This window comes from Prionailurus viverrinus, chromosome C1 (assembly GCF_022837055.1).
Source record: "Prionailurus viverrinus isolate Anna chromosome C1, UM_Priviv_1.0, whole genome shotgun sequence".
Classification (NCBI taxonomy): domain Eukaryota; kingdom Metazoa; phylum Chordata; class Mammalia; order Carnivora; family Felidae; genus Prionailurus; species Prionailurus viverrinus.
Genome location: NC_062568.1, coordinates 89170920 through 89243008, shown reverse-complemented (window position 1 = coordinate 89243008; position 72089 = coordinate 89170920). Strand labels below are relative to the sequence as shown.

The 72089-nt window shown below is 40.1% G+C and overlaps 1 long non-coding RNA gene across 1 annotated transcript; it reads left to right on the top strand.

Moving 5' to 3' along the window:
- Positions 1-34915: 34915 nt before the first annotated feature.
- LOC125172357 (uncharacterized) lies at positions 34916-62376 on the top strand. Its single transcript, XR_007154704.1, has 3 exons — positions 34916-34995; positions 59069-59160; positions 62285-62376. It is a non-coding gene; the product is annotated as an uncharacterized LOC125172357 (long non-coding RNA).
- The last annotated feature ends 9713 nt before the right edge of the window (positions 62377-72089 follow it).

The window sequence follows — 72089 nt, the reverse complement described above, 5'->3', positions numbered from 1 at the left end:
TCTCTTAAAGTCCTCATATGAGTTAGGTCATATGATTTTTGTCTTTCTCTGACTAATTTCACTTAGCATAATAAATACCCTCTAGTTCCATCCACGTAGTTGCAAATGGCAAGATTTCATTCTTTTTGATTGCTGAATAATACCCCATTGTGTGTCTGTGTGTGTGTATGTATATATGTATATGTATGTGTGTGTGTGTGTGTGTGTGTGTGTGTATATATATATATATATATACACACACACATACACACCACATCTTCTTTATCCATTCATCCATTGATGGACATTTGGGCTCTTTCCATACTTTGGCTATTGTTCTTTACCACTACTTTTTGCCATTTTAGTCATGTGTCTTTGTGTGGACCTTCTTGGGTTGATTTTGTTGGGGGATCTCTGTGCCTCATGGATCTGGATTTCTGTTTCCTTCCCAGATTTGGGAAGTTTTCAGCTATTATTTATTCAAATAAATTTTCTGCCTCCTTTTTCATGTCTTTTCCTTCTGGGATCCCTTTAACGAGAATGTTATTATGCTAGATGGTGTTGCTGAGTTCTCTTAATCTATTATCATTTCTTCTTCTTATTTTTTTTTTCTTGAGAGAGAGAGAGAGAGAGAGAGAGAGAGAGAGAGAGAGAGAGAGATTGAATGTGAGCTGGGGAGAGGGGCAAAGGGAGAGTGAGAAAGAATCTTAAACAGGCTCTATGAAAAGTGTAGAGTCTGATGTGAGGCTTGATCCCTCAACCCTAGGATCATGACCTGAGCTGAAATCAAGAGTCAGATACTCAGCTGACTGAGCCACCCAGACATTCCTTCTTTTTCTTGTTCAGCTTAATTATTTTCCATTATTCTATCTTCCAGCTTACTGATCTGCTCTGCTTCCTTGAGTCTACTATTTATTCCTCTAGTGTATTTTTAATTTCAGTAATTGAGTTGTTCTCTATCATTGGTTCTTTTTTATATTTTCTGCCTCTTTGTTGCAGGTTTCACTGAGGTCTTCTACTCTTATCTCAAGTCCAGTGAATATCTTCATGAACATTACTTTAAAATCTCTACCAGGCATATTACTTGTCTCCATGTTGTTTAGCTCTCTTGCTGTGATTTTGTCCTATTCTTTCATTTGGGACCTATTCTTCTGTCTCTTCATTTTGTCTCACTCTCTGTGTCTGTTTCTGTGTGCTAGAAAAGTCAGCTACATCTTCTACTCTTAAAGGTAGTAGTTTTATGAAGAAGAGGTCCTGTAGTGCCCTGCAGTGCAGTGTCCCCTGTTCACGAGAACTTGGCACTTCAGAGGTGTCTCCTGCTGTTTTGTATGAGCCACATTTGCCTTTAGCCCAGTTATCTGCAATGGCTTTCTTTGCCTTTTGTGGGCAGGGTTTGGTCCCTGTGTTATTAGTTGCCATACTGGGGTTGCCTTGGGCTTGAGTTGTGTTAGACCAGATGTTTGCCAGAGGTGTGGTAGCACTGATCTATAGGATGCTCTCCCCATGTTGTCTCTTGAGGAGCTTTCTTTTGTAGGCAGGGCCTATAGTCAGACCAGATGTCTGCCCCCAGCCCACTATTGGAGCTTCAGTTGGACTGGTGTGTATGGTTATCTTCCTCTCTACACAGGGAAGTAGTCACTTTGGAGTGGTGGTGGCCACTGTTGGGGATGCATGCACAATGCCATGCTTGTGGCACTGTTGTTTTTACCAAGTGGTGTGGGTTGATCCACAGGAGAGCACAGGGGTGCACAGTTAGCAAGCTAGGTGGAGAGTGTTCCTGCTGGTTCCTGCAGATGTCCATGTGTCTAGGCTTGGTAGTAGGGGAGAGACATGGTGCCCATCAACTGTTTTGTTCTTGGAGAAGTCTTCTAAAGATCCTTGTCCCTTCTATGCATGTTCGGAGATTAGTAAGTAAATCTCCTTCCTGTATATCACATGTGTTTTTCAAACTGCTGCTTTATGCTCTATATCAGTGGGGTTGTTTGTTGTGCTATTTCTTTAAGGATTGGGACTAAGTTTCCTATTTCCCTGAGTCTCCCAGAGCCAAACCTGCTGATTTTTTGGATGTTTTTATTTTATTTTTGAGAGAGAGAGAAAGAGAGAGAGAGAGAGAGAGAGAGAGAGAGAGAGATATGGATGCAGAGTGTGAGTGGGGGAGGGGCAGAGAGAGAGGGAGACACAGAATCTGAAGCAGGCTCCAGGCTCTGAGCTGTTGTCGCAGAGCCTGATGTGGGCTTGAACTCATGGACTGCAAGATCATGACCTGAGCCAAAGTCAGATGCTTAACCAACTGAGCCACTCAGGTGACCCAAACCTACTGATTTTTAAAGTTCCATGTATTAAGTGCCACTGATTATAAAAGCTTGTGAAGGTAATAAGCCCCTCTGATTTTCAAAGCTAAGTATTATGTAGACTTGTCTTCCCAGTGCAGGTCTTCTGTGCCTGGAGTGCCTGGTATGGGGTCTGCTACTCTCCCTTCTCTGTGGTATTCCTCCCGTCCTCAATCAGTTTTATTTCCATCCTTCCTAATGGTTGTGATGTGGTCTCTTCCTTCTTATTAGTTGTGGAGAGTCTGTTCTTCTCTTCATATTGCTTTCCTCTGCTTTTGCTGTTTTCCTTTGTGATTTATTTTGGTAGTGGTGTCCTTAAATTGCTATCTCTTGATCTTTAAAAAAAATGTTTATTTATTTATTTTGAATGAGAGAGAGAAAGAGTGCATGCTTGTGCAAGAGCAAAGGAGGGGCAGAGAGAGAGAGAGAGAGAGAGAGAGAGAGAGAGAGAGAGAGAGAGATTCTCAGGCACACTCCATGCTGTCAGTGCAGAGCCCACCAAAGGGCTCAATCTCATGAACCCTGAGATCATGACCTGAGCTGAAATCAAGAATTGGACGCTTAACTGACTGAGCCACCCAGGTGTCCCTATCTCTTTATCTTATGTGTACTACTAGAAATTTTTTTCTTTTTACATAAGACTTACATACAATATCTTAAAAATATAACAGCCTATTTTAAGCTGAAAACAACTTACCTTCAGTTACAGATGATAGCTCTATTCTTTTACTTCTCCTTTTCCTCTCTTTTATGCTATTGATGTCACAGTTTATCTTTTTATATTGTGCATTCAATAACAAATTATTGTAGCTATGGTTATTTTGAATACCATTGCTTTTTGACTTTTATACTGGAGGTAAAGGTGATTTACACAGTACCATTACAATATTAGAATATTCTGAATTTGACTACATATTTACTTTTTGCCAGTTAGTTTTATACTTTTATATGTTTTTATGTTGTGCTTAGCATCCTTTAATTTCAACTTGAAGAACTCCCTTTAGCATTTCTTATAAGGCTTGTGTAGTGGTGATGAACTCCCCTAACTTTTATCTAAGAATGTCTTTACCTGGCTTTCATTTCTGAAGGATAGTTGTGCTGGGTATAGTATTATTGAATGGCAGTTTTTGTTTTTCTTTCAATACTTTGAATGTGTCATCCCATTCCCTCCTGGCCTGTAACTTTTCTATTGAGAAATCTAGTGATAGCCCTTTAGGAATTCCTCTGTGTATGATTATCTTTCTCTTGCTGATTTCCAAATCCTTTTTCATCTCTGATTTTAACATTTTGAGTATAATGTGTCCTTTAGTAATCTTTTTGGGGTTTATCTTGTTTGAGGTCCTCTGAGCTTCTTGTGCATGGATGTCCATCTCTCTCTTCTCCCTAGATTTGGGAAGTTTTCAGCTATTAATTATTTAAATAAGTTTTCTTCCCCCCTTTCTCTCTCTTCTCCTTGTGGGGCTCTCATGATTCAAATGTTAGTTCTCCCAATGGTGTCTCATAATTTACATAGGCTTTCTTCTTTCTTTTTCATTCTTTTCATTCCTCTAAATTGATAATTAAATGACTTGTTTTTGGATTTGCTGATTCTTTCTTCTGCTTTGCCAAGTCTGCTATTGAAACTCTCAGTTGAAATTTTCAGTTTTGTTGTTGTATTCTAGGATTTATTTGCCTCTTTTTTAATGGTTTCTGATTAAACTTCTCATTTTGTTCATGAATTGTTATTCTGATTTCATTTAATTGTTTACCTTTGCCCTCTTGCATTTTATTGAGCTTCTTTTAAGATAATTATTGTGAATTCTTTGTCAGGCAATTCATATATTTCCATTATTCTGGGGTCAGTTATTGGAGTTTTATTAGTTTCCATTGGGGTTGTTATATTTGACTGGTTTTTCATGATCTATGTAGCTTGCTTTGATGTCTATATTTGAGGAAACACTCCTTCCAATGTTTACAGACTGGCTTTCCCTTGTTCTGTAGTGAGTTTTCATAAATCTTATTCGTTACTTTTCTTTTTTCTCAACCTCAAAAAGAAATCTAAATAAAGTCAGTATTTGTCTGTAGAGAGGTCAGAACTTGGCCCCACATTCTGTCCATTTTGATGCTGATCACATTTCCTTCTTAAGGTGGTTGTGTTTGCACTGCCCCTACTCCCAAATCTGGTGTTATCACTGTTTTCTCTATGTACTTCACCTGGGTTGACTTGGGATTCTCTCTTTCCTTCTCTGCTTGACCCAGTAGCTACTTAGGTGTACTTCCATTTGTTTTGTCCTTTTCTCTGTCATGTCCCTGATGTTTCACTTGAGGTACTTTTATGTCCCAGAATTTAATACGCTAATGCTACCTTCTCCACTCTACATTCATTTGTTTTCATCTTCCTAGTTTCTATTTAGGAGTTATAGCCTTCAATTATGTATATAAAATGACCGCTAACTTGTATACCTTTATAACAACAGCATTATTCACATAATAGCCAAAAGGTGGGGAACCCAAGTGTCTACCAGTGGATGAGTGAATAAACAAAATGTATATACCTATAACATGGAATATTATTCAGCCTTAAAAAGGAAAGGAATTTTAATATATGCTAAAACAAGGTTGAGCCTTGAAGATATTATGCTATGTGAAATAATCCAGTTATGAAAGGACAAATACTGTGTGATTCAAGTTATAGAAGGCACCTAGAGTAGTCATATTCATATATAGAAGGTATAATGGTGTTGGCAGGGGTGGAGCAGGAGGGAATGGACCATTATTGTTTAATGGGTACAGAATTTTAGTTTGGGGTGATGAAGAAAATTCTGGAGATAGATGGTGGTGATCGTTTGACAACAGTGTCATTGTACTTAATGCCACTGAACTGTACATTTAAAAATGGTTAAAATGGTAAATTTTATAGTATGTATATTTTACCACAATTTTTAAAGGACAACTAATTTAGAAGGAAGTGCTTTGGCTGCCTCAGAAGATGATACCCAGGCTTCAAAGATCTGGTTGGGACAGATCTTTCCTATTGGAAACTAGGAGCAGTTAGTGTTGGAGGAGGGAAAATGATCTTCAAACTTTCTCAGCTCCTTCTCTATTTGGTATCAGTGGGCCAATTTTTTAATATGGGCACCTCATTTTTGTGGTGATATCTTGACTATTGGTTTTGGTTTTAATGTTGAGAGTCTGTTTTTTCTTGGAGTGTCTTCAGAGTTATTTCCTTGAAAATATGGGCAAGGCGCCATTCTCACTAGAAGCTCCATTTTTTTGGGTATAATTTTGGTGATTTAGGGTGGCCATTCTATGATATTTGACATTGGAGCAATTTCTCGAAAAATCTAGGATACAGGACATGAAACATATTAGGGCTTTCTCTTGCCTAAGTAAAGCACCTATAAACCTGTATTCAGCTTCTACCTGCCAGGTATGTTGAGGAAATCCAACATAGCTATTATTTACTCAGACTATTGTTTTTGTGATGCACTGTAGAGAGTTATAGGTGAAATAGAAGACATATTTCTTGCATTGGAGAACATTTTATGTCCTTCAGAAAACAGGATACACATGTTAATTTATTTGCTTATGTATTATTTTTTTAAGTTTATTATTTATTGGGGGAGAGAGAGAGAGAGAGAGAGAGAGAGAGAGAGAGAGAGAGAGAAAATTCAAAGAAGGCTCCACACTGTCAGCACAGAGTCTGATGTGGAGCTTGAACTCATGAACCGTGAGATCATGACCTGAGCCGAAATCAAGAGTTGGATGCCTAACCGACTGAGCCACCCAAGTGTCCTTGGCATATGTATGTTTAGAAGAAATCAAAACTATGGGACCATTGGCATATGGCTAACGTCTCCAAATCTGCATTCTTCATCTGTAAAATGTGTATAGTGTGGTGGGTGTAGGAGCTGGGGAATAACGATACCTTTCTTGGAAAATTGCTGTAAATATTAAACAAATGTCATATAGGTAAAGGACCTCTGTTTTTCACATGGTAGGTGCTCATCTGGTGTTATTTTTCTTTCCCTTAAGAAGTAGGGTTTAAAAATGAAAAGCTAGAATTCCAATCAAGCACTTTCAGTGTGACTAGGACATACTATCCTTTCTCCTAAAAGGCAAACGTTCTGAAATGAAGAAGGCATAACTGAAATCGTCTGGGAGTGGATTTTACTGTGGATTCTTGCTTGTGTGGGCAGATTGCTGATTATCTCTAAATCTGTGAGAAATCTAATATATTACACATTTGAGGGTTGTAATTCTCACTCAATTAATTCTTTGTCAACTTACGTTTTGAAAGTACAGTAAAGTACCTATTTTCTAAAGGTGCATTTACCAAGTATGCCTGTGTGTACACACACACACACACACAAACCCCACAGTTTTTATGCTTTGATGATTCAAAGGCTTCTATAAATTTTTGCTATAATATTTATTCTCCAGCCTTTCAAATATCATTTTTATGTTTTGGCTACACATAAACTACTGTGGCCTCTTTGGGTAAAAATTATAAACTGCCCAGAAGCAAATTTGAATAATACTTTTGATTCTTCCTGCTCCTTTAGACCCTTATCTGGGGCTTAATACCCTTCCACATGTTTCCATATCATTCTGTGTATACATCTATTATTTCACCTCCAAATCATATTTAATTACTTATATATCTATTTCTCCACATAGGTTGTACACTCTTTGAGACCAGGGACTGTCTTAGGAATTTCCATATTTCTACCAACCTGCATAATACTTGTTAAAGGCAGGCATTATGAGTTAAATTGAGCCCTCATCATTACATTATATTAGTGATCTCAGCTTTCTCTCCTTTTGCGTGATGTTAAAGAGGATTATCACTACTCTGTAAAAGCTAAAGCCTTATGCAATTGTCTCAAGCAATCTTGGGGGTGTTAGAAATGCTATTTAGAATGTCCCCCAAATAATTCAAATCAGTAACATTTTTTCCCTCTCAGACCCTCCAGAAGAGCTACTGAGTATATGGATTCATTTTGCTTCCAGAAGATCACATTTCAGAGCTTCTGGATCATGATGTTGGCATAGTCTGCATTTTGACTTCTCAATAATGAAACCCCACAGGATAAACTGCAGTTAAGGACTACCTCATCCTCAGTTCTGCCCTCTTGTTACCAGTTTTGTGGTGAGGTTCTTGAGTCTTCCACTTAGGAAGATTCAGGGTGGTTTGATTCTCTTCATAGAAGAGAAGGGGATTTTGACAAGGATAAATATGAGCTCATGTTTGGAGACAGAACTGTGTAAGGAGTGATTTCTAAGTGACTGCATTGGGGTGGTCTGAAATTAGAATCTTGTTTTTAGCAAAAAGGGCTAAGATTGTAAAAAGCCATCAGTGATAAGACAATTTTTCCAATGCTCTCTTTAAACATGAAGCAAATAATAAAACCTATAAAGTTGACCAAAAATAATCGAACAAAAAAACAAAACTAAAAAACCGCCAGCCATCCGTGTTTTGAATGCACAAAAGTAAGACATAATGGAGTTCAGTGTCAGCTAAGAAAGAAGTTGTTTTGTCAACATCTGAAGTAAGAAGGGTTGGCAAAATGGAATTCAACTTTGCAGTGTCTAATAAATGTGTTAGAGGAATTTACTACTGAATTGTAGGTAGGAACATCCATAAATCCCAGCCTTCCAGCCTCTTCAACCCCATATTGACTAAATAGACTCAACTCAGAGAAATGAGGCAGTTCCATGTGGGAATGCAATTTAGGGAGAGAGTCAGTACAATCCTAGAGACAAGGATTATTTGCTGCATGCCATTGGACACACAATGAAATCACAATTGATCAAGGGGGAAAAATTCTTTTTTTTTTTAAGTTTATTTATTTATTTATTTATTTATTTATTTAGGGAGAGAATGAGAGAGTGAAGACGAGTGGGGGAGGGGCAGAGAGAGAGGGAGAGAGAGAATCCCAAGCAGGCTCTGCACTGTTAGCGTAGAACCCAATATGGGGCTCAATCTCATGACTGTGAGATTATGACCTAAGCCAAAATCAACAGTCAGGCGCTTACCCAACTGAGCCACCTAGATACCCCCAAGGGTGGAAAATTCTATCAACAACTGAAATTAAGATGCAAGATAGGGTAAAGGTCAGACAACAAGAAGAAATAATCCTTCTTTGCTGGAGAATATTGGGATTTAATAAATGACAAAATGAAAATTTCAGACCACTGTAGTGTGCTTGGTGTGGGGTGAAGAGTGAGGTACCCCCACAGCCATGTGATAAGCTAGAAAAATCAGTCCTACACTGGTGAAATCTGATATCTGCATCAGTCAAAACAAACCCCAAACCAGAGAAACAAGGCATATCCATGGCCGGAGAGATGGATTGACATGGCCAAAGAAAGACTTCCCTTAAGAGAAGGGACTGTTGGGGCACCTGGGTGGCTCAACCAGTTAAGTGTCTGACTTCGGCTCAGGTCACAGTCTTATGGTCCGTAGGTTCAAGCCCCTCTGAGCTGACAGCTCAGAGCCTGGAGCCTGCTTCCAATTATGTGTCTCCCTCTCTCTCTCTGCCCCCCTGCTCATACTCTCTTTCTCGAAAATAAGTAAACATTAAGAAAAGTTAAAAAAAAAAAAAGGGATGGGACTATTGTCATGGGTTTAAAGGAAAGGGGACCCAAAGATTCAGAATTTGGTTGTTTTATCCATCCATGAGTGCAAGAGATAATGACAGAACGCCTGGGCGCCTTTAGCTATTCAGCCTCCTTGGAAAAGTCTGCTCTGTCAATCATGGGAAAGTCTTTGTGGGGCCACACCATAACCTAGTGAGCGTTTCAAGGAAATGGTTTGATCCTGTGGTGGGTGGCCACCCACGATGTCCATGTCTGTGAAGCCTCATCTCACCCTGTCAGTCATCCATGCAAGGATGTACTAAGCATTTCCCATGCACCATTACCTAAGATTATAATATCCCTCCCTTCATTCTGACTACTGTTCTGAGTGTAAGCTTTAAGACATTAGGCACATTAAATTAAAAATTTTTTTCACTGTAGTTTATTCTAAAAGCACTCTAAGAAGTTTACTTTTGCTAAGAAAATAATTAAAAATGATTTGTTTGCTTACTATTTGTTCATACATATGTTGAGCTGCTGTTGTGTAGCCAGGGTGTGTTGGAGAGTAGGCATGTAGAAATAAAAGCCTGAGGAGGTCATGATCCAGTGAGGGAAATAGACAATTACAGTTGAGTTTGATAAATACTCTGATGAAAGAGAATAGATGATACAAAGAAGGGGGGTGGGGAGTCCAGCTGAGATCGCTTGAAAGAAGTGATCTCGCAGCTGGTTTTGAGAGACAGGTAGGAGTTAGGTGGAGATGGGAAGGAAGGAGATAAAGAGGGAGCCACTCATATTAATTTAACCAGCACTCACAGAACATCTGGCATGGACCTGCCACCATGCCAAGTACTGGAGTACCTGCCTTCATGAAGTTTATGTTCTAGTTGAGGGGTGGGATCAAGGAGATAGCCACTAAGTATTTAATTACTGATACAATTTTAGATATAGGTGGTATGGAACAAATAAAATATGGCATGGGACAGAGAACGATGAGATGGGGTGGCACTTTAGCTAGAAAGGATGGGAAGGATTTTGTGAGATGACCTCAGAGGTTAAAAGGAGGCTTGTAGGAAGAGCACTCTAGGCAGGTAAGCAGCAGTGGGTGCTTGGAGGATTTGGGAGAAAGCTGGTTGGTAGGAATGCAGTGGACTGCAGGGGCTGGGGGATATGAAAGAGGGAAGGGACGAGGAGATGAGATGAAAAAGAGGGGCCTGCTTAGGACATGCCTTGTGGACCATGGCCAGACTTAGGATTTTATTCCATGGTCAGTAGACAGCTTTGGGAGGTTTAACCAGGAGTGATAAGATCTGAAATATTCTTTTTAAAAAATGTTTGTTTATTCATTTTGAGAGAGAAAGGGAGGGAGGGCATGAGCAGGGGAAGGGCGGAGAAAATACCAAGCAGGCTTTTTGCTGTTAGTGCAGAGCCTGAAGCAGGGCTCAATCTCATGACCATGAGATCATGACCTGAGATGAAACCAAGAGTTGGATGCTTCCGCAACTGAGCCACCCAGGTGGCCCTGAAATACTCTCTATAAAGATCACTCAGGCTGCCACATGGAGAAATAAGCTGTCTGGGGGTAAGAATGGAAATAGATCAGCTGGAAGGCCATGCTGGGGTTCAGACCAGGCATGATGGTGGCATGGATCAGATTTGAACAGTGGAGGAGGAGAGAAATGGGTCAGGTTCAGGATGCATTTTGGAGGCAGTGCCAGCAGGACTTGATGACTTACTGGATGTGGAGTAATAAAAAGGCAGGAATCAGAGATGACCAGGTTTTTGGCAAAAGTACAAAGACAGGAAAAGCAGGGGGCATTAGGGACCGGTGAGCAGTCAGTTCAGGGTACTGAATAAGATATTAACTTTGGAATCAGAAAGCCTATTTTAATCCTGACTTTTCAACTTCCTAGCTGTGTGACCTTGGACAAGGGACTCACCCTCTCTGGGTGCTGGTGTCCTCAGGGTGACAGAGTTTATGTCCTCTCAGGATTGTTGCAGGAGTTCAGTAAGCTAATAGATGTCAGTTTTAATGGTATCTGGCATGTAGTAAGTACCTAATAAATGGTAGCTCTTATTATTACAGGCCTGAAGCTGCCCTGTGTTTTATCCTCGCAAAAGGCTTGTGCATTAAAATACAAATATAAACATATATCCAGGGTTCCCAAAGTCTTTGCCTGTGTAAGTGCTTTGATTGAGCTCAGTGAAGGAGAAATCAGCTCTCTAGGACTGCTGGTCATTTGTTATAAATATTCTTTCTGTTTGTATAATTGGATATTCCCCCTTCATTCTTTTCTCCTCTTGCTCACATTCATTTTTTGATTGGTAATGATTGACCTTATCTGGAATGAAAATACTTGTGCATTGAACACTCATAGGGTGTGCTCCTTTTATCAGCTGGGGATAGGAGACCAGCACTGAGCACAGCTCAGCACTCCTGATGCTAAGTGTAATTCAAAAAGGACAAATAGCCAGTTTTTCTTTTTTTAAATTCATGGTTAAGAAGCAGCTTATAGGGGCAGTTCAGTGAGGAGGGATGAGAGGATTAAGTGATTAGAGCAGACGGTTGGGGGGGGTGTTACTGGATGTTGGCAGGCTCTGAAAATATTGCTTTCCTGACAGTTGAACTCTCCATAGTTTGAGGGCCCATTGTGCACACACTGCGTTGAGGGGTGGGTGCATAGTTGAAAAGTCAGACTCTAGACCTCCAAGGAGTTTGCCAGAGCAGGAGTGGGGTTTTGGGTGGGGCAGAGACCCATATGTAAAGGATGAAGTACAAGGGAAACTGACATGAGGGTTCAGACAGTAGGTCAAGGAAAGCTCTGGGGATACAGACAATGGGGCTGTTCATTCCAACCTGGTGCTCTTAGAAGCTTCTAGAAGAAGGCGGGTGGCACTGTTAGCTGTGGGTTTCGACTGAGCACAGTTGTGAGGGGTTTCTGTTTCTTCTCCAGCCCCAAGTACAGCATCTGACACACATTGGGCTTTCAAGAAACCAGTAACTGACTAAATTATGAAAGGCTTGGGGCATCTGGTTGGCTTAGTCGGTTGAGCATCTGACTCTTGATTTCAGCTCAGATCATGATCTCATGGTACAGGGGATCAAGCCCCATGTCAGGCTCTGAGCTGACAGTGTGGAGCCTGTTTGGGATTCTCTCTCTCCCTCTCTGTCTGCCCCTCCCCAACTTGTGCTCTTGTGCATGCGCACATGCTCTTTCTCTCTCTCTCTTTCAAAATAAATAAACACTAAAAAATATTAAAAAAATTTTTATGAAAGCCTTGTGTATGAGCCATGTGTATATAATCCAGGGGAGCTGGGCTGTTCTGGGAAGGGAGATACTTCGCTGTCTATAGGTTTGTATTTTGATTTTACTTTCTTTTTAAAAAAATTGTGTTAAAATATATATAACATAAAATTTTCAGTTTTAACCATTTTAAAATGTTAATTACAGTGTGTACAACCATCACCCCTGTTCCTCCAAACTCTTTCATCATCCCAAATTGAAACTCTGTAACCATTAAACACTAATTTCCATTCTCTCTTGCCCTCAGCCCCTGTTAATCTCTAATCTACTTTCCATCACTATGAATTTGCCAATTCTGGATATTTTATATAAATGGAATGATACAGCACTCATCTTTTTATCTTCTCTTATTTGCAACTTGGAAATAGAAGAAGGCTCTCAGACATCTACATTAGCATAGCTTCAGGCTTTATCTAAGTCACACGGGGTTGTACTACCTTGTTACTGTTTGATTTCACAAAATAAAATCTCTTATGAAAAGTTCAGCCCACTTCTAGTATAGTTATGGATGTGCACATCCTATGTCTCTTGTAGACTATAAGCTCTGAGCAGTGGATGCTTCACTTTGTCCATGTGTTTGGACAACAAGTCCTTGAACTCAGTTGTGTTTGCTGAATAGATACTAGGTCAATAGAGGAAACAAAAGAGGGAGACGTAGCTCTAGAGTTTGCTGGAGGAAGGTTTAATGGTGGGGACCCAGAGGGACTGGTGGTCAGACTGAAGGTATTTAATAGTCTTGGGTGATAAAGAAGAGAAAGAATGCAGGGAAATATGTAGAGCTCAGAACAACACTAAACTCATTAAGCAACGGAATAACAAGGTGATCAGAAAAGTCCTAGTGATATCTTACAAGGCAGGAAGTTGGCAGGGCGGGGGCGGGGGGGGGGAGGTGGGGGTGTGTGGGGTCAGCTAGGACAGGTGTTAATGATGTGACTGATTAGAATAACAGCAGCCTTTTCACGAGGTCTGCTATTGGCTGGAACCTTCTCCACAGTATCTCTTTTTGTTGCAGCAATTTTGCGATGTGAGTGCTATTTATCCATCTTTTAAGTAATCAAGTTGCATCTTAGAATGAGTTGTTCACTGTAACTCGTCAACCCAGTTGGGGACCCAGCTAAGCTGGGATTAGAATAAAAACTGTGGCTGGCTCCAAAGTCCGGTTTTTTGCCACTGTGGGAAAAGTTGTCCATCTCATCTGGAGTATGGAGTGGGGGCACAGATAGATAAAATGACAGCCCAACAGTGGCATGAATAAAGCAGCATGGGCCCATTTCCTGAAAAAATTGGTCCAAACTGCCCCAGAGGGGCCAAAGAAATATTGCCTACCATAGTGAAGGGCATTAGGAAAAATAAAGCAAAAAATAAAATATCATTCTGCCCATAGTGAAGCTTGAAGAGGAATGATTATGAGTGCAATGCTAGTATCAACACTCGAGGGGTGAGGACTTGTAATAGCACACACCCCTGCATGTTCCTTGTCATCTTGTAGTGCAGAGGCAACACGTATTATTAAAAATAGTTCTGAAGCCACTGGTAGATCAGCCACTTCTTTTCCTTTTAGGTCACACAGGCTAACACAATAGCAAAAGAAAACTTGTCAATTTTTTTTTTTACAAAATGCACAGCAGGCATTTACGCTGGGATGTTTAAAAAAAAAGAGATATTTGTACTTAGAGGCTATTAGTTGCTACAGAGTCATGTCTGCTAGAGCTGGTTTTTCCATCAGAGGAATCAAATTTCTTATTGTGCTATCAGCCTTTTGCCATATCATTTTTAAAGGCAAGCCATAAAATGTTTCTCTCTACTATGGCAGCAAGGAGGAACACTTTATTAGAGGAAAAGTAATGCAGTTTGAAAGAGTCCTGTAAACCAAAATCTGTTTAGGGCACTTAAATCTGGGCTTTACAAGGCAACCATGTCTTTCTTTGCAAATAAACACACGGCTTTCCAATTCACGTATGGGGTGGAAAGAACATTAATGTGGTGGTTGGGCTGTGTTGGTTTCATGGCACAGTGCAAAATCTGGGGAGGGAAAGGTCCACCTCCCTCCTGCTGTCGCTCACAGTGGTATAGAACTGAGGACTGGGAACATGAGTGAGATCACTCTGATAAAGACATACATTTGCTGTTGTGCAATGGCTGGAGTAGACATGGAAGCTAAGATGTGGAAGCCTGAATATAAATATGTCTTAAATGTCTCTTCCTTGCTTATCCTCTATCATCGTTTCAAATTATGAACAATTAGCCTAGTGATTTCCAACTGAGTAGTGATTTTGACTTGTTGTTTCACTCATTACCAAAACAACCTCAAAAACATTATAAAAATATTATAAAATAATATAAAAGCATTATAAAAATAATATAAATTCATCATAGAAAACTTGGAAAATACAGAAAAGTTGAGAGGAGAAAACAGTCATAGTCTTATCAGAAAAAGTGACAATGTTGGTTTCTTTTTTGATATTTGATATGTATATTAAAACATAATTATGACTATGTTATATATAAAAATTGTACTGATTTAAACATCTATTTTTGTGTCTATGAAAGTGGTATATATGCTTTGCATAAAACTTGAAAAATATAAAAGTATGAAGAAAAAAATAATTACACAGAATTTTACCATCTGGAGATAAATGCTATTGCTCTATTTTATTGTATGCATTTAAAATTGTATTTGTTTCATAGTTTAAAATATAGTAAATGCAGGGACATTTGTAACTGTTAGGTGGAAGATGATAAAGAGAGGGATTGAAGAAGATAATATCTGCTATAGACTAGTTTTTTTTAATTTAGTTTTTAACAACAAAACAAAACTCTGAGGCTGAGGTCATTCAATATGAGTTTTAAAGTTGCAGAAAATCATTATTTGAGTTCTTTGGCCATGCAAGTGGTTATTACATTACACTATACAGCTATACTTTTATGGAAGAAGAAAAAATACTTTAGGTTAGTGATTCTCCCAGCACAGCATCTTAACCATGTAAATAGTATATCTATTATTGGAGCAAGTGCTGGAACAGAATATTATAGGTTATTTTAAGAAGTAATGAAATATGGCAAAAGTGTTTATCCAAACTCTGGGATAAAGACTAGGACTCAAGAAGCATACTTTCTGGTGTTGGTAAAATAGAGAAAGCAGCCAATGGTAGCATTTCATGGCCAACTGATGTCTTGAGATACCGAATCCATCTGGAAACATAAAACCCAAAAGACATTCTTATTTGAGGTCCAAAGTGAGTCAATTATTTTATACCACAATGGATACATTTTTGATCTCGTAAATGTTATTCTTCTCTTGGTTCTTGGAACATATTGCTTAGTGATTCCTTTTTCCACAGAAGAATATGTGGTAGTATATTTTACCTTTGTATTTGAGAGACACCTTGGCTGGGTATAAAATTCTTAGATGAAAATCTCCCCACTTAAAATAGAAACTGTAAAATAGTTTAAAATTTAGAATTCTAATGTTAATACTCATAGTAAGTCCACTGAGTAAGTTTAGTATTTCGTTGCTATTCTTTACCTTTAGAATGTACACCATAAAGAGGTGTAGTCATAGTTTTGTGCTCAAAGAAATTTTGAATACTGATTTTTTTCTGTGTGGTTACCATTTTTATATGCAGGTGAGTTAATTTGTTTCTGATTGTGTACAAGGCTTATTTTTGATTTAATATAATTTTAAATATGTAGAATACTTACATACTTCAGAAGTAAAAAATATATATACAAAAGTATAGTTTGAGAAGTTCCTGTGTTCTCTAACTTATTAACACCACCCTGTATAGACAACTGTTAGCTAATTTTTATGTAATTTGAAAAATAAGAAAATTACCTGTATATCTGCTCATCCTTCTGTATTTCTTATATATAAGGTGTCAAACTATATAATATTTTGCACTTTGATTTTGTAACTTAGTAATATTTTCTAGAAGTCCCTCCATTTTAGTTCATGGAGATGTTGACTTTGTTATATGGCTCCATGATTCTCCATTGCATGTTATGGGCTGTTCAGCTAGCTCCCTACTGGAAGACATTTGGGTTTCCAGTCTTTGACTTTTACAAATGCCACAGCCACAATAGCCTGGTGCATAGGTTGTTTCATATGTAGAGAGTTTTGTCTTCATGGTCTTTGTCATTCTATTTTTGTTCAGGTGGTCTCTATCTTGGGGAGAAGTCCATTGTTAGGTTTCTTAGTTCAGCTTTACTTTATGGTACAAGTAAGTTCTTTTCAGATACTGATGTTTTGTTGAAATCAGTTAAGACTTTAGTATTTTTGTCTCTTTTTGGTTATAAGTACAGGCAGTTCTCTCCTTTTATGCATAATATATTGAAAATTTGTACAAAACTTCAATGTGGAAAAGCCAGATGATAGACTTATTTGATATAAAGGAGGTAAGAGTTCCATTCCCAGAGAGCTAAAAAAAGGCTTAAGATTCCTATTTATACCTCAGCTTTTGAACACAATCGTTTATGAATATTTATTGCCAATATTTGGTACATGTTCTTTAATTGTGTTCTTTTCCTTCACAATTAATTGAACACACAATTGACCTGCCTGAGCCCAGTGAGAATCTGATTAAGGTGAAAGATTGTCTTTAGGCTGCTGAATCATTTTCATCTTTTTCTCAATTATATTATATTTGCATGGCTCATACCTCTTATCACTTGTATCAGCACTTTCACCTTTTGTTTTCTCTCATTTTATGAAATAACATAACAAAATAAACACGTAGATAATTGCACATTTCTGGACTCAAACAGAATAATTCACTCTTGGGTAACACTACTATGTGATAGCTTGAACTGATTGGCCCAAAGCTGTTGAATGCAGTCAGAATTTGGGATATAAAAGGGGGTTTGGAGTGATAATATACAGTGTGTGGGGAGGTATGAACTGTTTTCAAGTCAAACATGAAAGTTGAGGCACCTCTATATTTTGTGAGAAGGTGGGAGAGGATGTATGGGCAGCTGCTGGGTCAATGCCATGTGAAAGTGAATGATAAAAATGCAGAGAAGAATTTACAGGTGGTTTTCAAATTATGACTGAGGGTGCACACTAGTTGCACTTCAAAGTTGGTTATTTGACATGAATTTCTAGTTTTCCTCCTCACATCTCTCCCCCTCCCCCACCCCATCTCTACTTATCCCCAGGTTTTGCTTGAATCCTGAGAGGGCTCTGCCATTGATGACAGAGATAATATAAAACATGTGTGAATCAGAGGCATTTTGGTTGTTGGTACTACTTCTGTGCCCTACTCACAGAATTTTTATAAGGCAAGGGGTTTTACCTCTGTATCTTGGGTATTAATCACAGCGTGTGAATGGCATTAAAATATAGAATGAGCTCAGGATGGCACTTGAAGGAATAATTCTACTGGCTTCAGAAAGCCTAGAAGGGATGGCAGGAATCACCTGCTGACTTTGCGGGGAAGTAATGTATGGTCTGGAGCAGGTAGCTCATTATGCACAGGAGAGCTTTCGAGGGTGCACAAAACAAAAGTGTGCTCCAGGATCACAATCAGGGGTCTGAGTTTTAAAAACATCAAATGAAACCAAAAGGAAGGTTCTGGAACAGGCCAAAGACACACCTTGGGGGTGGATGTCGAATCAAAACTGGAGGCTGAGGAAGAGATAAAGACAACAACTACAAGTTTAAAACAACGGACAGGAAAGACAGATACATGTTTTCACTCATATGTGGATCTTGAGAAACTTAACAGAAGACCATGGGGAAAGGGAAGGGGAAAAAATAGTTACAAACAGAGAGAGAGGGAGGCAAACCATAATAGACTCTTAAATACAGAGAACAAACTGGGGTTGATGGGGGGTCAGGGGGAGAGGGGAAAGTGGGTGATGGGTATTGAGAAGGGCACTCGTTGGGATGAGCACTGGGTATTGAAGCAATGAACCATGGGAATCTACCCCAAAAACCAAGAGCATACTTTGCACACTGTATGTTAGCCAATTTGACAATAAATTATATTAAAAAATAATAAAACAAGGGACAAGAGAGTAAGAATGAACTGTTGTTAACAGGAGAATGCTCTGGAGGCTGTGGCTCAGAAACTGAGCCAGTTGCTCAACTCACATGCCTGTTTTTGTCGCCTTTTCCAAAGAACACTCATGCAAGGAAAGGGTGGTTAAATGAAAAAGCAAGAGAGGAGAGGCAGACCTATGGGATGGGATGCCTATCCAGGGAGTTAAAGCAGTAGGATGCTGACTGGATGACTGTTTTGAGGAATGTTTTTTAAATTCTGTTTGTCTGAGCTGCCTTGGTGCTTCCAGGCCAAGGGGAGTGTGCTGTCAGTGTCCTGGGTCAGTGCGAGAGTGGCAGGGGAAAAATGACCTGTGATGGGAGGCCACCACTCCCCTCTTGGCAGCAAATGTTCTCCTTTGATCTTTTTGACACAGTGGGGGGCCATGTAGGGTTTCATTTGAAAGAATGTGTCTGCTATATTAGTTTCATGTGGCTGCTGTAAAATTGTACCTAACTTGGTGGATTCAAAGAATAGAAATTAATTTTCTTATAGTCTGGAGACCAGAAGCTTGAAATCAGGGTGTCCATGGCACCACACTTTCTCCAGAGGTTTTGGGGGAGAATCCATTTCAAGGGGAGGCAGAATTCTTCCCCTACCCTTTAAGTTCTTCCAGCTGGACTAAGGATTAAATTTGCATGAAACAAGTTAACAGGAGAAAAAAAACCACAGTTTATTATGTGTACATGGAGGTCCAATAATGAAATCAAGACCTAAAGAAATGACCAAAGCAGGTGGCTTTTATATATTTTAGACAAAGAGTCAATACATTTGTGAGAGATTGACCAGATAAGGAAAACATGCTTGGGAGCTTTAATTAGTAAGGAATTAAAAACGATTTTTTTGTCCTTTTTTTTCTTTTCTTTTTTCTTTTCTTTTCTTTCTCTTTCTTTCTTTCTTTCTTTCTTTCTTTCTTTCTTTCTTTCATTTTTAAATTTACATCCAAATTAGCATATAGTGCAACAATGATTTCAGGAGTAGATTCCTTAATGCCCCTTACCCATTTAGCCCACCCCCCCCCACAACTCCTCCCATAACCCTCTGTTTGTGCTCCATATTTAAGAGTCTCTTCTGTCTTGCCCCCCTCCCTGTTTTTGTATTATTTTTGTTTCCCTTCCCTTGTGTTTATCTGTTTTGTCTCTTCAAGTCCTCATATGAGTGAAGTCATATGATATTTGTCTTTGTCTAATTTCGCTTAGCATAATACCCTCTAGTTCCATCCACGTAGTTGCAAATGGCAAGACTTCATTCTTTTTGATTGCTGAGTAATACTCCATTGTATACATATAGCACATCTTTTTTTAAAAAAATTTTTTTAATGTTTATTTTTTGAGACAGAGAGAGACAGCATGGATGTAGGAGGGTCAGAGAGAGAGGGAGACACAGAATCTGAAGCAGGCTCCAGGCTCTGAGCTGTCAGCACAGAGCCCGACGCGGGGCTTGAACTCACGGACCGTGAGATCATGACCTGAGCCGAAGTCAGACGCTTAACCGACTGAGCCACCCAGGTGCCCCTACCACATCTTCTTTATCCATTCATCCATCGATGGACATTTGGGCTCTTTCCATACTTTGGCTATTGTTGATAGTGCTGCTATAAACATTGGAGTGCATGTGTCCCTTCGAAACAGCACCCCTGTATCCCTTGGATAAATACCTAGTAGTGCAATTGCTGGGTTGTAGGGTAGTTCTGATTTTTTGAGGAACCTCCATACTGTTTTCCAGAGTGGCTGCACCAGCTTGCATTCCCACCAGCAGTGCAAAAGAGATCCTTTCTTCACATCCTTGTCAACATCTGTTGTTGCCGGAGTTGTTAATGTGAGCCATTCTGACAGGTGTAAGGTGGTATCTCATTGTGGTTTTGATTTGTATTTCCCTGATGATGAGTGATGTTGAGCATTTTTTCATGTGTTGGTTGCCCATCTGGATGTCTTCTATGGAGAAGTGTCTATTCATGTCTTTTGCTCATTTCTTCACTGGATTATTTGTTTTTTGGGTGTTGAGTTTGATAAATTCTTTGTAGATTTTTGATACTAATCCTTTATCTGATATGTCGTTTGCAGATATCTTCTCCCATTCCATTGGTTGCCTTTTAGTTTTGTTGATTGTTTCCTTCGCTGTGCAGAAGATTTTTATTTTGATGAGGTCCTAATTGTTCATTTTTGCTTTTGTTTTCCTTGCCTCTGGAGATGTGTTGAGTAAGAAGTTGCTGTGGCCAAGGTCAAAGAGGTTTTTGCCTGCTTTCTCCTTGATGGCTTCCTGTCTTACATTTAAGTCTTTCATCCATTTTGAGTTTATTTTTGTGTATGGTGTAAGAAAGTGGTCCAGGTTCATTCTTCTGCATGTTGCTGTCCAGTTTTCCCAGTGCCCAGTTCCCAGTGCTGAAGAAACTGTCTTTATTCCATTGGATATTCTTTCCTGCTTTGTCAAAGATTAGTTGCCCATATGTTTGTGGGTCCATTTCTGGGTTCTCTATTCTGTTCCATTGATCTGAGTGTCTGTTCTTGTGCCAGTACCATACTGCCTTGATGATTACAGCTTTGTAATACAGCTTGAAGTCTGGGATTGTGATGCCTCCTGCTTTGGTTTTCTTTTTCAAGATTGCTTTGGCTATTCGGGGTCTTTTCTGGTTCCATACAAATTTTATGATTATTTGTTCTAGCTCTGTGAAGAATGCTGGTGTTATTTTTATAGGGATTGCATTGAATATGTAGGTTGCTTTGGGTAGTATTGACATTTTAACAATATTTGTTCTTCCTGTCCAGGAGCATGGAATATTTTTCCATTTTTTTTGTATCTTCTTCAATTTCCTTCATAAGCTTTCTATAGTTTTCAGTGTATAGATTTTTCACCTCTTTGGTTATATTTATTCCTAGGTATTTTATGGTGTTTGGTGCAATTGTAAATGGGATTGATTCCTTGATTTCTCTTTCTGTTGCTTCATTGTTGGTGTATAGGAATGCAACCAATTTCTGTGCATTGATTTCATATCCTGCAACTTTGCTGAACTCATGAATCAGTTCTAGCAGTTTTTTGGTGGAATCTTTTGGGTTTTCCATATAGAGTATCATGTCATCTGTGAAGAGTGAAAGTTTAACCTCTTCCTGGCTGATTTGGATGCTTTTAGTTCTTTGTGTTGTCTGATTGCAGAGGCTGACTTCCAATACTATGTTGAATAACAGTGGCTAGAGTGGACATCCCTGTCTTGTTCCTGACCTTAGAGGGAAGGCTCTCAGTTTTTCCCCATTCAGGTTGATATTAGCGTTGGGTCTTTTGTATATGGCTTTTATGATCTTGAGGTGTGATCATTCTATCACTATTTTCTTGAGGGTTTTTATCAAGAAAGGATGCTGTATTTTGTCAAATGCTTTATCTGCATCTATTGAGAGGATCATATGGTTCTTGTCCTTTCTCTTACTGATGTGATGAATCACATTGATTGTTCTGCGGATTTTGAACCAGCCCTGCATCCCAGGTATAAATCCCACTTGGTCGTGGTGAATAATTTTTTTTAATGTATTGTTGAATCTGGTTGGCTAATATCTTGTTGAGGATTTTTGCATCCATGTTCATCAGGGAAATTGGTCTGTAGTTCTCCTTTTTAGTGGGGTCTCTGTCAGGCTTTGGAATCAAGGTAATGCTTGCTTCATAGGAAGAGTTTGGAAGTTTTTCTTCCATTTATATTTTTTGGAACACCTTCAAGAGAATAGGTGTTAACTCTTCCTATAATGTTGGGTAGAATTCCCCTGGAAAGCCATCTGGCCCTGGGATCTTGTTTTTTGGGAGATTTTTGATTACTAATTCAATTTCTTTACTGGTTATGGATCTGTTCAAATTTTCTATTTCTTCCTGTTTCAGCTTTGGTAGTTCATATGTTTCTAGGAATTTGTCCATTTCTTCCAGATTGCCCATTTTATTGGTGTATAACTGTTCATAATATTCCCTTATTATTGTCTTCATTTCTGCTGTGTTGGTTGTGATCTCTCCTTTTTCATTCTTGATTTTATTTATTTGGGTCCTTTCCTTTTTCTTTTTGATCAAACTGGCTAGTGGTTTATTAATTTTGTTAATCCTTTTAAAGAACCAGCTTCTGGTTTCATTGATCTGTTCTACTGTTTTTTTGTTTTTTTTTGTTTTGATAGTATTAATTTCTGCTCTAATCTTTGTTATTTCCTGTCTTCTGCTGGTTTTGAGTTTCATTTGCTGTTCTTTTTCCAGCTCTTTAAGGTGTAAGGTTAGGTTGTGTATCTGAGATCTTTCTTCCTTCATTAGGAAGGCCTGGATTGCTATATATTTTCCTCTTATGACTGGCTTTCCTGCATCCCAGAGGTTTGGGGCTGTGGTGTTATCATTTTCATTGGCTTCCATAAACTATTTAAGCTCCTCTTTAACTTCTTGGTTAACCCATTCATTTTTTAGTAGGTTGTTCTTTAGTCTCCAAGTATTTGTTACCTTTCCAAGTTTTTTCTTGTGGTTGATTTCGAGTTTCATAGCATTGTGGTCTGAAAATACACACAGTTTGATCTCTATCCTTTTATATTTGTTGAGGGCTGATTTGTGTCCCAGTATGTGGTCTATTCTGCAGAACGTTCCATGTGCACTGGAGACGAATGTATATTCCACTGCTTTTGGATGAAATGTTCTGAATATATTTGTTAAGTCCATCTGGTCCAGTGTGTCATTCAAAGCCATTGTTTCCTTGTTGATTTTTTGATTAGATGATCTGTCCACTGTTGTAAGTGGGGTGTTTAAGTTCCCTACTACTATGGTATTACTGTCAATGAGTTTCTTTTTGTTTGTGATTAATTGATTTATGTATTTGGTACATAAATATTTACAATTGTTAGGTCTTCTTGGTGGATAGACCCTTCAATTATGGTATAATTCTTCTTCATCTTCATATAAATCTTCTTCATCTCTTGTTATAGTCTTTATTTTAAAGTCTAGATTGTCTGATATAAGAATGGCTACTCTGGTTTTATTTTGTTGACTGTTAGCATGATAGATGGTTCTCCATCCCCTTACTTTCAATCTGAAGGTGTCTTTAGGTCTAAAGTGGTCTCTTATAAACAGCATATAGATGGATCTGGTTTTCTTATCCATTCTGTTACCCTGTGTCTTTTGATTGGAGCATTTAGTCCATTGATGTTTAGAGTGAGTACTGAAAGATAGGAATTTATTGACATTATGTTGCTTGTGGAGTTGGAGTTTCTGGTGGTGGTCTCTGGTCCTTTCTAGTCTTTATTGCTTTTGGTCTTTATTTATTGTTTTTTTTTTTTATTTTCATCTTTTCTTCCCTCAGAGAGTCCCCCTTAAAATTTCTTGCAGGGCTGGTTTAGTGGTCACAACCTCCTTTAATTTTTGTTTGGGAAAGTTTTTATCTCTCCTTCTATTTAGAATGATAGCCTTGCTGGATAAAGAATTCTTGGCTGTATATTTTTCTGATTCAGCACATTGAATATATCCTGCCACTCTTTTCTGGCCTGCCAAGTTTCTGTGGCTAGGTCTGCTGCAAACCTGATCTGTCTTCCCTTGTAGGTTAAGGATTTTTTTTGCCCTTGCTGCTTTCATGATTCTTTCCTTGCCTGAATATTTTGTGAATTTGACTATGATATGCCTTGTTTATGGTTGGTTTTTGTTGAATCTAATGAGAGTCCTCTGTGCTTCTTGGATTTTGATGTCTGTGTCTTTCCCCAGGTTAGGAAAGTTTTCTGCTATGATTTCCTCACATAACCCTTCTACCCCTATTTCTCTCTCTTCCTCTTCTGGGACCCCTATGATTCTGATGTTGTTCCTTTTTAATGAGTCACTGATTTCTCTAATTCTTAAATCATGCTCTTTTGTCTTAATCTCCCTCTTTTTTTCTGCATCATTATTCTCCATAAGTTTGTCCTCTATATTGCTAATTCTCTGTTCTGCCTCATCCATCCTTGCCGCTGTGGCATCCATATGAGATTGCAGCTCAGTTACAGCATTTTTTATTTCATCCTGATTAGCTTTTACTTCTTTTATCTCCGCAGAAAGGGATTCTAATCTATTTTCGACTCCAGCTAGTATTCTTATTATCATGATTCTAAATTCTGGTTCAGACATTTCTTGTATCTGTGTTGGTTAAGTCCCTGGCTGTCATTTCTTTCTGCTCTTTCTTTTGGGGTGAATTCCTTCATTTTGTCATTTTTAAGGGAGAAAAGGAATTAATGAGGTAAAAAAATTAAAATTAAAAAAAATTAAAAAGTATTAAAATAAAAAAATTAAAAGCAAACACACCCCCCCAAAAATCAAATAAATGATGCTAGATCCTAGGTGTGTTTTGGTTTGGGTGTTGAAAGGGGCTTGATAGGTTAGAGAAAAATGGGGAAAGAAAGAAGAAAAAAAAAGGAAATCATTTGAAAATTTGAAAAAATGAATACACTGAAATAGAATAAAATGAAACGATGGAAGTAAGATAGAATTTGAAAAAAATTACACAAAAGTAAAAAATATAGTAGAAAAAAATTAAAGAAATATTTTTAATAAAAATTGAAAATAAAGTTTTTCTCTTTCTGTATTCAAGAAAAATAAATGTAAAAGAGAAAAAAGAAAATAAAAAGAAAATTGAATAGAGGGACTGGTGAACAGACTTAAATACAACTGAAATTACTTCATTTTCCCCTAGAAGTCAAACTGTGAAGCACTTTATAGTCCATAAACTAAGCAGGTGGACAGACTTGTGTTCCTGAAGACTGAGGTTGGCCCAGTTGGGCGGGGCTTAGTGTAACGGCTCCGTTCTCCACTAGATGGTGCTGCTTAGCTTTCTGGGGTGGATTGATGTGGGGCTTGTAGGTGCATATATGCATGCACAGGAGCGGTGAAAATGGCGTCACCCAGATACCCAGTCTCTACTCTCGGAATTCTGTTCTCCTTGATCAGCAATTGCGCATCTGTCCTTCGTCTTCAGCTTCTGTCCCCACTTTTACACTGTCTGTGACCAAGTCCCAGGATGAACCTCCCTCCTGAGTTTTATCTCAGATGTGGGTGTTTTTCTGAGTCCCTTATTTCTGAGGGACTACGGCTTTGACCCATTCTGCCCCTCTGTGGGAGGGTCTCACCGAGCAATGGCCAGGTGCCTGCTGCACCAGGAATATTCACAGGACCGTGCTGCTGCTGATGCCCAGAGACTGTGGCCAGGTGCCAGCCTGCCCCAGAGAAAGTTCACGTAATCGTGTAGCACCAGCGCTTCAGGGATTATGGCAAATCACAACACACATCTGGCACCACGCTTCACCCCCAGTGACCTTGTTCCAGCACCAGTGAATGTGGTTGTTCTCCCAGGTCCACTGGGGCCTTTGCCTTTGGGGGGAGTCACACAGCTTCTACCAGGTGTCCTCCCAGCAGGGAATCCAACTCTCCACATGTGGCCCCAAAACCTCTGGACTTCACTCTGCTCCTGAGGATTCGCCCTTCTCACCAGAGCACTGCCAGGTATCAAACTGCAGAGTTTCAGATTCTGCCACCCCCCCGCCCCCCCGTTTATAGAGTCTTAATGGAATTTAAATCTTCTCCTTTTTCCTTTCTCCCTTTTTAGTTCAGTCCCTGTGGCTGTTTCCACTTTCCCACTTTCTCTCCAGCTGCTTTTGGCGGGTGCTTTTCCTGTCTCCTCCCCGCCCCCCCGCCACCGTCTCTGTCCTCTCTCTACACGCAAAAGCACCTCCCTGCTCTCTGCGGCTTCTCTCTCCCCAAGTTCACTTCTCCATGCTGCGTATCTGCTACATTCTGTGGTTCAGGTTGTCCAGATTGTTGTGTTAATCCTTAGATCGGTTTTCTAGGTGTACAGGATGGTTTAGTGTTGGTCTGGCTGTATTTCATGGACCCAAGACACACAAAAAACTTCCATGCTGTTCTGCCATCATGGCTCCTCCCTTTTCCTCCAAAAAAAATTTTTTTTAGAGTTTATTCATTTTTGAGAGACAGAGAGAGACAGAGGGCAAGTTGGGGAGGAGCAGAGAGAGAGGGAGACACAGAATCCAAAGCAGGCTCTAGGCTCTGAGCTGTCAGCATGGAGTCCGATGTGGGGCTCAAACTCATGACCCGCAAGATCATGACCTGAGCCGAAGTCAGATAGCCATTCAGGCATCCCAGTAAAGAGTTTTTTTTTTTTTTTAAATGTTTATTTATTTTGAGAGAGACTGAGGGGGAGAGAGAGAGAGAGAGAGAGAGAGAGAGAGAGAGAGGAAGAATATCTCAAGCAGGCCTCATGCTGTCTGTGTGGAGCCTGATGCGGGGCTCGTTCCTATGAACTGTGAGATCATCACCTGAGCAGAAATCAAGAATCGGACCCTTAACTGACTGAGCCACCCAGGTGCCCCTTTAATTAGTAAGGGATTCTATGTGGAATTTGGACTGAGGTAGAAGGTCAGTAAAAAGTGACAAGGTTTGTTTTCATAGCTTTCGTGGCTTTAAAGTTCTCTCTGGTGATAAGATGTCTTTTTACTTTGGTATAGGGAGGATATTTTTCATATGGGAGATTTGCTTCCTGCTTTTAGGGGGACAGAGGAAAGGCTGGGTGTCCTTGCACTGGCTGTTTCTCAAGGAGCTTTTTAAAAACAATAATCAGTATCCCTGAGTGGCACATTTTGGGGCAGCCTTCCCTTAGCCCCTACGTGTTCCTGGTCTTCCCTGATTTCTGGTTGCCTTTGGCATTCCTTGGCTTGTGGCAGCACCTTTCTCTGCTTCATCTTCTCACCACATTATCTGTGAATGTGTTTCCAGTCTCTTTCTGCCTCTCTTTATAAGGACACTTGAGATGACATTTAGGGCTTATAGGGATAATCCAGGATAGTCTCTTGATTTCAAAATCTATACATTAATAAAAGATCAGTTTAACATAATTAATTAACTTAATAATAGCTGAAAGGACTCTTTAGTAAAGTTTCTTTCCAAATCAGGTCACATTCATGCGTTCTGTGGATTAGGATGTGGACTGGACATACCTCTTTGGAGGCCACTATGCAGCCCCTACATGCTGCTAAAGAAGTTTAAAAACTTCTGATCTTAAATGATGAATGTGAAAAATGGTAAAAAAAAAAAAAAAAAAAAGGAAAGCTCCTCAATCTTTGGGGTTCTCTGCTAGAGGTAGAGAAAGACACTTAAGCCACAAATTGATGTTTAAATATTAGGTAGATACAACAGAATTGGAAGGTGATTTGAGCGGCACAGAAGGGTAGCATGCACATGTGCTGGTTGCCTGCCTGAGACCCTTGGCATTGTTAGGGCTCCATCAGTGGAGACTCAACTTGCTCACTTTCACTCACAGCCCCTTTCCTTGTGTCTCAATACTGCATGTTGATGATTTTGAAGGAGGATCAGGTGGGGCTCAACCTGGATGTGGCATGGTTCTCTAACAAAACCCGGCTTTATGGAAAGGGTAAAGGGAGTAGTTAATTATGAACTTACCCCTAGGTACACGTACCTAGTGTGTAAACTCAAGCATAGCAATTATAACAAAGGTGTATGTGATATAGTTAGTGTGATCTGATCTTATTCCTCATTCAGGCTGCCCACCACAGTGGGCCACTTTGGAAAATGATATACAGCACATACCTCAAAACTACCCTGGCTAAGGGGTGAGAAAGCTGGAGTGTGTACAGTACATGACTACTAGACATTGGGGTGGGTTGTGGGGTGGGTGTGGGTGGGGGCTGCAGGAAGGCTTTCATTCCTAGGCTCCTCTAGTCTGGAAAGATGGCTGGAAATCAAGCTGACTTGTACAGACATGATGAGAGGAGTGGAGGGTTGAGCACCAACAACATTGATCAGAAGGTACTGGACTCACCAAGGAAGGGTAGTGAAGCTGACTGAGAAACCGAGAGAAGAGCTTTGGGCTCTCAGAAGGAAAGTACTTTGGGAGACTTGGAGGTTTCCTGACTTGGGTGGAGCATTTTAGATAAGGGGCCCTCCAAATTCCCTCACAAAGACCATCCTGGCTTGGCTGCTACGGCTCCTGTTGTTTTCTTTTCAGAAGTTCGTGAGTCACATGCTTGGGCTTCTCTACTGTCAGCTACATGAGTGTATATCTATTTGTACTGCTACTAGGCAAGTGGCTTTGGAGAGAGGGGTGGTAGGAGTTGGGGTGTAGAGGCAGGAGGAGTTAATAATTTGGACTGGAAAATAGGAGGAGCATGGAATAAGAGCCATCTGTGATTCCTTACTTTCCTTATTGCCTCACATTCAACACCCCAGCAATATTTATATCCCAAATCTGGTGACCTCTTGCCACCTCCTTTCCTCCCCACTAGGCCTGGTGGCCATCATCTCTCACGTGGACCATTGTAATTGCCTTGTAACCACTCTTCTGCCTCTATCCTTGCTCTCCATTCTCCATGCAGCAGGCTGAGTGTGTATCTTGGGCATGTTACTGTCCTGCCTAGAACCTCAGAAAGCCTTTCTTTTCCACAGAGTAGGCAAGCCAGAGACCGGTCCATGACCAGCGAGCCACATGTAGCTGGGCATCTGGCTGGCAGCTACCTGGCTGATTTGTTTTCCTAGCTGTCTTTTTCTCCTTTATTCTGCTTGATGATTTGGGAACATGCCAGTCTTTTTTCTCCACTGTCCTTGTGTTGCTGTTTCTTCTGCTTGGAAAGTTTTTCCACCAGAGTTATATGGCTCCCTCATTCCCTCTTTTTGTCTTCTTAGGACTTGGCTCCGGTGTTCCCTCCTTCCTAACCTCCCCATCTGCTCATTACTCTGTCCCTTTGCTTTTTTTTTTTTTTTTTTTTTTTACTTCAAAGCCCTGTGGAAATAATCTAAGACCACCCAAATGAGACCAAGAAAAGGCTACTTATTTAGAGCTTTCTATAGTAAGAAAGTCAGCCACCATCCTTTGCATTTGGCAGAGACTCAAAGGCAGGCATAGGAGTGGGAAAGCATCATAGTGGAAAAAGGGTCTCACTGGAGGCTTATTGTCCTAGGGCTTATTGTAGATTGGCTAACTAGAAGTAGGGCCTTCTATGTGATTGGTCAGGGGTATATTTTTGGTTTTCCCTGGTTGGTCCTAATTTGGGAGCAAGGGTAAAAGTTTGGGAAGCTGCCAGTTATTAATCAAGTCTTGGCCGATTGTTACAAGGGTTATTGTTTGGATTCCTGGACTATCGCTAGAGATTGTGGTCTGACTTCGTACAAGTCTGACTTACAGAAGGGTGGCTTCCTGGGTTGGTTTCCTGGGCAGGTGGCTGCAGGTTGCTGGTCAGAATTCTATTTTTATATATAACCTGGCCATCAGCCTTTTGTATATTTAGTCCCTCAGCACTTTTGCCGAATGGGATACATATTTATTTTTCTAGTTATTGCCTGTCCCACAAGAGAAGGGAAGCTTGGTAAGGACAGGGATGTATTCCTGTTACTATTGCATCTCTAGCTCCTCAAACTGTACCAAGCACATGGTGGGTGCTCAGTAAATATATATTGAATGAAGGAGTGATGATACCTGATCGTTCCTCTATTTCAGTTTCTAGAAATAAAACCATTTGGGTGAAGCTTTTGCTTTGTATCTTTTTCTCTCTTAATGGGCTGATTGCCTCTCTGGCATTTTGGTCCAGGCCAACCACCATCTGGAGGTACTTGGGGAAAAGGCCCATGTGAACAACCCTGAGTTCTGGATTTAGGGGAACAAATTCAGGTATCTGTAGGAGGTAGGCAGGTTAAAGGATGAACTAGCCTGGTGGCGTAGGAATGACAGAGAACAAGAAGCATGTCTTGTGGAAATATGGCTGCTTCACCTCAGCACTTACCAGTTTTAACAGGTCCAGAATACAGGCCTCCTGTTTATGGAGTTTTATGTGAATACTTCTATTATTTACATGTTAGCCACCACTACAAGACTATGTATTGAGACAGAGGGAGGAAGGTGGGAAAAACAAAGTGTTTTGGGGGACTGCATTCAGTCCTTGGGTGGCCAGGCTTGGCTCTGGTCCAGGTTGCCTACTCAGGTCCTCTCTGGAGGTCTCTTTAGGTCTCCCTCTCCTGCTTGGCCTGATCTTCCTCAAGATCGAGACTGGATGCTCGTGAAAAGACAGAGGGTATGAACCTCCAAGCTCCAGCCTTTGGACCCTGAGAACTGGGTCTCCGCGTATGGTGTTGCCTTCCAAATGCTTTTCTTCATCAAGAGTCCTCGGTGGATTTGAGAAGGGTGATTGCATGAGGCCATTTTGGCACCAAGCTGATTGTGTAGTGTAGCCGCAGGAGCCATCTCCCTGATTAGAAGTGAGATTCTCAAGCCAGATGAATTAATAATGAGGTGACAGGGAAAAGGAGAGGCTCTTACACTGCTCTTGTTTATGTTAAGAGAAGTTTTAGGTGCTTTGAGTATGGAAAAACAAGAAGAATATTTCTCTAAACATTAAATAAAACTGATTAGAACCTGGATTAATTAAGCTCCTTCTCCCAGAGTATGACTGACCCTTCAGGAAAATCCTTTTCCTAAGCACCATTTATTACCCTTTGCACAGGATTAAAAGATAAGGATTCTGGGTAATTCAGATTATAAAGTGGAAGAAGAAAGGGACCACCGAAGAGTTATTGGATGTTATCTTCACAGTTATCACTTAAGAGCCCAACAAAAATTATGTTTAAATTGGATTTTTTTTTCCTGGTTCCACTTCCAAGAAAACACCAAACTGCAAGCCACCTAGGTTGATATTATTTAAGAGCTATTATCCTTGATTAAGTCTAAGCACAACAAAAAAGCTATCCGGTTTCTTCAGAAATGGGAGATAAAGTGTATTTGGGTAAGGTTAGAATTTTGCCAAATTTTGTGGTGGTAGCAAACCCCATATTTATTTGAAATTGCTTAAAATTGTATCCCCCCTGCCCCAGCCCTGATTGAGCTAATTAGAACCCACAGGGAATTATGTGGGTAATGGTGGTGTGGGGGAAGAATAAATATGCAATGTAATTAGCGCCTGCTCTTTTTCTTCGAGATGCAATCTGGGAGCTCATGGGCTTGTGAAAACCTTAGAACAATAGGAGCCATTGATACTCAGGCTGCTAGGGGAGTCCATAATTATGATATAATATCTTGCCAGCTTCTTGCATGCATGAAGGTAGAATGGAATATGAGTAAATAAAAACCAGCAATTTTCTCCATCCACAATTCTTTATATTAATGGCATATTTTCTCTATTCTCTTCCTCTTTTTTCCAAAGAAGATAGAAACTTTGCTTATTTGAACATTTTATGTACTATGAAGGACTTCATCTCCATGGGAGTAAATAGGGTTTGCAGTCAGTTAAATGGAAGGTTTTCTCAATGTTGTTAGAAGTTGAAGAAAGCTATTCCACAATGCCTTCTGCCTATCACAGGCAGATTTTCTTGACTTTGCTTGCTACTGTTGTATAAGCTCATGCTAGGTGGTAACTTGAATTTTGTCATTTATCCCTTAATTTGTTTGAACTATACTCAAACTGGGCTGACTTCATGGGCATATGACCTATGAAGTCTCTTATGGTTGCATTTAAAGCTAACATTATACAGTATAAAGATGAATAACATTCTGGGGCACCTGGGTGGCTCAGTTGGTTAAGCATCTGACTTTGGCTCAGGTCATGATCTCACGGTTCCTAGGTTCAAGCCCCGTGTCCGGCTCTGTGCTGACAGCTCAGAGCCTGGAGCCTGCTTTGGATTCTGTGTCTCCTTCTTTCTCTGTCCCTCTCCTACTCACGCTCTCTCTCCAAAATAAACATTAAAAAAATTAAAATTATATAAAAAAGATGAACAATATTCTTGCTAATAACTTAAATGTTTAATTTTTCTTTCTTTCTTTATTTTATTTTTTTAATGTTTTATTTTATTTTTGAGACAGAGAGAGACAGAGCATGAGTGGGGGAGGGTTAGAGAGAGAGGGAGACACAGAATCCGAAGCAGGCTCCAGGCTCTGAGCTGTCAGCACAGAGCCCGACGCGGGGCTCGAACTCACAGACGGTGAGATCGTGACCTGAGCCGAAGTCGGAAGCTCAACCGACTGAGCCACCCAGGCGCCCCTAATTTTTCTTTATTTAGAGTAACATGAAATGGCAAATAAAAGACACCATGACAAGTGAAGGGAGAGACCACAATGGAAAAAGCACCTTTAACATCACTTCTTTCCCTTAGCTTTTTAAACAAAGGGCCCTGAATTTGCATTTTGCTCCGGGCAAAATTATGTAGCTGGCTCTCTATCCAGGCACAGATAAATTGAATTCCAAGATTTATCTCACTCAGTCAACAATTCTTTACTGAGCATTTAACTCAGCACACTGCAATTCCAGGTATAGGGGATACAAGGATAATGAAGGGGGTTGTGTCTGCTTCCTGGGCTTTGCCACCTCATATCAGAAGACAGAGGGGTGCCTGGGTGGCGCAGTCGGTTAAGCGTCCAACTTCAGCCAGGTCACGATCTCGCGGTCTGTGAGTTCGAGCCCCGCGTCGGGCTCTGGGCTGATGGCTCAGAGCCTGGAGCCTGTTTCCGATTCTGTGTCTGCCTCTCTCTCTGCCCCTCCCCCGTTCATGCTCTGTCTCTCTCTGTCCCAAAAAATAAACGTTAAAAAAAAAAAAAAAGAAGACATACATGCAGTCAAGTCTTGTAGATGCATATGGAATTATGACACCAAAATCTGGGAGTGGATGTGAATTCCCACTTGTGCCTGGTGATGGGAGGGGTCATGAAAGAATTTGTAGAGGTGCTATTTCAGATTGTATCTGAGTGTTCAAACTTGTAAGACACTTAAGAAACACTCTTTCTGAAGACAAAACCAAATAATTAGAATGATCACTGCAGAAACTGGAGTCCTTCTCAACTTTTACTCCAACCTCATAGATTATGAGGAAGACCTTTCTTTATTCAACTCTGAGGTCGTTACTGTACTCTGCTTATAAGTGTCAAAAGTAGGACTGAAACTTAGGTCATCTGACTTAAATTTTATTTTAATTGAGGTATAGTTGGCATATAGTGTTACATTAGTTTTAGGTGTATGGCATAGTGATTCCACAAGTCTATACATTATGATGTGCTCACCGCACTTGTAGCTACCATCTGTCACCACATGGTGCTATTATAATTACCATTGACTACATTCCCTAAGAAGTACTTTTTATGCTCATTGATGTCAAATTCTTTTCCATTGCATTCCAATGATCTATTCCACCTCAATCTTTAACTTGACAACTGTTCTTTCCTGTTGCTGATATTAAGAAATTAGGAAATGATGTAATATTTTGCAGATTTTATTTTTTTCTTCTTTATACCAAAACTGAAGCATGGGGTCTTTTAAAGAGAAAATTTTTGCGTTGCAGTTAAATTAGAGTTTGTCCTATAAAAATCAGCTTCTCCCTACCCACCATCACCCTGAGTAAGGAATACCTGTGTTTTGGAGCCAGACTCTGGTATGGAAGAAATCAGTCTTGCAGTCAGGTGGCATCTGAGTCTCTGTTTGAAGAGCCATATGCTTTTGGAACTCTGATTAGCTTCCTTGATCCTTAGTTTCCTCATCTGTACAATGGGGATAGTACCAATTGCTTCACAGTGATATTGGAGGGCTTAATGGAATGGGTTTGTAGAGGACCCAAGAGAAACTGGTTGCTTACTGAATGTTATTTCCTTCTCTGAAAGACACTTTTTCCATCTTCTTCCCACTTCTTTTAAGGCATTTGCCTCATAAAATTGCTCATTATATACATGGCTATTTTAGCAGTGTTGGTTCCTTGTGAAATTTCTGTTGCTTTTAACCTATTAACATAAATGTATAAGGAGAAAAACATGACTCTTCAATTTCAACATTTTCTTTCTGTGTTCACTTTCTTTTTTTTTTTTTTTTAATTTTTTTTTTCAACGTTTATTTATTTTTGGGACAGAGAGAGACAGAGCATGAACGGGGTAGGGGCAGAGAGAGAGGGAGACACAGAATCGGAAACAGGCTCCAGGCTCTGGGCCGTCAGCCCAGAGCCTGACGCGGGGCTCGAACTCACGGACCGCGAGATCGTGACCTGGCTGAAGTCGGACGCTTAACCGACTGCGCCACCCAGGCGCCCCCTGTGTTCACTTTCTATTTCAGTGATGAGATCCTAGAATATTAAGAATTTTGGCAGAGGTATCAGAGTCAATGTGAATAATTTTTAAATGATAAGGCACTTTGGAGATCATCATAATAGCTGACATTTCAAGAATGCTTTGTCCTGGGCAAGGTACCACTCTGAGCACTTTACATGCATTAATTTGGTTATATCTTATAAAAAGTCTCTGAGTGAAGTCTGATGTTCTTTCCATTTCACAGATAAGGAACAGAAGCAAGAAGTGAAGTAACTTATCCAGGGTCACCTTGTCTGGTCCAGGACCCATACCCTAAGCATTATGCTAAACTGCCTTAATTATGATATATTCCAGACTTCCAGTTGTACAGATGTTTCAGATCTGCAAAGAATAATTGACTTACCCATGGTCATCTAGCAGCTTAAAGGCAGGGATAGGACTGGAACCCCAGGATCCTGAACACTGGGATCCTGACTCCCCAGTGCAAGGTTCTGTCTACTCCCCCCAGAATTACTGGCAGGATAGGCTTAGAAGAGGCTCAAACTGGGAATCAGCTGAGCTAGATTTCTATTCCTGTGCCTTTCATTAAAGATGTATGATTTTTTATAATTCGTTCCTTTAACAGTAATTGCTATGTTTTGTCTTTCAGGAACCTGGGCAGCAAGAGATAAGCCAATATATCTGCCTGTTGAGCCTACAGTTAAAAATAATTATAGAGAACATGGTGATGCTTCAGAAACTGTCAGGTGATACAATATTTTCAAATCATACTTTTTAATGTTATTCACTTGTTGTTTGGAGGAAATACCTATCTACTGGTGGAACAGAGAAAAGAGGGGGAAAGAAAAGCCAAACATTGTTCACTTATTTCTTTCATGGAAAGTACTTGACCATTATCATATAAAGGTAGACACAGATGAAATTTGGATTGTAGGTTAACCAAAATTATTTATTGACTATGCTTATTCTTTTCCAAAAAACAATTTTGTGTGTGCAATGCAATTAGTAAACCAGTTTAGCAATTATAATGTGGCCCTAAGGATGAAGAGAAAGCAAAGATACCAGACGTACGGGTCTATGCTGTTGCTGTGGCTCAACAGAACCTTGTGTCTGAGCTTCCTGGCCATCATTCTTACTCATCAGAAAGGAATAGTGCTGTGATGCTTACAGGAGGCAAAGCTTATTTGAATGAAATTCAAAAAGCAGTTTTTGCCAAAGAGCATGATATGGGCAATATTAACTAGTAACAGGACAGCTCCTACATTAGTAGTCAAAGTCCTCCAGAGAAACAGAACCAACAGGAGACCTCCCTCTCCCTTTCTGTCTCCCTCCCTCTCCCTTCCTCCTTGGTCCTGCCTCCCCTCCTGTCCCATCTCTACCTCTGTCAAATTTATTATAAGGAATTGGCTCATGTGATTATGGAGGCTGACAAGTCCCAGATCTGCAATCAGCATGCTGGAGACCCAGAAGAGCTGGTGGTGTAGTTGGGGTTTGAGTTTGAGGGCTGAGAGCCAGGAGAGCTGATGGTGTGAGTTCCAGCTCAAGTTTGAAGGCAGGAGATTTATGTCCCAGCTCTGGTGATGGTCAGAGAGGGAGAGAGAGGATTCTCCTTTACTCCGCCCTTTCTGTTCTATTCATGCCCCCAGTGGGATTGGATGAGGCTCATCCACACTGGAGAGGGTGTTCTGTTTTACTTAATCTAATGATTCGAATGCTAATCTTATCTAGGAACACCCTCACAGACACACCCAGAATAATGTTCAACCAAATACCTGGGCACCTTATAGCCTAGTCAAGGTGACATAAAGTTAACCACCACAATCTCCCTCTTTTTCAAACATAATCTTCTGTTGTTCTCTAATTCAGACACAGATTTGAATCAGGAATTCATACTAGTAAAAATCTATATTACATCAGGAGTTCAAGTTTGTAATTTACTTATGAACAGTCAGTGAGGGACAATGAGACTGTTTTGGTTAACACAAAATATGCAGTAAGGGGTTATTGATAGCAGTTCCAATCTTACATTAGCCTTACTTCCCCAAATCCTAATCATGCCCACTGTGATTTGGTTGCACAATCCTGGGATGAATTTGCAGATAATTAGCTATAAAATGTAACTGTTTTTGGTAGCTTGCCTTTGTGTAACAGAATACATTCTCATTAAACTCATTTGGAAGCTGGAAAGAAGAAGAGTAGGAAGTGTTTGTTTCAACATTAAATCAATGATGATACAAGTTCTCGTTTGACTTATAACAGCCAGGGAAAAGCAGGACTTAGAACAAGCTGTAGAGAGACTCCATTATTTCTGGTTATGGCGCGGCTCTTGTGGTTGGGTCTAGATCCGAGGAGATGAACCTGGCTGGCCTGGTGTTTCGGTGGAGTAGGTGCAGACTACAGACACCCTAGATTTCCTCTTGTGCCATTTTTTATTCCACAGGTCTTCATTTTTAAAAAGTGTAGTGTAAAGCTATGTACTTTCTGATTAATAACATATGTACTACTATTAATAGTTAACTATTTAAGTACTACTTACATGTTCTGGGTACCTTTTTGAGAGGTGATGCTTCTCTCTACACACACACACACACACACACACACACACACACACACACACACGTTTTCTAGGACTGCTATCACAAAGGGCCACAAATTTGGGTGGTTTAACAACAGAAACTTATTTTCTCACAGTTTAAAGGCCAGAAGTCTGAACCAAGGTGATGACAGGGTTGATTCCTTCTAAGGGCTGTGGGAGAATCTGTTCCAGGCTTCCCTCCTTGGCATGTAGATGGCTGTCTTCTCCCTGTGTCTTCACATGTCTGTGTCCAAATTTCTTCTTCTTATAAGTCATACAGGACAAGAGCCCATCCTAATGACTCCATTTTAATTTGATCACCTCTGTAAAAACCCATTCTCCCAATAAGTTCACATTCTGGGGTCCTGGGGGTTAGGACTTCAGTGTGTGAATTTTGCAGCAGCACAGTTCAACCTGTAACTACATGTATAGCTCTGCATATAGTTATACAAGTATAGGTATGTCTATGTATACATATTGTATAGACAATACATATATATGTGTATTTATGTGCATGTGTGTGTATACATGTGTATACATATACATATATATGTGTATATATGTATATGTATACATATATATGTGTGTGTGTATACACACACATGCACATAAATTCATTTAATACTCAAAACAAGCCTATGAAGTAGATACTGTGATTATTACCCTTTTAAATCTGAGGGACTTGAGGCACAAAGCCTAGTACCCCACATCTACCAACTTCAGGGGTCAAGATTTGAACCCAGGGCTCTGAATCCTAAGACTATGCCCACACTGCTATGTATACAATAGTGAGTTTTCTTGGGATCACAAGGTAACATATTGATAGACTTTAAATGGTTAAAATTAGGGACTTATTCTCTTGAGCTTTTATTTTTATTTTTATTTTTTTACGTTTATTTATTTATTTTGAGAGAGAGAGAGAGAGAGAGAAAGAGAGGCAGAGAGAAAATCCCAAGCAGACTCTACACTGTCAGCACAGAGCCTGACGTGGGACTCATTCCCATGAACTGAGAGTTCATGACCTGAGCTAAAATCAAGAGTTGGATGCTTGGGTTGCCTGGGTGGCTCAGTTGGTTGATCGTCTGACTTCAGCTCAGGTCATGATCTCACAGCTCGTGGGTTCAAGCCCCTCGTGGGGCTCTGTGCTGACAGCTTGGAGCCTGGAGCCTGCTTCGGATTCTGTGTCTCCCTCTCTCTACCCCTAGCCCACTCTCGTTCTGTCTCCATCTCTCTCAAAAATAAATAAACATAAAAAAAAATAAAAACAACAACAACAAAAAAGAGTTGCATGCTTAACCAATAGAGACACCCAGGTGCCCCTTATTCTCTTGAGTTTTTTTAAAAACTACAGGGCGCCTGGGTGGCTTAGTTGGTTAAGTGTCCAAATTCGGCTCAAGTCATGATCTCGCAGTTCATGGGTTTAAGCTGCACATCAGGCTCTGTGCTGACAGCTCAGAGCCTGGAACCCGCTTTGGATTCTGTGTGTTCCTCTCTATCTGCCCCTCCCCCACTCACACTGTGTCTCTGTCTCTCAAAAATAATAAATAAATGTTAAAAATATTTAAAAACTACTGAGTGGTGAAAAATTGTAAAATCATCACTGAAAGAAAATTCCACACCACGCCAGAAGCAGAATTTGGTTTGGAAAACCTTGAGTAAGTGAGATGCTTGTTTGAAGTTAGTGAAGGTTTGCAGCCAGCAGTAGCCTGTGAGATATCTGGGCTGGGGCTCTGTTGCTCTGTCTCACTCGCCTGGCCTCCACTTCAGCTGGCTCTCTTGTACATGCACAACACCAGGTATATCTGAAAGTAAAAGCCAGTAAGTAGGAATGGCTGACCCAAAGTGTGAAGATCGCTTTTGGGACATGGTGGGTGAGGTCATGGGGTGAGGAAATGTGGACCTCACCTACCCGTGGTGTGGGATTGTGGACAGAGGTCTGATCAAAGGTCTTCTCTTCCTAGCCTTCCATCAGTGTGCAAGTCCTCCCTCAAAGGACCATCCAGATGGTGTGGCCAGAGGAGCAAGCCCCTGGGGGTGTGACACTTTGGGCCATAATCAACTTCTCAGTTGTCCTTTTGACCCAGGACAAACTATGCAGCCTCGTTGTTTTTCAGTTTCCTCATGTTGAAAGTGATACTTGTTGACTAAACCATCTTTGTATTGACAGGTCTTTGTTAAGGACCTTCCGTGTGGGAGGGGTTGTGGGCACAGAAGTCTAGAGTACAGGGGGTCTGGTGGTGAAGAGCATGGTCTCTGGAGTCAGCTCTCATGAGTTCAGAATTCAAGTCTCATCACAGCAGCTGACAGGCTGCCACCTCTGCAAGTTACTGAATTGCTCTGTGCCTCAGTTTCCTCATCTTTGAAACAGGAATCATATTAAAAGCCTCATTGGGTTGTTATGAGAACTTAAGTCAATGTTTGTAAAGATTTAGAGCTGATATTGGTACATACATGCTATATGCTTATTAAATAATCAACCATCTCTGGCTTTAAAGAATTTACCTTGTTGTTAGGTTGGAAAAATGGATACGGATGCAATGAGATATAATTGCTAAACCAGCACTGTAATGTTATGGGAAGGGGTGTGAGTTGGCAGTCTGGAAGAGTCAGGGGACTAAGAGTTTCAGAGGACAAAGAGGAGAAAATTGTTGGGTGCTCACTGTGTGCCAGACACTGAACTAAGGACTTTGCATGCATTTCCTCTTAATCTTCAAAAAAAATTCTGCACAGTAAATCTTTTCCTCCCCATTGCACAGCTGAGAAAACTGAGGCTTTAGAGAGGTCACGTCTGGTACTAGAACTTGCCAGTGATGAAGCCAGGATTTATTCAGGGCTGTGAGTCCAGCAGAAGGCCCGTGGGTCACATGGAGGTGCCCATGTGGTCAGGATAGTGACAGGACTGCTGTTTCGGGCCACGCTCTGGTGTTTTAAAGGATCTTGAACCAGAGGCTCACACCACCCCTCCTGGGATTGGCGGGGCCTTGACAGGTGCCTTGCTGCACTGCTTATTTGGATTTTGTTCATCACTTCAGCACTAATCTAGTGTCAATATTTTACAGAGTGATTTGATTGTACTTTGCTCCCAAGGCTTTAAAAGAGCATATTTTTAAAAAATTAATAAATAAATGTTTGACTCTGTGTTAACCACACTTGATGCTGATAGTGTTTTACTTGAGGAGCGAGAATGATGCTCTGTGTTCATGGATTTCTGAAATCAATTATGCTTTTGTTGATTGAATTTTGTTCCCCCTCTTGTGGTCTTCCCTTAACACAGAAAATAAAATCTGGGGTTAAGCCTTTCCATCTGATGGATGGCACTCAGGGCAATACAAGCATCTTTCACGAGTCTACTTTGTTTTTCCAGAAGTCTCTGAGTGGCCATTACATAAGTCTAAGGGACCCAGGGTCAGCTTCTATTTATGTGACAGATTCCTCATGTTTGTTTATTTCACCTGAAAATCTAACCCTGCGGAAATGTTTCAGGATGTTGACCTTTAAACACTATGAATAAACTCATGCTTCTTTTCCACGCTTAACAACAAAAACAACTACCACAATTACAACAATAGGTGCTATTCACTTAATGTTTGATATATTACAGGCATCCTGTTAAGGTCCTTTCATGCATAATATCATTTAATTCTCCCACTAACCCTGTGAGCTAGGTGGTTTCTAATCTCTATTTACAGATGAGGACACTGAGTCTTAAGGAAGGTAAAGATGTACAGACTCACATGGCTAGATACTGGTGGGGAGAGTATTCCAACCTGGTCCTTCCTTCTCTGAAGTCAAATCACTCCATGTGCTTTAAATGCAGATCTAGCAGTGAGTGGTCCTACCTTCTCAGATAATTCACAAAGCACAATGCTGTGTGTTTGAGGCCCTCAAAGCAACGGAGGCAGACCTGGTCTTGGCTCAGAAGCTTTGGAACATTGATGAAGATGGCCAGAACTAGTGTGCCCATCGCACAGTGACACCACACAACGTGATCCTCTAAATGGCCAGTGAGGCTTGGGGTCTTTAATGTTGTACAGCAGGAGGAATCACCTGAAACCACTAATTCTTACAAAGCCTTGCTGCTCAATAATTCATCCCAGGTGCCTCATGCCTCCAAGTTTTTGCCTGATTTTTCCCATTTTTTTCCATTTTAATTCCAATTGTTTCTCATGCTGGGAAACCCCTCCCTCAGTCTTGGACAACTGAGGGCTGGTGCTTACAAGAGTTCAAAATCACCAACCTGGTTTTTTACCTCTCATTTCAATCTAGTCTTCTATGTAGAGAACTCTGTCAGTTCCAGGCCAGCTGGCTAAAAGCTGCCTCCTGACAGTGGCTGTCCTTGACCAAATGGCAGCCAGGTTCCTCTGAGCCCTCTTCTCCACTAGGCCTCATCCTTGGTCTATAAAGACTTGAACAAACACTAGCATAGTTTCTAACAACTTAAGATTGCATCCCTAGGATGACCCTAGCCCCCTTAAAGTGCTTGCCTGAGAAAACTCAAGGATGGTAAAAGAATTTAACAGTCAGCACCTGAAGACAGGGTCCCTGTTTCTCAGTCTCAGTGGGAGGCTAGGAGCCTGACATTAATGAGCACCAGATAGCAAACCCAGATGGGTTTCACATGGACCAACCACTTCCTGCCTTTTGTCATTTTTCATTTCTGGACTCTACTGAGCCCCCATTTGTTCCCTCCCTATTCCCTTACCCTTCCTTTCAAATGCCCAGTCATCTTTGTATAAATTAAAGTTGAGTTCAGTTCATGCTAGACTCTTTTGCCTATTCCAATAGGATATTACTGATTAGAATCTGTTCTTACCACTTTAATTATCTGGCTTTGTTTATCTTTGGCACCTTCTCTGTTCTGTGTTGCCCCCAATCTTGCTGCCTCCCCTACCCCGTGCACACAGGATCTTCCTCCTAAAGTTCTGCTTAATCTCCATGGGCCTGCAGTGTTTCCCTCACTTCTGCTCATCTCTCTTCAGCTCTTGATGACCTTCTTCCTCTGATCTCCTATGGCACTTGGATTTGGCAATTCTCCCTGGAGAAATAAGATATGCTATCTCATATTGCTTTCTGTGCAGAGATCCTATTTCTACATCTGGTTTTGAGTCTCTTGAGAGGAAGAACAGAGTCTTATGCCTTTTTGTGTATCCCAGGCCTCAAGAAGGCTTGCACAATGGGCAAACAAAAGTGTGTGTTGTCAGTGATGGCTTAGAATAGGCAACTATTCAGTTCTTGCATTACCTACCTTCCCTTAGAAAACAATGGCTCTGTTTTTTTGAACAACTTGGTCTGTTGGAAGAGACATACAGATACACATATATAATTTACTTCTTGGATGGGCAGTGTAATGAAGTAGCTAAGAGCCTAGCCATTGGAGCCACATTGGCCTAGAATTCCTTGCTCTTAATTCACCTTAAAAAATCATGGACATGTTTATATCCCTTCTCTGAGCCTCATTTCATCAGTTATAAAACAAGCATGTCATGTTTCTCACAGGGTGATTGTGGTCATGAGGATTGTCATAAAAGTAGCTGATTCATAGTAAGTACCAGTAAATGGAGACAATGAAAAACATACATCAACCACACAAAACATATTAGGGGTAGATAAACACCTGTGGAGTTGGAGGGGAAGTAAGGAAAGGGGTAGGATAGAAGCTGTAGCTATTGGGGTACCTGGAGCTTTGGTTCAGGAGATCTGGAAAGACTTTTTAGAAGAAGGGGTGGAAAAAGAAAAGGAATATGTATTTTTTAAGTATATTTATTTATTTTGAGAGAGGGAGAGAGATAGCGAGTGAGCAGGGGAGAAGAGAAGGAGAGAGGGAGAGAGGGAGAATCCCAAATAGGCTCCACACCAGCAGCATGGAAACTGACATGGGGCTCAAACTCATGAACCATGAGATCATGACCTGAGCTAAAACCAAGAGTCAGACACTTAACTGACTGAGCCACCCAGGCACTCCAAGAATGTCTTTTATTTATTACGCTTCTATCTTGTGCTCTAGATATTTTGTACATTGCAATTACTTGAATTCTCGGAACAATGATGTAAGATGTGTATTTTCCCATAATTTATTGATATTGATACTTTCCTGTGGTCACAGAATTTATAAGTGGCAGAGCTGAGATGAACCGAAGACTCTCTCATACCAGAGCCATGTTTTTCCCAGTTTGCTAACCTCCTTTCTTTACGCAGGTACAAGTATCTGGGTATGAACTGTAAGAAAGAAACTTTGAAATTTCTTACATAATGATAGAAGGATCAGTCAAACAATTGTATGTAAGAAGTATTAAATATATACCCAGCACTGGAACACCTAAAAACATAAAGCAAATATTAATGAACATAAAGAGAGAAATTGATGGTAATACAATAATAGTAAGGTACTTTAACAGCCCATTTACATCAGTGGATAGATCATCCAGACAGAAAATCAACAAGAAAACACTATCCTTGAATGACACATTTAACCCAATGGATATAACAGATATAGATAGCACATTCTATCTGAAAACAATAGGAGACACATTATTTCCAAGAGAACACAGAACATTCTCCACACTTGGTTACATATTAGACCACAAAATAAGCATCAATAAATTTGATAAGATTAAAATCATACCATACATTTTTCCTGATCACAGCAGTATGAAACTAGAAATAAATCACAAGAAAAAAATTTGGAAAAATACAAACATGTGGAGGCCCAACAATATGATACTAAGCAACCAGTGAGTCAGTGAAGCATTCAAAGAAGAAATAAAAAAAAATACCCAGAGACAAATGAAGTTAAAGAACAATGGTCTGAAATATTTGGGACACAGTGAAAGCAGTTCTAAGAGGGAAATATATAGTGATACAGGTCAACCTCAAGAAATAAGAAAAAGGTCAAATAAGCAATTTAATATCACACCTAAAGGAGCTAGAAAAGAAGAACAACAAAGCCCAGGGTGAGAAGGAAGAAAATAATAAAGATCAGAGCAGAAATAAATGATATAGAGACTAGAAAAACTATAGAAAAAAACAAGTGAAACCAAGAGCTGGTTCTCTGAAAAGATAAACAAAAGTGATAAGCCCTTAGCTAGACTCATCAAGGAAAAGAAAGAATTCAAATAAAATCAGAAATGAGAGAGGAGAAATACAACTGACCCCATAGAAATATAAAGGATTATAGGAGAATACTATAAAAAAATATTATGCTAACAAATGGCCCAAGCAAGAAACATAGAAAAATCCCTCTAAACACATAAGCTAAAACTGAATCAGGGAAAAATAGAAAATCTGAATAGACCAATTACAAGTATTGAAATTGATTGTCAAAACAACTACCAAAAAATAAAACTCCAGGACTAGATGGATTCATAGGGGAATTCTACCAGAATTTAAAAAAGGGTTAATATCTATTCTCCTCAAACTCTTCCAAAAAATAGAAGAGGAAGGAAAGCTTCCAAATACATTCAGTGAGGCCAGCAATACCTTGATACCAAGACCAGACAAAGACACCACAAAAAAAAAAGAAAAGGCCACTAGTCCTTATGAATGTAGATACAAATGTTCTCAACAAAATACTAGGGAACTGCATTAAACTATACATTAAAAGGATCATATACCATGTTCAAATGGGATTTATTCCAAGGATGCAAGGGGAGTTCAATATTCACTAATCAATCAACCTGATACACTACATCAACAAAAGGAAGGATAAACATCATATGATCATCTCAATAGATGAAGAAAAAGCATTGGACAAAATTCAACATTTATTCATGATAAAAATTCTCAAAATGGGGTAAGAGGGAATATACTATCACATAATAAAGGCCATATATGACAGATTCATAGCTAACTTCATATTCAGTGATGCAAAAGTGAGAGATTTCCCTCTAAGATCAGGAACAAGGCAAGGATGTCCCTTCTTACCACTTTTATTCAGAATACTATTGGATTTCCTAGCCACAGCAATAAGACAAGCAAAAGAAATAAGAGGCATCCATATTGCTAAAGAAGAAGTAAAACTTACACTATTTGTAGATGACATGGTACTATATGTAGAAAACCCCAAAGACACCACTGAAAACTACCCAAAGTAATACATGAATTCAGTAAAGTTACAGGATACAAAATTTATACTTTGGTAGCATTCTTACGTACTGATAATGAAGTAACAGAAAGGGAAATTAAGAAAACACCGTTTACAATTGGACCAAAAATAATAAAATACCTAGGAATAAACTTAACCAAAGAGTTGAAAAGCCTGTACTCTGAAAACTATAAAACACTCATGAAATAAATTGAATAAAACACAAACAAGTGGAAAGATATGTGATGCTCATGGATTGAAAGAATTTATATGGTTAAAAGGTCCATACTACCCAAAGCAATCTACAAATTCAGTGAAATCCCTATCAAAATACAAATAGCATTTTTCACAAAACTAGAACGAATAATACTAAAAGTCTTATGGGACCACAAAAGACCCCAAGTAGCCAAAGGAATCTTGAGGAAGAAAAACAAAGCTGGAGGTATCACAATTCCAGATTTCAAGATATACTAAAAAGCTGTAATAATGAAAATAGTATGGTACTGGCACAAAAATAGATGCACAGATCAATGGGACAGAATAGAAAGCACAGAAATAAACCTAACATTATATACTCAATTAATCTATGACAAAAGAAGCAAGAATATACAATGGGGAAAAGATGGTCTCTTCAATAAATGATGTTGGGAAAACTAGACAGCAGCATGTAAAGGGACCACTTTTTAACACCATACACAAAAATCTCAAATTGTATTAAAAACCTAAATGTGAGACCAAAACATAAAAATTCTTTGTTTTTATGAGCACACAGGTAGTAATTTTTCTGGCATTGGCCATAGCAACATTTTTCTAGATATGTCTGCTGAGGCAAGGGAACAAAAAGCAAAAATAAACTATTGGGACTATATCAAAATAAAAAGCTTTTACACAGTGAAGGAAAATATCAACAAAATGAAAAGGTAACCTACTGACTAGGAGAAGATATTTTCAGATTATAATAAGGGATTAATATCCAAAATAAATAATTTATACAATGCCTAAAAATCCAATTAAAAATGGGCAGAAGATCTGGGTATTATTCCATAGAAGACATACATATGGCCAGCAGACACATGAAAGAAAAGATGCTCAACATTGCTAATCATCAGGGAAATGCAGTTCAAAACTACAATGAGATATGACCTTAAACTGTCAGAGTGGCTAAAATAAGAAAAGAAATTAGAATGTGGGAAAACAAAACAAAACGTTTGTGCATTGTTGGTGGTAAGGCAAACTGGTTTCAACCACTGTGGAAAACAGTATGGAGGTTCCTCAAGAAATTAAAAATAGGAATACCATATGATCCAATAATTACACTATTGGTTATTTATCCAAAGAATATGAAAACACTAATTTGAAAAGATATATGCACCCCTGTTTTATTGCATTGTCATTTATGATAACCAAGATATGGAAGCAACCTAAGTATCCTTGACAGACCAATGTATATTTACATACACACTCCACATCTTCCTTATATTTTCCATATATATTCACATATATATGTGTGACTATTACACAGCCACAACAAAGGATGAGATAGTGTCATTTGAGACAACATGGATGGACCTAGAGGGTATTATGCTAAGTGAAATAAGTTACATTGATGAAGACAAATACCATATGATTTCACTCATATGTGGAATCTAAAAAAGAAAATAATAAACAGAAAAAAAATCAGAATCAGATTTATAAATATAGAGAACAAAGTGATGATTGCTAGAGGAGAGGGGGGATGGAGATGGGCCAAGTAGATTAAGGGGAGTGGGAGATAGTCTTCCAGTTATAGAATGAATAAGTTATGGGGATAAAAGGCACAGCATAAGGAAGATAGTCAATGATATTATAATAGTGATACATTGGGACATATGGGAGCTGAACTTATGGTGAAAATAGCATAGTGTATAAATTTGTTGAATCACCATATTGTACACCTGAAACAAATGTAACATCATGTTTCAGCTGTACTCAAAAACAAAACAACCCTGAATTTTGCAGCTGCAAACAGTTGATCTTTCTGCTCTGATTAAAAACTCTGTGTAGGGATGGATTAAAACACTGGCAGGGCTCCTAAGTGGCTCATTTGGTTAAGTGTCTGACTTGGCTCAGGTCATAATCACGCAGTCCATGAGTTTGAGCCCCGCATCAAGTTCTATGCTACAGCTTAGAGCCTGGATCCTGCTTTGGATTCTGTGTTTCCTTCTTTCTCTGCCCCTCCCTCACTCTCCCCCTCTTTTTTAAAAATTGTATTTGTTTGTTTATCTGTTATGTTTATTTTTGAGAGAGCAAGTGAGCATGTGCCTGAGTGGGCGACGGGGCAAAGAGAGAGGGAGACACCGAATCCAAGCAGACTCCAGGCTCTGAGCTGTCAGCACAGAGCCCAACACGGGGCTCGAACTCATGAACCATGAGATCATGACCTGAGCTGAAGTTGGACCCTTGACTGACTGAGCCACCCAGGTGCTCCCCGCCTCTCAAAAAGAAATAAACCTAAAAAAAATTTAAAAAACAACAACACTGGCTTCACGTGGAAAGTTCCTCTAACTTACTTGCTTTGAACACACTGGCTTGTGCAAATACAGAATATTTTTAACTGTAAAGAACACAGTTCCCACCTAAAGTGGTTTAAACAGCCAGGAAATTTACTATTTCTTATAATGGAGGACAGGAGGTTGGGCAAGCTCTAGGCACAGTATCCTAATCTGGGAGCCCATGGCTCTATCTCTACAAGTCTTCATGCTCCCCCTGCTTACCCTTATCAGTGTGGACACCCCGCAGAGTTTCGGGAGGGCTGCTGTTTACAGCCGGGACTAGTGACTTCTTTTTAAAAAAAATTTTTTTTAATTTTTAAAAATTTACGTCTAAATTAATTACCATATAGTGCAACAATGATTTCAGGAGTAGATTCCTTAATGCCCCTTCCCCATTTATACCATCCCCCCTCCCACAACCCCTCTAGTAACCCTCAGTTTGTTCTCCATATTTATGAGTCTCTTCTATTTTGTCCTCCTCCCTGTCTTTATATTTTTGTTTCCCTTCCCTTATGTTCATCTGTTTTGTCTCTTCAAGTCCTCATATGAGTGAAGTCATATGATTTTTGTCTTTCTTTGACTAATTTCACTTAGCATAATACCCTCCAGTTCTACCCACGTAGTTGCAAATGGCAAGATTTCATTCTGATTGCCGAGTAATACCCCATTTTATATATATACACACACACACACACACACACACACACACACACACACACACCACATCTTCTTTATCCATTCATCATGGATGGACACTTGGGCTCATTCCATACTTTGGCTATTGTTGATAGTGCTGCTGTAAACATTGGGATGCATGTGTGCCTTTGAAACAGCATACCTGTATCCCTTGGAAGAATACCTAGTAGTGCAATTGCTGGGTCATAGGGTAGTTCATTTTTTAAAATCTTTTTTTAATGTTTTTATTTATTTTTGAGACAGAGAGAGACAGCATGAACAGGGGAGGGGCAGAGACAGGGGGAGACACAGAATCCAAAGCAGGCTTCAGGCTCTGAGCTGTCAGCACAGAGCCCAACACGGAGCTCGACCCACGAACTGTGAGATCATGACCTGAGCTGAAGACGGATGCTTAGCCAACTAAGCCACCCAGGTGCCCTGAGTTCTGTTTTTTTGAGGAACCTCCATACTGTTTTCCGGAGTGGCTGCACCAGCTTGCATTCCCACCAACAATGCAAAAGAGATCCTCTTTCTCCGCATCCTCGCCAACGTCTCTTGTTGCCTAAGTTGTTACTGTTAGCCATTCTGACAGGTGTTAGGTGGACTAGTGACTTCTTTGTTCTGTTTATAATGAGCTTATCAATTATTTGTATTTAATTCTCTTCTTTCTTTTAATTTCTTTTCTGTTTATAATGAGCTTGTCAATTATTTGTATTTAATTCTTTGCTTTGAAAGTGCTCATGGTGGCTTGACACCAGTGTGTTCTGCCCAATTACTTTAACCTTTCCCCCAGAAATCTTGTTTGCACTATTGATTTGGACTATCAGTGCAGAGTCTGAAATAATAAGGTTTTGGTCTATTCCTGATTTTTTCAAGGAAGATTGAAATCTTATGTGTTCATCAGATTGATTTTTTTATTGGACACATAAAAGGGTGTTTGGTCTTTGGGTGCTAGTTACTTGCAAAATCAGCTGGAAAGAAGAGGGTTTTTTTTTTTGTTATTTTGCTATTGTTTTTTTAAGGACAAACGTGGAACTATATCACTAGGGTATATTAAATGGAAGTGTAGAGGGATAGTTTTGCACAACGTGGATGTGAATAGTCAAATCAGTCCAGGGAAATAAGCTGTCTAAATGCTGGCAGTGTGGCCAAGTAGATGGATCATTGGATCACAAGAGAACCTAAGTTTTGCTCCTTGTTTTGTACTAGCTGGCTGGTGACCTTGGACAAGTCACTTAACCGCTCTGAGCCTTAGCTTATCTAGGGTTTCACTAGGCCAACAGAGGCAAACACTCATAGCCACAGGGAAGACAGAAAATACATGTGAATAAAAAGACCTTGAAACAAAAGCAAGACATAACAAAACAATAAAACAGAAAATCAAATCTCAACTTTAATGTGAGGCTGTTGGGCAATGGAGGATGGTGGGGACTGTGGCACAGCATAGCCCCCATCTAAAAAGAACAGCCACTATTTAGTTTCAAGCTGAATACAGGCCTCATGTGACCAGATACTCTAATTTTTATTTCTTAAAGAAAAGCTGAAAAATCAAGATTTTATGCAACATCTTTTCTTTATTTTGAATGAACATTTTTAAATATTGGATGAAACAATAAACCTGTGTGGAACAATACTCTGTAAGCAAAGTGAATTTTTCCCCTGGGCTAAATTTAGCCTGGGCTCGCTAATTTGCAGTATCTAGATGAGATGATTTCAGAAATCTGTTTCAGGTACAGAATGCTTTGGCTCTGTGAGTTCAATGTAGAATATCTCTTCACGGTCACACCAACTTTGAGCTAGAAGCGGTCCTAGCTGGTGTCTAGGCTGCTTCTCATGTACCATACCTTGGCAGTTGTTACCGACCCTCTTTAGCTGTTCCACAAGACAGACTGTTCTGAATGGGATTCTGTATGAAACTCTTTCTTGTGTTGAGAAGAAACTCATTGTGTAACAACTAGAGAAGCTGTTCTCTCTGGTTCAAGTTCTGTCATCTGGAGCAAAACAGAACATATCTTTGGTGTCTTGGAGCTTTAGTCCTGGGTGAGCCTGCTTCCATTCACTAACACACACCAGACAGCTGTTTCCTGGGCAGAGTCAGGCTCTGAAAGATCTGAAAGATCTTCTAAGAGTATAGAACCCTGTATGAGCTAGAGATGTTTTCCTAAAAGGGAATGCAAATGGAACCCCCTCTATCGTTGCTGTGTGCTGCGGGTGGAACAAAGTTTGAATGTTTCATGGCTGAGCCAGTTTCTTCATTTGGGGAGAGGGGATGGAGCTGGGAGGTATGGACTGAAAAGCCACGGGCAGCCTGTGGGGTGGCATGAAGGGGGTTGGGTAGGACATGTCTCCTTCAGAGGCTCACTGTTGGGAGATTTTTTGTTTTCTCAGTTGGGTCAACCTGGGGGTGTAATTTTATCCCAGAAGGGTAGTACTATAACCAGTTTCCACTTCTTACCTCATTACATAACCTTAGGATACTTTCTTCTTACACAGGACTGACCTAGAATAACACTTTTTCCCATGTAGTTTCTTGCCAGGCTCTTTTTATTTTATTTTATTTTATTTTATTTTATTTTATTTTATTTTATTTTATTTTATTTTATTATTTTATCTTATTATTTTGAGAGAGAGAGAAAGAGAGAGAGAGAGAGAGAGCAGGGGAGGGGCAGAGAGAGAGAATCCCAAGCAGGCTCCACACTGTCAGAATGGAGCCTGATGCAGGACTCAAACCCACAAACCGCAAGATCATGACCTGAGCTGAAACTAAGAGTCGGATGCTTAATTGACTGAGCCAGGTGCCCTGCTAGGTGCCCCACCAGGCTCTTTAATATAGTAGCATAGATTGAGCTTTTGCCCCACTGGAGGGAGATGGGGAAGTTGCTATTGCTTGCCCCTGTGTGCATGAGTTCAGGAGGTGATTGGAGCAAGGGGGGAAAGTGCCTGGATGTGGGACAGAATCTTGAAGAGAAGCAGAGGGGCTCAGCTATGGTTCACAGTTATTCTGGTGTGTGTGTGTGTGTGTGTGTGTGTGTGTGTGTGTGTGTGTGTGTGTGTGTAATGCTTCTTCCTAAATGTGACTGTGCATTACAGTAGAGTCTTCATGACATACTGTGGGGATAATCTTTCACGTGCTCTGTGATTTGACCCGTAGGGCCAGAACAGGGAAATTAACTAGGTGTAATAAATAATATAGAATCTGGTGAATATTTAGGGTCTGGTAATGATGATAAATCAGGTTTGAAATGCTCCTTGAGGAGATTGTGAGATTCTGAGAAATGAAGCTGGGAAGATTGATTAGAACCTATTGCTGTTCAGAAAATCTACTGCAAAAAATACACGGAGGTATCGCTAGGCTAATAGAAAAGGTGAATACAATCCACCTTGGCCTCTAAAAACCAAATGAGTATAATCAACAAATGTCATTGCTCTTATGGGCAAATGCATAGAAGATCAAGAGACACCCCAAAGCACCTGGGAAGGGTGTTGATTTGATTGGTGAAAGCAAAGAAAGAACACATTAAGCTTTCTCTATGGTCCTTATTTCCTTTGAAGTTTTATTGATTCATTTATTTGTTTATTTGGCTATTTATCTGTGCAATTTAACAAGAGGCCTCTATTGAAGAAATAAATGTTATGTTTTTAAGAATTTGTGCCACCTAAATTTGTTCTTAGGGGTCACATACTTGTTTTTCAGCTCTTGGTAGGAAGATTCATATCCTACAGCTTGTTCAGCTGTACTGGGGGGAGGTTTATGTTGATTGCTTTAGTGATGTATCATCCTGTTCTTCCAAAATCTGGTCTCACTTGTTGGGTGAATTTATCGGTAACCTCAAATACCAACCGTTTTGGAAGTTATCTGTGACGAGAGTAGCCCTAATCCTGCAGTATTTTTGAAAAAGAGCCAGACAGAGCCTTGACTGTTTGTGAATGGAGGTGGAAACATAATGAAGAAGCCATGTGGGGAAGAGTGGTCGTTAGTAGCAGACCGGAGATAATTTGTGATATAGCAGGAAGATATGGGGTTGGGTTCAGAATTGGCTGTGTGACCTTGGGCAAGTTACTTAACTCCTCTGAGCCTCAGTTTTCACCTAAGTAAAATGGGGTAGAACACATTTGTATTTCTTAGGAATTAAAGGGGAAAATGTGTGTCAATGCCTAGTGCTGAGGCACATAATAGTTCCCTTATTCCCACCTGGTGGCCATTTGTCTTCACATATTCCTTGTTCAATCCTTTGCACGTAATAAGCATTTAATATTTGTTGGTTCATGTACAGAGGCAAGGAGTCAGCATTCGCCAAAACCCCAGGGGCAGACAGCGTGACTCAATGTTTCTCTCTTATCTTTTATTTGGAACCTAGAGTAGATTCCGAGAGCTTAGTTGAGCATTATGCTGCAGGGAAAATGTATGGTGCAAGACAGAATCCTTACTATTATCCCACACACATGCACACACAGGCACAGTGTGCCAGGCAGACCTTGGTTATTGCATATTCTAGTGCCTTCCCTTCTGCCTCTACCCCACTCCCCAGGGTGAGGAGAAGAAATGGGGGTGAAGCAGTTTCCAAATTAAAGACTAGAGATTTAAGAGGTTTGTCTTTCCTCCTTCATTTTGTAATGCGAAGTATGAATAGAAATGTCAATTCTCTGTAAATAAATTATTTGATTAAACAGGACATCAGTATGCTCAATGGTTAGACTTGCCAAGAAACTTCAGGCAAGCTGGTAATGGTTTTCCTAATTTAGTTGAGGATAAATAATGCAGGAAGCTCATCAGACTTATCTGCAGATAGATTTGAAAAAAGTTGATCCCCAAAGCTAGAGAAATGGTGAAGGAGGAAAAATACTGCCATCAAGCAGGTGTTACTGCTAAAGAAATATGGACCTGCAAAAAGCCATGTTAAAATCACATCACAGACCTGTCTTTAGCCAGAAAAGAAAATTAAAAGTTAAAGAGAAACTTCTCTCTCAGACTTGGTTCTATTAATCTGCTTCCTTACTGGGTAGTCTGTTTAAAGATTGGCCCATTAAGGCTATTGTGCATTAATGAGGCTCTCCCCCAATGGGCCATCCAGGTTGTGTGACTCCACTGTTTGACAGGAAGTGAATTATCAGGAGAAGTCTCATGGGTGAACAGTGGTGTGTCACTGTAAGGGTTTCTAAAAATATGCATGCGGTCTTCAATTGGCTGCAAATTGTGGCTAATTGAGGGCACCAAGGGCATTTTATGACAGATGAATGTGCAGTTAAAATGCCCCGCTGTCCCTGAAAGGGATGAAATGGACAGCTGTCTTTGGAATGTGAAACACTGTGTCAGAGTCCTGGAATATTTCTACTGGCTACTACTTTGAGGCATAAAAGGATGAAACTATGATCACCCATTAACATTGGTGTTAGTTTTATTGATTAGATTAGCACTGTCCTGGTGGGAGACCATTACAGTATCCCACCCTCCTCCCTCTCATCCATCCTTCATTCCTTCCTACTAATATATGTCACATAAAATTCTAGGCTCTGGAGATATACCAGTGAGCACCACAGAAAATGCCCCTGCCCTTATGTACAGTGATTATGTCCCTGCCCCCCTGTGTGTGTGTGTGTGTGTGTGTGTGTGTGTGTGTGTGTGTGTGTAGGAGAGGAATACAGACACTTAAACATAAATGTACCTGTCAGTCTTTTTTGTCATTTAAAAACTAATCTTGTGATCAGTTAGGTATTAGAAGACCAAGTAGAGACATTTAAGACCCCTGAGATTTTTCAGGATGCTCCCTACAACCTCCAAGGGTGGTGAAAGGGACAAACTATAAGCGTCTGCTCTTTGGTTTCCACATGTATGGTGCTGGGCCACCTGTGGATTGTACAATCAGATGGCGGCCTGGGGGCAGGAGGCAGTGGTAGTGAAACTCCAAGGCACTCCTGAAGAATTGAAGAACCTCCTTCTTCCCCATCCAGGAGCCAGGCAGGTCTTGAATGTCAAGAAGACCTCTAGGGTTTGGTTCAAGACAGATTAGTATTGGGGGCCCCTTGAGGCTTAGCCTCACCTTGACTTGGATTAGTGGTTCTCAAGGTGTAGGGTCCACTACTTGCACCAGGGTCACTTGGTCACAAGGTATAGGGTCACTTTGCTGCATAAATAGGAGTCACCTAGTGCCTTAGCTCTGACGGCTGTATAAAATACTACAGACTTGGTGGCTTAAACAACAAACATTTGATGCTTATAGTTGTGGAAGCTGGGAGTCCAAGATCAGGGTGTCAGCATCGTTGAGTTCTGATGAAGACTCTCAGGTTGCAGACTGCTGACTTCTTGTTGTATCCTAATATGATGAAAAAAGCAAACTGTGTCTCTGGCCTCTTCTTCTAGGGTCCTAAGCCCATTCATGAGGCTTCCACCCTGATAACCTAATCACCTCCCAAAGGCCCACTTCCAATCATCATCACATTGGAGATAATATTTCAACATATGAATGGGGGAGGGGGGCACAAACATTCATTCTGTAGCACCTTTTTTTTTTCTTTTCTATTGATGCATAACAAATTACTACAAATCTAGCAGCTTAAAACAACCTATGTTTGTTATCTCACAGTTTCATGGGTCAGGAACCCGGGCAGGACTCAGTTGGATTGTGTCCTCTTATGAGGCTACAGTTGAAATGTTGCCTGCCTAGGCTGTGGAAGAATCCACCTGTGGAAGAATCCTGCCCTTCAGGTTGTTGGCAGGATTCGCATCCTTGTGGTGGTCAGGCTGAAGGTTGTGACTTCATGCTCGGAGAGGCTGGAGGCTGCCTCAGTTCCTATAGGCTGCCTGCAGTTCTTTGCCACACAGGCTTTTCCAACATGGCCACTTACTCCATCAAGCCAGCAAGAAGTCTCTAGAGCGAGTCTTCTAGCAAGATGGAGTCTTCTATAACATAACCTAGTCATAGGAATGTGATTCCATCACTTTTATTATATTTCATTGGTTGAGAAGCAAGTCACAGGTCCCACACATACTCAAGAGGAGGAAATGACACAGAAGTGTGAACCAGGAGGGGGGAGTGGCTGGGAGAGGCAAACCCAGTTTACCTGTTATGAATGCAGGTAGCTGGGCTCACCCTGAACTGATGGAATCAGAATTTCTGGGGGCAGGCCCAAGGAATCTGCATTGTAACAACTCCCCAGGTGCTTCCTGTTCACATTATGGTTAGAGAAGCCTAGGGAGAAGAGGGATGTAGGATAGCTAGAAGGTCCACTGCCCAGCAGGGGACACCTGGCATACCTTCCTGCCAGTGCTTCTGAGACTCCTCCAAGCCAGTCATAGCACTGACTGGAAGGGACATTGTGTTGGTTCCCTAAAGTCAGGGACTTGGCAATGTGCCCAGCATATAAGGAATGGAAATGTGTTACTTCCACAGCTCATTTGTGCACAGTGAACCCAATGCTCAGTGACCATTAAAAAGCAGGGTCTGTGTGGCCACACCACAACCGGGTGAATGACCCTTCTCCCCATGCCATGGCTGCACCACAGGCCGGCAATGCCATGCCCTTCCTGCTCTGCTGCCATGGCTCCCCCCAGCTAGCAGGTGTACCCAGCCCTGGAGTGCCTGCTGTGGTGGTGAGGTGGGGGGATTATGCTTGCAAGCCCCACAGGTCATCTCCTACATCTGGCTACTCCTTCAAGACTGGGAGAGGTAGTTCCTTCATCTAATATATAAGAAGAAACACAGAGAACCTGGAAAAATGAAGAGACAGAGGAATATGTTCCAAATTCAAAAGGACAAGAGACCAAACATTCAAAGAAGATTTAATACCTATCCCTTTCAAACTCTTCCAAAAACTGAAAAGAAAGGAACACTTTCAAACTTATTTTACAAGGCCACCAAAAAACTATTAGAGCTAATAAGTGAATTTAGTACAATTGCAGGGTACGAAATCTATATACAAAATTGTTACTTTTCTATACACTTATAACAGATTATGAGAAAGAAAAATCAAGAAAACAATCCCATTGATAATTGCATCAAATAGAATAAAGTACCTACAAGTAAGTTTTACTAAAAGGTGAAAAGACCAAATACTGAAAACTCTAAGACACTAATGAAAGAAATGGAAGAAGACCCAACTATATGGAGAGTTCTTCCATGCTCTTGGATTGGAAGAATTAGTACTGCTAAATTGCCTTGCTACCCAAAGCAATCTACAGATTCAGTGCAGTCTTCATCACAATTCCAATGGCATTTTTCACAGAATTAGAACAAATAATTCTAAAATTTATATTAGAACCACAAAAAAGTCTGACTAGACAAAGCAGTCTTGAGACAGAACAAGTTAGAGGTATCATGCTCCCTGACTTCAAACTATACTATGAAACTGTAGTAATCAAAACAGTGTGATATTGGTATAAAAACAGACACATAGATCAATAGAACAGAATAGAGAGCCCAGAAATACATGGCCAATTAGTTTATGACAAAGGAGGCAAAAGTTTGCAATGGGGAAAAGATAGTCTCTTAAATCAATGGTGTTGGGAAAACTGAACAGCCACATGCAAAAGAATGAAATTGGACCACTATCTTATACCATATACAAAAATTAATTCAAAATGGATAAAACCTGAAACCATAAAATACCTAGAAGAAAACATAAACGGTAAGCTCCTTGACATGTCTTAGTGAAGTTTTCTTGGATCTTACTCTAAGACAAAGGCAAAATAAATAAATGGGACTACGTCAAACCTAAAAGCTTTTCTTTTTTTTTTTTTTAAGCACAGTGAGGGAAACCATCAACAAAATGAAAATACAAAGGAGAAGATATTTGCAAATTATATATTCAATAAAGGGTCAATATCCAAAATATCCAAATATGCAAAGAACCCATACAACTCAATAATAAAAAAATCTGATTAAAAAGTGGACAGAAGACATAAATAGACATTTCTCCCAAGAAGACATACAGATGGTCAACAGGCACCAAAAAAATGCTCAGCATCACTAGTCATCAGAAAAATAAATATCAAAACCACAATGAAATATCACCTCACACCATTTAGAATGGCTAGTATCAAAAAGACAAGAAACAACAAGTGTTGGTGAGGATGTGGAAAAAAGGGAACCCTCATGCACTGTTGGGAATGTAAATTAATGTAAACATTATAGAAAACAGTATGGAATTTCCTCAAAAAATTAAAAATGGAACTATATGAACTAGCAGTTCCACTTTTGGGTATCTATTTGAGGGAAATAAAAAACTAATTCAGAAAGATATATGCACCCATATGTTCACTGAAGTGTTATTTACAATAGCCAAAAATATGAAAGCAACCTTATTGTACATCGATAGATGAATGGATAAAGAAGTTGTGTGTGTATATATATACACACATATATACATATATATATGTATATATGTGTATGTCTTCCTACAAAGAAGAGTTTCCCTACTCAGAACGTGGCCCTGAAGGACACACACACACATAGGAATACTACTGAACCATGTAAAAGAGTGAAATCTTGCCATTTGTGACAATATGGTTGGACCTTGAGGTTATTACACTAAGTGAAATACGTCAGACCAAGAAAAAAAAACATATCACATGATTTCATTTATAAGTGGAATCTAAAAAGCTAAGTAGATACATAAAACCTAGACTCACAGATAAAGACAAAAGATTATTAGTTGCTATAGGGGAGAGGGGAACAAAATGGGTGAAAGGGATCAATAGTTGCAAACTTTCCATTATAAAATAAATATGTTATGGAGATGTAGTGAACAGCATGGCAAATATAGTCAGTAATATCGTATTACTTTTGTATGTTGACAAATGGTAACTAGACATACCATGATCAGTTCACCATATGTACAAGTTTCAAACCACTATGTGGTACACATGAAACCAATGTAATATGGTATGTTAATTATATTTCAATAAAAAAATGAAATAAAAGAAAAATGAGGCCCATGCCAGAATGTAGTCTGTAAAGTCTATATCCATCAACATTTAAAAACACGTACATAAATGTTTATATTATCTTTATTCATAATAGCTCCAAACTGGAAATGGCCCAAATGTTCTTCAGTGAATGGTGGGCAAAACTACAGTAAATCCCTACCAAAGAATCGACTTACCAATAAAAAAGAACAAATTATCCATTCATTGCAGCTTCTTGAAGGAATAGCCAAGGCATGATGTTGAGCAGAAAAAGGCAATCTCAAGAAAGTTTCATATTGTGTAATTCTATTCATGTAAAAGTTTCAAGTGACAAAAGTTCGAAATGGAAGACAAGTTTAAAATTTTTATTTTCAACGTTTATTTATTTTTGGGACAGAGAGAGACAGAGCATGAATGGGGGAGGGTCAGAGAGAGAGGGAGACACAGAATCGGAAACAGGTTCCAGGCTCTGAGCCATCAGCCCAGAGTCTGACGCGGGGCTCAAACTCCCGGACCGTGAGATCGTGACCTGGCTGAAGTCGGACGCTTAACCGACTGCGCCACCCAGGCGCCCCTGAAATGGAAGACAAGTTTAGTGGTTGTCAGGTGTTAGAAATGACAGAGGGAGGTGGGTGTGGTCATAAAAAGACAACCGGAAGGATCCTTTGGTGTTGGAACTGTATGTTCTTTACTATGGTATTAAATACATGAACCTGCACAGGCCAGTTGTATAGAACTTAATAGACACAAAAATTAGTACAAGTAAAACTGAGAAATCTGAGTAAGACTGGTGGATTGTATGAATGCCAATATCCTGGTTGCTGTAGTATAGTTTTGTAAAATGTTACTGTTGGGAGGAAACTTGGAAAAAGTATAAAAGTGTCTCTCTCTATGATTTCTTACAACTACATGTGAATCTACAATGATCTCAAATAAAATTTTATTTAATTAATAAAATAGAGCCTGGATTTCACCGTTAACATCTCATCTTTGCTATCCTCACTCATCAGGAGTAGGTCTTTGTTAAAAGTCACCTTTCTTCTTCTTTCCCCCACAGTTTCTCTGGGGAGGAGGTCTTGACTGCAATTCTTGGGTGAGAGTTTTGGACAAGGAAAACCCAGAAAGCTGAGACATGGAGTGTCTTGGGGGGTAAGTGAGACACAGTCTCTACTTACTCCAGAGTCACAGCCTGTGGCTGCAGTAAATCAAGAACAAAAGCAAGTCTCCAAAGGCACACCCTTGCTCCCCACTAAAAAATTAGTATGTTACACCCATAGCATGGTAGATAGATTCTCTTGTCTTGTGGCATCATCTCACCATGTGGTTCTGAGGTTAGTGGCATAGTTAGATCAAGAGATCAAACCAGTGGCACTCTGTCCTGTTCATCTCTGTACCTCCTAGCACAGGGGTGTCCAATAAGCATTTGTTGAAAGAAAGAATGAATGAATGAATGAGTGAGTGAATGAATGAATTCTGAGCCTGACTTTATTACTGTTCACTTCCGCTTGGGTGAGGGGGGGATCAGAAGAAGTGGCTCTCTAAGAGAAATGTTACATGGTTTTTCTTGTTGAGATTGATTTCTCAAGACTGGAATCAGTGTCGTCATAATACTGTTTTATTTTCTTCCCACTGATTTGTACTGTAGGAATTTGTTCTGGTTGAGCAATTTTATACAAAAGTTAGGAGTATTGGGCTACAGGCTTGATGAAGAAAGTGAATTTAGCCTTTTGGATCATGGCAAGTTGTCCTCTCTGGATTTTTAATATTAGGAAAAGCATCATTTAACAAAACTGGATTTAAGGATTGGGACAGGAACCCATGCTTAGCTGGCAGCCTAACCATTCCCTTCAGGTTCCTGTTGCCCCCTGCCACTGAGCTGTCTTCCCAGGAAATGGATTCATCCAAGATGTTTTGCAAATTCTCTCTGATGGATGGATTGAAGCTACAACTTATTTTCTAAGCATCTCTGTAAAGCCAGCTCTGCTTGGAACAGATAATTTCTTCACAGTTTCAAGAGTCTCACTTCATGAGTTTTTGAATAAATGGCTTCACTGAGTGAAAAATATCAGCAGAAGTGTCAAGTGGCCTACTGTATAGGTGAAGGAAGGTTGAGTTTGGGGCTGCAAAGGGTGCATGCTCCAAACAGAAGTCACTGGCCCAATTAGCCTAGTATCTAATCAGTGATCAACCAGCCTATGCAAGTGGTTGTACTCAGTGTGTTTTTGGCCTCAGCAGGAGTGTAGGCCTGTGGAGCTTCTTATCCTGATGACCAATAGACTGATGGTTGTGTGGGATGTCTGATTGGTCTTGGGGCACCAAGTTCTAGCTTAAATGATGCCCTGTGAGGGGAATATACTTGTTTGCTTCTGCATTTATATAGACGTAGCACTTAATAGAGCATACTCTTGATGCTACTGTGGGATGGTGACAGTGGCAGAGCCAACAGGTAAAGTGTTAGGAACCAAAGTACTAGATACCCACAGTGAGCAATTGCTTGACTGTGGAGCCCATTGAGGTTGGGGGAAGGACAGGGGGCTGCCTTGAATTGTAGATCCCTAAGGAAACATAATCTACTGAATCAGCACTGTGCCTCACATATTCATGTATAAGTCACGTAAACCTGCTCTCTACCATAATCAGCGTAGGAATTTGACACTTTTGAAGTCTTTTTGGAAATGTGAAAGGGTAGAGGGAAGAGGAGGAAGCAAATCCGCCAAAAAATAAAATTTTGCTCTTTGTTCTCTGTGAACTCCCACAGACTTTCCCTGACACTTAGCCTAGAAAGATTCTTCCTCTTTCTTGGTTAACTCTTTATTGTATACTCTCTGGCTTCTTTGGGCTGAATTATGTGTCAACACCCACCCTCTGCATATGTGCTCTTGCTAATTACTGGGGATCTGTACTGCAGAGGAGACTATAGTGCTGGACCAGCAACTTAGAATCTTTCCTCCCTGGAGCAGGGCATGATTTAGAATGTAAGACAGAAGGGGGAAAGATTGCAACTTATATACTTTATAAAGTGTTTTATTTTATTCCTATGACATGATTTTGCTAAGTCTCAAGTGTGTTTAGAGTACTGCTATGACCAAAATAATAGAAATATGTCTAGAAGGTCACTGGATTCATAGAAGATTTTCATCATTTAAATTTTCCTAATCAGTAGGTATAAAAAGTATGACTATAATCAAGTAAGGGAGCTGTGAAATGTTTAGATATTCTTGTTCTCGAAAGAGGTAGAGGAATCTGTAGGTTGAAAAATGCCACTTTTCAACTGTCTCAAGTGTTTTTGTGCTTTTAAAAAATGTTTTGAAATTTCTTTTTTTGCGATTTAGCTTAACCAATAGAAGGGTAAATGGTCTCACTCTGCAGTATACTTGTGATTGAAATAAAATCCCTAATGGAATAGTGGCTCTAAGCAGTGATTATCAGTAGTTACCACAAACACTAGGTGAAAGGTCATGGGGAGATTTTTTAGTGGGTGGATCAGGTTGACCTCTCCTGAACTCATTGATTATCACAAAAAGTGAAAAAAACCCAGACATTCTATGCCTCCTGATGTGGTACAGTAAGAAATCACAGCATTATCTATGGCATGCTGTTGCTAAAAATATTGAACCTAGGGGTCTCTAGATCCAATTACCAGTTTATAGAAAATGCAGCAGAAAGGGAAGTGTGTTGGATGAATCCACAATGATGATAACTAATGTTCTTCAACAAATGTGTGGAGAAGAAAGGGAGAAAAAACTGTTTTGGATTAAAAGAGACTTAAGACACTAATAAATGCTGTTTGTGGGCTTTGGCTCCTGATTTAAATAAATTTACTATAAAAATACAGTTTTGAACCCAGGGAAAAATAAGATAGGTTATTAGGTGAGAATAAGAAATTCTTGTTAATTTTGTTTGGTGAGATAATGGCAGTGTTGGTGATATTAAAAAGAAAAATGTGTCAATCACTTTGAGATATGTGCTGAAGTATTTATGGATGAAGTGGTAGCAGCTGGGATTGGCTTTGAACTACAATAATAAATAAGGCAGGGAGCAGAGCTAAATGCAAAATGGCAGAATTGTTGGGCATTGGTACATGAGGTTCGTATTTTATTCTACTTTGTAGATTTGAAAATGTCCATAATCAGTGGTTAAACTATAACTGAAACACATTCTAGTTTTGTTTGTTTGTTTGTTTGAAGGGCTTAGGGAAATGCAGCTGAAGACATAAATAATGGAATAGGCCATGCCTCTCATTGATATTTCCACTTTTCTTTCTTTCTTACAGATGTATTTTGTGCATGTCTGTGGAATTAGGAAGTGGGAGTACTGTTGTACTAGGCTTGGGCTCTCTTACTTGAGGAGAAGAAGGATTCAGAGGAGGTGGTAAGTGCTAGTCATATGGGGGAAATATGGGGGGGCAGTGCTAATTTAACTGTCTGAGGGGTTGTTGAGTGCTATATTCTGGGTATTTGTGTCCCCCCAAAATTCATATGTTGAATCCTAATGCCTAATGTGATGACGTTAGAATGTGGGACCTCTGGGAGGTGATTAGGTGATGATGGTGGAGACCTTACAAATGTGATTAATACTCTTGGGGCACCTAGGTGGCTTAGTCGGTTAACCATCTGACTTTGGCTTAGGTCATGATCTCATGGTTCATGAATTTGAGCCCAACATTGGGCTTTGTGCTGACAGCTTGGAGCCTGGAGCCTGCTTCGGATTCTGTGTCTCCCTCTCTCTGCTCCTCCCCACTCACTCTCTGTCTCTTTCTCTCTCTCAAAAATAAATAAACATAAAAAAATGTGATTAATACTCTTAATAAGAGAGACCCCCAAGTCTCTCCTGAGCCCCTTTAACCATATGAATATACAATGAGAAGTCTGTGACCCAGAAGAGAACTCTCACTTGACCATGCTGGGTAGTCTTATCTCAGATTTTCAGCCTCCAGAACTGTGAGAAATAAATATTTGATCTTATAAGTTACTCAGTCTGTAGTATTTTGTTATAGCAGCTAGTACAGACCAATATATTGGGCCATGTTTCTTCTTCTTTTTTTTTTTTCTTCTGTTAAGTTTATTTATTTATTTTGAGGAAGAGGGAGAGAGAGAATCCCAAGCAGGCTCCACACCATCAGCACAGAGCCCTATGCCGGTCTTGAACCCATAAACTGAGAGATCATGACCTGAGCCAAAATCAAGAGTCAGATGCTTAACAGACTGAGCCACCCAGGTGCCCTGGGCCATGTTTTTTCTAGCATGTTTCCCTTTTCTGCTAAACTTGAGGCCTGAGACTATGTCTCAGCTATTGAGCTATCATCAGTGCTTGCCTGAATGTCTGGGAAAAAGTTGGACACTTCATAAATGTTGACTTGATGAATAATTACATTTCAATTAGTTGGCACCAACTTTTTGTATGAGTGACCTAGTGAGGGCTTTAACAAATAACCAATGCAGCAAGTATGTTAACCTAAACAAATCCTTAGTCTTGAAGAGAAAATAGCCACTATTAGGTGTCAGGAATATTATGCCAAATAAATATAAATCATCTTCATTATAGTTAGGCACTGGGCTAATTTGGAGATGGAGTCACGGTACTTGCTTTTCAGCCTCATGAATTCTTATTATCATCTCGCTGGTTATAACAAACAAGTATAATGCTGAAAATACTAGTTTCTTAGGGACAGTATTACAGGTGTGGAGTCACAAGATTACTTGCAAATGAGGAGACAAAGGGGCTTCAATGAAATTATTTCCTATCAAGTGTAGTAAACATGTACAATATGTTATTATTAAGGACCTTTGAGGCAGGCCACATTAATGAGGTATTGAGACAACTAAATGAGATTTTATGTTAAAAAAATGATGATAAAGTGAGAAAACGATGAATGTAGAGAAAAGAGAAAATGGAAAATGAAGAAAACAAAAAGGAGCAGATATGATGAAAATTGCCCGGCCATTCTGTGGCAAGAGTGAAAGCAAATCTAATGACTTTCTCTGCTTTCAGTTTTAAAAATAAGACACATTTCTCAGATATGAAATGTGGTCCATTATCTGCCAATGGTGTTCTGAGTTGTCTTCAGGCAGCAACTATATGCCATAAAATAAACTTTAAACTATCCACCCCCTCCTTTTTAGCAGTGGCACAAATCTAGCTGTTTGGAAAATTGGTTCTTGATGACAATTTTTCTGCCCTTGCTAGAGAAATTCATTGATGAGTGTGATGTGTGTGTGCATTAGTATATGTATGCTGTGGTTCATAGATTTTATGATAAACATCTTTTTTACATCTTAACATCTCTGAAAACAAGGTATATATGTCAGGGTATAACTGGCAACATTTTTCGCCCTTTCTTGATGGCTCACAAAGTAATGTCGCCTGTTATGATAAGTCACATCTTAGTTTGTAAATTTGATTTATTTAGAGGAGGGGATAGGGGTGAAGAAGGAGGAAGAGGACAGAAGTGGGAGGAAATTTGATGCTTTGTATAATGGCATAATTCAGAAAAAAATTTTCTTTAGTTCTTATTATTTATATGACTATCTGGGAATAAAAATACCATTTACTTATATTCTTTGGATGAATCCATGAAAAATTGTTAAACTCTTCCTTCTGAATTCCTCACTTTTTTTTCCTACCCCTTCTTGGCTTCTTATATACTTCAGACTTTGGCTTGGTGCATGCTGCACCCTTGCAGCTTTCCAAAAGGTGCATATGACTTAGATCAACTGTTGGTTTGAGAAGAATCAGCCAGGACAAGATCTGAAAACAGCACCAGGGCCATACCATAAGGTGGGACATAGAGGCTCCTTAATATCTGAGAGAATTTCACTTCTGCTAAGTCCAAACATATCGATGTGTCCCTAAACTGTTCTCCTCTTTCTCATTCTGGGATTTCTGGGAGCAACCTCATACTGGATGCCAAGCAACTGTGAGCTTAAGCTCAGCAATTATGAAATAAAGGAGACTTGGTTCTCTCCCACTGAGAGGAATGCTTTTCACCCTTCAGAGAAATTTCTTTTCCTTTCTTATTTTTTTAAAGTTTATTTATTTGAGAGAAGGACAGAGAGAGAGAGATAGAGAGAGAGAGAGAGAGAATGCAAGCATGCACAAAGGGGGAGGGGCAGAGAGAGAGAGAGGGAGAGAGAGAAAATCCCAAGCAGGCTCTGTGCTCAATGCTGAGTTCAATGTGGGGCTTGATCCCATGATCCTGGGATCATCACCTGAGCCAAAATCAAGAGTTGGATGCTCAACTGACTGAGCCCCCCAGGTGCCCTGCTTTTGTTCCTCTCTGCAGCTGCAAGTCTTTGGGATTCCCACTTAGAGGTGAAGACCTTAACTAATGATGGGCTCAGTTGGCATGTCATCTGTCACACAGAGGAGAGAGTGAAGCTGGAAACCCAGTACCTAGTACTCTCAGGTCAGGAGTCATGAATGTTGTGTTTTCATGCAGGATCCGGAATCTCTCACACTTATTTTGATTTTGTGATACAACTGAACTCATGAATATATGAGAGACTACAGCCCTGGTGGGATCAGGAAGATGATACTGCTGAATGTTATGAGGGAGAGAGCAAAGGTGTCTCTCTGGATATTGGCTGCTGACAATTAGGTGATGAGTTTGGGTAGTAGGTAATAGAGAGAAGGTTGCAGCATGCAGTCACTGGCCGTATCTATCACCCAAACAATGGGTAAAAATCCAGTGGAAAATATTCATCAAGGCTATTGAGTCAAATTAGTGTAGGTAAGGTTTAATAGTTGTGGGAATACACTGATTGCAGACAGTAGAAATTTGGTGATGTTCACTCATGTCCTCTGGAAATGTTCTTTTATGCATCCAGTTTCATCAGAGCTAATCATTCCTTGCCAGGAAACAAACAAAACGTTGCCTCCCTTTTGGAAATATTTCATCATTGACAGAAACATAATTTCACTTGCCAGCAAGAGAAATGTTGACACTGACAAGAAGATAGTACCTTTTACCTTCAAAACTGTTTTATAGGAAACAATTTAAGCTAAAATAACTTTTTCCTTTTTTCTCAGTTTTATCAGGAATGATTACTCCCTTTGCTGCTCTGCCACATCAGTTCACATCTAATAGTACCCAAGACTGATCTGATTAGTTTCTAATTTAAAATAAAGGTTAACTATCCCCAGGTCAGGCTTTGGAGTTGGGGCATCTATGGGGACCTTGGTCAAGGTTTAGTGTCTTGGTATGTTAACCTTGTGGCTGTGAGGGGGTGGAGGGGACATGAAAGCTCAATGCTGTGAGGACCCCAATGCTGGGGCTGCCTCTGAGCATTATCACTATGTTGAACAAGGTCCCTGCAGGGAGAAGAGCTGTCCCAGGTCCTAAGCAGGATCTGCATGGGAACAGGGGAGAGGAGTCAGGCAGGAGAGAACCAAGGAGGGTAATAAGGGAATTGGCTACCTGTCTATGTCCCCAACTAGAGGTGGATACCTTGTGCCTTGGGAGTTGCACTGCCTACCTTTAAATCCTGACTCTCCCCCTTACTAGCTCAGTGACCTTTGGTGAGCTACTCTTTCTGAGCCTTCGTTCTCTCATCTGTAAAATGAGGATAATAGTGATTCCTACTTCATTACAGGCTTTGATGATAATGCATGTAAATCATTTAGCTTAGTTCCTGTCATGTAATAAGTGCTCAATAAATGTTGCACTAGCTTTTTATTCCTTCATCAATCATATTATTCTTTCTCATCAGACTGTGAACTCTTCTGGGATGAGAATTCTATTTTATTCATCATTTTGCTCTTGAATCTTCTTTCACCTCACCAGCCTTAGAATGGCCCTAAAGGTGGTCTTGCCTTGTTTCCATGACATCGTCCTCCCTGGTTCTCCTCACACCTCTCACTAGCTGCTCCTTCCCACTTTTCTTAATCCAGGTCACTAAACATCAGCTTCTTGTTTGGACTACTCCTCTCTCTTTATTCTTTCCTCTAACTCCAGAATTGGATTCTCCTGAGCTGAACTTCCCTCTTGAGTCCCAAACTCACATAGCTGGATTTTTACTAGACATCTCCACTTAGATGTTTCACAGATCAAATTTCAGAAACCAAGAGTTCAAAATAAAAACTATTGTTCCCCTTCTGTCCTTATCAAATAATCTCAATATGTGGCTTCACCGTCCATCTAATTTGTCCAGCAGAAACCTAGTATCTCATTTTCCATAGTTGGTCTATTGGCAAGCCCTTTTGGCTCAGCCTGCAAAAGATCTCAGAGCCAGCTCCTGCCCTCCACCTCTATGCTGCCAGTCTAATCCAGGCCATCTTTGTTTCTTTTCTGGGATATTGTGGCAGCCTACAAACTGTTCTCCCTATCTCTACCATTGGCCTCTGACAGTCCATTTTCCATGTGCATCAGGTAAATCTTTAAAAAAATAATTGGATCATGTCCCTTCTGTGTTTGAAATCCATCATGGCTTCCTATGTACACAATATAAAACCCTGTGTCCCCAAAGAGCTTATAGATCCCTGCAGGATGGGGCCCTGCCTGATTCTCAAGCATCCTGCATTCCCATTTCCTACAGTCAGTATTCTCCAGTCAGATGAGCCTTCTTTAAGTTCTTTCATGCTCTGGGGTCTTTTCCTGGATTGTTCCTGCTGCTTGGAATACCTTTCTCCCAGGCTGCCCCTCCCATTCTTTGGAGCTTGTTTGGAATTGTCACCTTCCAATGTGGGCCACCCTTCCTCTAGTGTCCTATGTCCCAGCCTCCTTCATTTTTTTTTCATAGCACATTCCAAAATTTGAAATTTGTAATTCTTTTATTTAATTGTTGTGTGTTCCTTTATCTCACCAAGGCATAGGGAGCTGCATCTAGGTCATTTGCTGAGGTATCCTCAGTGCCTAGCATAGTACCTGGCACATTGTTAGACTCTGTAAATACCTGCTGAATGAATGAGTCCGACAAAGTGTTCAGTCGATATGCATTGAATGAATGAACAAAATGATATGTAAAAGTGATTTTTTTAAGGCTCTTTGGCATTGTTACCAAGAGATAAAGTATTACTTAAGCTCAATGGATACAGCATGGTGTAGGGGATAGATTGGGGACTTTGGTGTAGCTTGAGTTGTGGCTCTGCCTTTTATTAGCTGTGTGACCTTGGAAGTGTTTCTCAACCAGTCTCAGCTTTAATTTTTTCACCTATAAAATGGGGAATTAAACGTCTTTATATCATAGGATGTCATGAGAAGTAAATGAGATAATGTATGTAAATCTCCTGGCATAGAGCTAGCACAAGAGTGGCACTCAATACCCAGTTATTCATTTTTTTCTTCTACCAGATACAAAACTGTGGAGTTTCAGATATCAGTGAGTTAGTGAGAAGCATATTTTGGAAGGAGAGAGGTCTTCTAGGTGCTGGCTTTTTCCTCTCCTCTCACTTTCTAATTATACTGCATTAGGAATTTCAGATCAGTGCAGGAAGCACACTTTTTCCAGCAGTAGAGGTTGCCAGTCACTGTGGAATTTATAGGCCAGGTAATTGCCTTTGCTTATTTTTCCTCAAAGTAGCAAATTTCAAATTTTAAACTCTCAGATCCTTCTGTTAAGAATATAACTACATTTGGGGGTAAAGCCAGTGCTATTTTCCCCCTAATTTTCTCAACTATGTTTCATAATCCCTGACTTCTACCTCCATGACCTGAAAAGTCCACTCAAACAGTTACCTGGAGGCCACTAAGAGCTCCTAACCCCATTTCAATAAGTGGCACTGTCTTATTTGTCCAAAAACCTGCTTTCTGCTCTTCATTATGTTCCCCTGAATAGATGATTGAGCTTTTCCTGGGGTCCTCACCACTTCCTCTCACTTGGCTTCTGGACTCTTTAATTTCTCTTTTCTGTGTCGCCATTGTCCCTATTCCTACCATCTTTCCTTCTCTTTCTTATTCAATCCCACATTGGTCCCTTATCCCCACTGTCTCTCCATTAAATGCATCATCTTTTTGTTCTCTGGCCTTCCTGAGTAGTACAATTGGTGGAGCAAATGCTTGGGACCCAGTATCACATCCCCGAGTCTGTCCGTGATTTCAGCTACAGCTATGGAGAACAATTTCAAACCCTCCTTGCTTCTCTGCCTCAGGGCCTTCTCCAGTGCCAAGGTAGCCTGGAAGTGCAGGGGAGTCATCACCTCAGCTAAACTCTTAACCAATGGGGGATTGGAGCAGTGACAGTCTTGGCAACTGATTGGATTTGGCGTTTGAGGGGCACAGAGGAGTGCAGGATGGCTGGCAGGTTGCTGAGGTCAACTCCAGGGATGGTGTCGTCAAGATAGAAGTCATAGGTGAAGTATCATGTGAGGGTTAGTGACCTCAGGGCAGGGATCATTTTTTTTTTTTTTATCTATCTTTGTATTCCCAAGATTTAGTATAGTATCAGAACCTAAGTGTTCACAAAATGCTCACTGAAAGAGCAAACCCATTTCTTCATGTGCCAGTGCCTTTAGGGAAAGCTGTTACATTGGTATGGCTTTCTGTAGAAAGCCAAATGCAGCTACCCAGTCACCATAATATTATGCTGGAGATATTGATAGATTTTTCTCTTTGGATGTTTGTTCCATTGTCACACAAAACATCAGTATTAGATTCATAAAACTGCTATTTCTTTGTCATTTGTCAAGCCACTTTGGAAGTCATTTGCTTTTGGAGGAATTAATCTTCTAGAATATCAGTATTACATGGTATTTCAGGTAAGCATCCTAAGTGGTTCAGCAAACGTAAATTGTTTAGCATTTATATATCACTTATATTCTCCAGGAGTTCAACATTAGTTAATTCTCATGATACTTAGAGATAAGTGTCATCTCAAGTCATGATTTGTATATGTTTCAAGTTTATAAGTGTTCTCTGCCTGCTTTTTTTGTCACTAGCTATTTCATTTTCCATCACCAAGACTTCCATTTAATTTTGTTTATTGCACTCTTTGTGGAACTGGGAAAATATGGTAACTTTTGTTTGATGTACAACCATTATTTGAATAGCTTTTGGCTCAGAGCTAACCTCAAAGGTCCTGGGTCCTGCCTGGACATCTAGGAATTAATCTATTCTGCATCTAGGAGTTAATCCCAAGGAAACAAATGATGATTACTGTATTGCTTGTAACAGAGGAACATTGTACACCCCCTGCCATACATGTCCTTTAGTAGGGAGTGGCTGAATGGGTTGTGGTTCATATACATGATGGAATACAACAAGGGCACTAAAATGGTCATGCAGCAGTACATGCACAGACATGAAAAGATATTCCTGAAATAGTGGAGTGAAAAAAAATTGGACAATGCATATACAGTCTAATTCCATTTTTGAGTATCTGAGAATATATGCATATTTATATATGTACATGCATCTGTATATTTGTATATATGTGCATCTTCCCATTAACAATGGCTATGTCTGGGAAGTAGGCTGGGACTGCTAACAGAAATCCAACTGGTCCCTTAGCCTTGTTGAGACATTGGGAGACTCCTTGGCATTGGTCCACTTAGGCTTTCTAACTTCACTCATCATCCTTGTGTTAGTGATCCCTTCTTCTTATTTTTTAGAAAACTAGGCTTGCCTGGCTTCTGGCTGGTGCTCTCAGCTGCTGCCTGCTCTATATTCCTGCTTATTTCATGGTGCCCCGACCCCTGATGTGGGTGCCCCTCATATCACTGGGGTTTGGTTCTTTATTAGTCCATGAGCACTGTGGTTGTTCTTTGCCAAGCCTGGTGCTTTTTGGACTTGACTTCTTTGCCCCTCTCCTGGCTCTCTCTGCTATATGTATGCCCATTTAGTCAGCTTGCTGCTGTGGTTTCTTAGCCACCTGCAGCGAGGCCATGCCATCTGTTTGGCTTTTGCTCATCTCCAATGTGTTCTTTCCATCTCCCATACGATCTCCACCACCCCCACGCCTTTCACTGCCCACCTGGTGGGACCTGTCACTCATTCCTAGAGAATGTCCAGGATAGTGAGGTTGAGTGGCAGTGAGTTCACCTTCCATGTGGGAGGACTGGCTGAGATCCAGACTTTGCTGATGACCCTGTCCTGCCATTCTCTATTAAGCATGACTTGTGCCTGGGATGGATGACATTGTCTTTCCATGGAGAATTGGGCTTAACATGTGCATGGAAAATGGCATCACTGATGGGTAGAACAATGGAAATTAGGGGGAAAAAAGTTCCCGAAACCATAAATGATGTAGTGCTATACTTTGAAAGCATTACCCAAATTCATTGTCTCTTTTCTCAGAGACATTTCATTTTCCATCATTGGAAAGAAGAGCCAGAACCATAGATATTCTTAGGCAGATGAACCTGAGCTTGAATACTGGTTCTATTATTGATTATATGATAATCTTGGGAAAGTTGATTACCCTTTTTGACTTTCACTTTTCTCACTTGCTAAAAGAAGCTTAGTAATAATAATAATGATGCTAATAGTTACTTATTGTGTATTTACTAGAAGCCAGCCACTATGCTAAACCCTTTAATTTAACCCACCTAACAGCAGTATGGTAGGTATCATTAGTTTCCCTTTTTATAGATTGGGAAAAGAAAAATTTAAAGATATTATTCAAGTTCAGACAGCATGTAAGGCATGGAGCCTGTATTTGAACTCAGCCAACTACGAGCCTATATGCCAAGAGTGCCTCTCCTATGAACCGGTGTAGAAGTAACTCATTCAGTGCCAGCACATACTAAGTGCTTAAAAAATGCCCCCTCTTGGGGCCTCCTGAGTTGACATGGGTTCAGGCTTTAGAGTCAGGTGTCCTCCTCTTTATGGGTATCTGAGGACTTTACAACTAAAACCCAAAAGGGGGCCAACTGCAGCTGTCTGTCTCATATCTGAGGCTGTAGACTGTATCTTTCATTCCCTATGTGACAGTGAGCAATGAAATTTCAGTTTATGATCTCCCATTCTCTTTATGGAGCCTCTGTTCCTATGCCTCATCAATCACTGTCACTTTGAATTTTTGCAGTGTCTTACAAAATCAACCTATGTTGACGTTTCCGTTGGTTTAAAGCTCCTGTAGTGAAGATCTCGGGCTATCTTGTCATCTGAAATAGGCATTGTACCACATAGAATCTCCAATAACAAA